The 72089-nt window shown below is 43.7% G+C and overlaps 1 protein-coding gene and 3 gene segments (V, D, J or C); all 4 read right to left on the bottom strand.

Annotated features, from left to right (window-relative positions):
- Window positions 1–7903: 7903 nt before the first annotated feature.
- Window positions 7904–13212, bottom strand: LOC122541996. The segment is given in 3 exon segments: window positions 7904–8011; window positions 12603–12964; window positions 13072–13212. Coding segments are annotated over 3 exon segments (420 nt in total).
- Window positions 13213–23263: 10051 nt separating this feature from the next.
- On the bottom strand, window positions 23264–33423 carry LOC122541995. Of its 3 annotated transcripts, none has more exons than XR_006309739.1 (8): window positions 33241–33423; window positions 32593–32925; window positions 32179–32502; window positions 29546–29653; window positions 29431–29458; window positions 28975–29027; window positions 25802–25851; window positions 23264–23547 (listed from the first exon to the last, which is right to left on the bottom strand). XR_006309739.1 is itself a non-coding variant. In XM_043679288.1 (7 exons), exons 1-6 carry the CDS (start codon window positions 33293–33295, stop codon window positions 28991–28993), a joined length of 885 nt encoding a protein of 294 aa, XP_043535223.1. In that variant the 5' UTR covers window positions 33296–33423; the 3' UTR covers window positions 23264–23547; window positions 28975–28990. The 3 variants fall into 3 exon arrangements, 1 of the variants encoding a protein (XP_043535223.1); XR_006309740.1 differs by having other exon boundaries at window positions 29546–29641; XM_043679288.1 differs by lacking the exon at window positions 25802–25851.
- A 4015-nt stretch (window positions 33424–37438) lies between these two features.
- On the bottom strand, window positions 37439–49081 carry LOC122542062. The segment is given in 4 exon segments: window positions 37439–38045; window positions 48193–48216; window positions 48607–48925; window positions 49033–49081. Coding segments are annotated over 4 exon segments (589 nt in total).
- Window positions 49082–67115: 18034 nt separating this feature from the next.
- LOC122542061 lies at window positions 67116–68036 on the bottom strand. The segment is given in 3 exon segments: window positions 67116–67162; window positions 67575–67879; window positions 67988–68036. Coding segments are annotated over 3 exon segments (401 nt in total).
- Between the last annotated feature and the right edge of the window lie 4053 nt (window positions 68037–72089).

Genomic DNA, 72089 nt, shown 5'->3' with positions numbered 1-72089 from the left:
ACCCATGCAGAAATCGAACCCAGGTCCCTGGTGCTGTGAGGCAGCAGTGCTAAGCACCGAGCCACCTTGCCTCCGTAGTGCATGGGAGCACAGAGATTTTCCACCCCACAAACCAATAATTGCTAAGTGTAGGAGAAATTGATGTCTTTATCAAAATCGTTGACATAATTGGTGCAACTACAGTTGATGATCCCTCTTTGCCTTAGAGACAAAATTCCAGATTGACTCTTTTGTCTTGTTTTTGAAATGGCTGGATGTGGAAGAAAAGTTGCAATGATTATGATTTAAGATTACACAGGCATGGAAGAGCTGACTTAGGGGAACATGAAAGGAAAGTGATGAGTGTGGGAGGAGAAATCGTCAGTCACAGCAACATGAAGCGGTTGATGTGGTGTTTATAGGTTTCAGTAAGGCGTTTGATAAGGTTCCCCACAGTAGGCTCCTGCACAAAATACGGAGGCATGGGATTGAGGGCAGTTTAACGGTTTAGATCAGAAATTGGCTACCTGAAAGAAGACAGAGCGTGGTGGTTGATGGGAAACGTTCATCCTGGAGTTTAGTTAATTGTGGTGTACTGCAAGGATCTGTTTGGGTCCACTGTTGTTTGTCAGAGTGTCAAGTTCTGAGGAGTGGTGATCACCAACAATCTGCCCTCGTCCACTCATGTTGACGTCACAGTCAAGCAAGCCCAAGAACACCTCTACTTTCTCAGGAGGCTAATAAAATTTGGCATGCCCATAATCGTTCTTCACAATTTTTGCAGAAGCACCAGGCAATGCATTCTATGCAGATGCACCAGGGCTTGGTATGGCAACTGTTCTGCTGAGGACCAGAAGTAATTACAGAAAATTTCAAACACAGCCCAGCCCATCATGCAAACCAACCTTTTATCTATCGACTCCATCCAGACTTCTCAATGCCTCGGGAAGGCAGCCAATATAATCAAAAGCTCCTCCCACCTCTGTTGTAATCTCTTCCAACCTCATCCGTCGGGCAGAAGATACGAAAGTTTAAATACACACACGAATAGTTTCAGGAAAGGTTTCTGCTCTGCTTTCATTAGGTTTCTGACTGGACCTCACAATTTGTACTTTCCATGTTGGTCTCATTTTTTTTTGTGTGCCTTCTCTGCAGCCATAACATTATATTCTTCACTCGGCTTTGTTATCACTCTGCTGCATTTTGCAACATATAATCTGCCTGTCCAGAACGTTTCACTGCACCTAGCTGCATGTAACAATAATAAATCAAATTTAAAACAAAACTGTGACAATAAATAACTCAAACAATTCATCGCCACCTAGTGGCCAGGATGAGTGTTCGGGTGTACAATAGATGTATGAACTATGACATCACTCAGCGGCAGAGATGAGAATAGATCACAGTCACAGAGCCAATTAATGGTTGTATTATGGATATACATCAGTCACCATGCCACCATGTGGCAGGGATGCTGATGCTGCTCACCTCCAGTAAATGCTGAGCCTGGACTTCAAATCCATCAAGAGCAAATAATAACACTGAGGTGATTTCTGCATGAACTCTACTTTCTTTCAAACTCGGGCCAGGTAATAGCTGGAGAACTGATTCGATCAAACATTCTGAATCGAATCTCTGTTTCTGTTCTGCTTATGGACACCCAGACTTTTCAAGGTTGCCCAGTCTCTGCAGGGAGACAGAAACGGAAGATATAGAAGAAGAGGAATTCGGCCCTTCTAGTCTGTTACACCTTACAATGCCATCATGGCTGATCTCATTTCAGCCTCAACTTCACTTTCTTGCCCAGTCCCCATCATCCCGTTAACCCATTCTTATATTAAAATCTATCTTCACCTCAAAGTTACTCAGTGACCTGGCAGCCCTCACACTCCACAGATTCACAATCCTTTGAGAGAAATCATTCCTCCCCATCTCTGTTGTACATCTACAAGCTCTTATCGTAAAATCATGACCTCTCCATCTAGATAGCCCCACATGAGTCACGTCTACTTCATCAATCTGATTCAGCACCCTATCGACCTCAATTAGCTCTCCTCTCATTCTTCTAAATACTGGTGAGTACAGGCTTTAGCTGCTCATAGAACAAGTCTCGCATCTTACCAGTGGGGTTCTCTTATTAATCATTCAGCCCCAGGATTATTATGCTCATGTAATTGTAGAATGAACAAAGAACAAAGAAAATTTACAGCCTAGGAACAGGCCTTTTGGCCCTCCAAGCCTGAACTGATCCAAATCCACTGTCTAAACCTGTCGCTCAATTCCTAAGCATCTGTATCCCTCTGCTCCCCACCTACTCATGCAATTGTCCAGACGCATCTTAAATGAATCTACCTTGCCTGCCTCTACAACCTCTGCTGCCAACGTATTCCAGGCACGTACCACCATCTGCATGTATCCGCCTTAAACTTTTTACCTCTCCACTTGAAAGTGTGACCTCTCATTATTGAATCCATCACCTTGGGAAAAAGCTTATCTCTATCTACTCTGTCTGTACCTTTCATGATTTTGTAGACTCAGTCAGGTTCCCCCACAATCTCTTTTTTTTGTAATGAAAACAATCCTAACCTACTCAACCTCTCTTCACAGCTAGCACCTTCCATACCAGGCAACATCCTCATAAACCTTCTCTGCCCCCTCTCCAAAGCGTCCACATCCTTTTGGTAATGTGGCGACTTTAACTATGTTCAAATTTGGTCTCCACCTTCGATCAGTAATGAAGGTGTGTGTGTGTGTGTGTGTGTGTGTGCGCGCGCGCACACATCTGCGTGTCTGTAGTAAGTACAAAAAAAACAATAGTATCAGACTCATTCACCCATTAAGTCTGTTCTGCCATTCAATATAATCATGTGTTCAGCTGTATCTCGATACCATTATTCAGTTCTCCTCCACACCCTTCAACAGCTGTCGTCTCCTGAAAATTACTTCTTCCTTGGATATATTCAATGGCTTTGTCACCACAGCATTCTGTGGTGGAGAATTCTATGTTTTCACCATCCCCCGAGTGAAGAAATTTCTCCTCATCTCAGTCACAAATGGTCTATGCGGTATCCCGAGAGATTTTCCCTCTTGTGCTGGACTCTAAATATGTCTGTGCGAGAGTGTGTGAAAAAGTGAAAGTCTGTGATGGAACAAGATAATTTGTATGTGACTGTACATGTGAGGGTGGCGAAGTTATTACAAGCGCGTGTGTAAAAGCGAGAAAATGTGGCTGAGTGTATGAGACAGCGAGTTAGAGAGACTGCGTGTAAGAGAGAGAAAGTATGTTCGTGCAAACACGTGAAGGAGAGGAGAATGTGAAAAAGTGTAAGTATGTGCGAGAGACAGAGGGTATGTGTGAGAGATAATTAGAGACTGTGCATGTCAGGGTGGGTTAGAGGGAGTGTGTAATATATAGAAAATGTGTGTGTATCCAAGAGTGAGAGTGTGACAAGGAGAAAGTATGAGTGTGAGAGAGTTAGTGTGTGAGAAACAGAGAGGGAGAGTTAGAGAAAGTATGCAAGAGATAAAATGTGTGACTGTGTGAGTGAGAGTGTGTGAAAAAAGTAAGTGTGAGCACGTGAGAGAGGGGAGTGCAGGTATGTGTAAGAGAGAAAGTGTGCGTATATGAGCAGGAGGGTATATGTGCATGAGAAGAAGGAACTAAAGAGATTGAATGTAAGAGAGAGAGAACATGTGAGTGTGTGTGAATCTGTGCTTGAGAGGGAAGGAGTGGATGTGTATGCAGGTGAGAAAACGTGTCGTCAGGACGCCAGGTTATATTCTAATAGATTTGTTTGGAATCACAAGCTTTTGGAGCGCCTGACGTGTAAAAGGTGTAGTGCTCTGAAAGCTTGTGATTTCAAGTAAACCTGTTGGACTATAAACTGGTGCCATGTCACTTCTGACTTAGTCCACCGCAATCCAACACCGGCTTTTCCACATCATAAGCGAGGGTGTGTGTAAAAGAGAGAAATTGTGCATGCATGAGAAAAGAATAGTTAAGTGTGTAAAAAAGGCAATGTGTTTGTGCCTACGTATGTGTGTATGTCGATGTGCAATGTGTGTATATGATTCCACGTGCTTAGAATGAAGCTTGTAGCTTTTGATTTGGAAAATCTTTTTAAATATGTCAGTAAGTTACTCTATTGCCAGCGAGGTTTTCTCAGGCCCATGTCAGCTAACAACCAGCGATTAATCCTTGACAGTTCACAGAACTTAGTGGGTGGCCTCACCTAAATGGTGCCCAGGGAAATCTGAAGTTTTGAACATGAAAACACAGAGAAGAGACATATTCTTATGCTGCTATTCTGTGAATGAAGGAGCGATTCGGTTATCCCACACTCCACACTTCCCCATTACTCATCCTCCCAAAACCGTGCCATTGTCCCTACTCACTTGTTGAAAGTTTCTTTCCAATCTGCTTCCCACTTTCCGAAGTCCTTGATCACAATGACTCGGTGGGTCAGAAAACATAACACTTACTTGCGATTTTTGAGAAGGTTTGCAGATCAAGTTGAGGTTCAGGTTGTAAGTTTGCTTGCTGAGCTGGCAGGTTAGCTTGCAGACGTTTCGTCAACATGCCTGGTAACAACATCGGTGAGCCTTTCGCGAAGTACCCGGTGTTCTGTCCCACTTTCTATTTATACGTCTTGATCTCTTCAGGGTTTTGATATGATTTCCGGCTCTTTTTCTCAGAGGTTGGTAAATGGGGTCGAAATCAATGTGTTTATGGATGAAATTGTGGTTTGAATGCCAGGTCTCTAAGAGTTCCCTTGCGTGTCTCTGTTCAGCCTGTCCAAGGATAGATGTGTTGTACCAATCGAAGTGGCGTACGTCTTCATCTGTATGTAAGGACACTAGCGATAGTGGGTCATGTCTTTTGGTGGCTAGTTGGCGTTCTTGTAACCTGGTGGCTTGTTCTCTCCCTGTCTGTTCGATATAGTGTTTGTTACAGACTTTGCATGATATTTTATATTTCAGTTTTCAGTGGAATTCCTTTGCTCATCCCTCTGTCGGTGTGTCAGGGAGTAAGAGCATGGGTCTGAGCATACAGACTAGCAAAGGAACGCCACCAGAAACTGAAATACCTAGTAGAAGACTCATGCCACTCCATCCACTTTTCCCAAGAATTCCTGAACTAATCAAAAACACAAGACAGAAGAGGACGAAATAATGCTCTCCCTTGATGCAACAGCCCTATTCATATCAATTAAAATCAGCCTGGCCAATGGAACACTGACCACGCTACTAGACGAACGAAGGACATAACCACCACCCAGCACCAACTTCATCAGCAAGAAAAACGTCATCAAGCTCGTCGAGCTGTGGCTTTCTACCCACTTCACCTTCAACGACAAGACCTACAAACAAATCAACGGAACACCCATGGGATCAGGCTTCTTCGCAGAAGCAATAATGCAGAGACTTGAACAAACGATCCACGATCCAGCCCAAACTTTGGGTCCACTACTGGGATGACACCTCTGTCATCACAAACCGGAACAAATCAGGGGAAACCCACAACATCATCAACAACATTTTTACTGGCATAAATTTCACAAAAGAGGAGGAGAGCAACAATAGACTCCCCTCCCTAGATGTCACAGTGGAACGAACAGTTACTGGAGAATTGCAGACTAGCGTCTACAGGAAACCAACATACACAGCCCAGATACTTAACTACAGATGCAATAATTGCAACACCCACAAACGAAGCTGCATCCAGATATTATTTAAACGAATCACAACACACTGCAGCACCCAGGAAATACGAGCAGCAGTAGAAAAATACCTGTACATGTATTCAAGAAGTACAAGTACCTGATAAACACAGTCCACCAACTCTTAAACAACAAGCTGAAATAAGTAGACACAACACACTCAGAAACTTGAGCCACACTACCATGCATCAAAGACATCTTGGAGATGACTACCACACGACTACGAACCCTTGGTATCATGGCAGCCCACAAACCAACCTACACACTGAAACAGCTACTGATGAACCTAAAGGACTATATACGAACAAACAGCAAAACGAATGTCATTTACAAAATACAATGCAAGGACTGTAAGAAACGCTGCATCGGACAGACAGGCAAAAATCTAGCCACTAGGATACGCGAATATCAAGTAGCCACCAAAAGGCATGACCCACTTTCCCTAGTATCCTTTCATACAGAAAGACCAAGGACACCACTCGACTGGGACAACACCCATCCTGGGACAGGCTAAACAGAGACAAGCTCGGTAATTCCTAGAGGCATGGCATTCAAACCGGAATTCCATCAATAAACACATCAATCCCATTTACCTTTGACAAAAAGAATCGGAAATAATATCACCCATCTTTAGAGACCAAGACATATAAATATAAAGCAGGACTGAACACCAGCGCTTCACCAGAGGCTCACTAATGATGTTACCTAGCAGGTAATGGAAACAAACCTGCCAGCTCAGCGAGCAAACTTACAACCTGAACAAAACAGTCATTTCTGAATTCCCTTCCTCTACCCAAACCTGTTATCGACCCTCTCTCCAATAGGAACAATATTCCCTCACTGCCTCTAGTAAAACCTGCGCGAGTTTCGCTGTTGAATTAGGGATAACTCAATTTGGATGAGATGGGAAAGAACAAATGCCCCACTTCTAGGGCGAGCTCATTATCCATCACCAAGGGCTGAGCTTAAGTTGGGCTTGTATGCTTGTATGTGTGTGTGAGTGAATAGGGCTGGTGTGGGAAACAGAAGTGAGATAGAGATCTTTCTGCGGGTTGCCGTTTATGACCCTCAGCTTGCAGCTGCTGACTCGGCGCATGTTTTATCCACAATCAACTCTTGTTAGTTAGAGTGCATGAAGATACAGAGTCCAGAGCATACCTGTCAAAATTACAGTGGCACTCTGAAAGGGGCTATCATTGACAAGATCAGTGACAGAATTGGGAGGTTAGACTAATCAGGAGAGAGTGACCTGCGTGGGACACTTTTGAAAAGAAAATAGCGAAAGTTGATCAACACCACCCGCCCCCCCCCCCACCCCACCATCCCCGATAAATTCAATCAGGGATCCAGGAGAAACTTCCTCAGGAATGGAGATTATAGGACTCACTCCATGGGGATTTGGGAGAATGGACGACTTACTGCCATGGATGGTGGAAGGGACTGGGGGACTCACACGCGGGGAGTAGGAGAGAATGGAATACTCGGTCCCGAGTGGTGTGGGGAGAATGTAGGTACTTGGTCCCACAGGGAGTGGTTGAGATGAATATTGTTGACGTACATTCCCATTCCATCATTTGATATAATTCTGTGTAATATTGTCACAGCTGTAAACTATCCACTGCCAAGATACTTCTAATGCCCTTTAAGTGTTCAATAATGACAGTCATTTATTTTCATATTTATTCAGAGCTGTGTTTACTCCAAGTTTACAAACGCAACAGGATCATTGTTTAAGTGGGGAAATTGCTCCCCATTCTATCCAGACCGAGAGTTTACACACAAAATTCTGGGGACAATTGCAGCAGGAAATGCCCACTCATCAAATCAAACAATAATTTCACCCGCTCCTGATATCCATCGATATTCAGGTTGTTCACCAAATACCGACATTGTTGCATAAATTACGTTGCAAAACACAAACAAACAACAAAACACCACTTGGCACACATTGACTGAACCGTGACAGTGTTTGCCTCAGAGCTAACAGTCGCTGGAGCTGATGGGTGTTGAGGAGTGGCGAATTCAATGAACCGTGCTTGACACTGCAAGAGTATCTGGAACCCTTCTTCCAGTCCGTAGCCGGGACTGTCAGGTAACTGCTCAGGCCGTAGCTTTGATCACTGTCCAGGGACACGGGGCTTGTGGTCACCCCGATATCTGTGCCTTTCTCATCCGCACTCCAGAGGGGCTGTGCAAAGCCCGGCTTGAAGCGACTCACCAGACAGGAAATGGTGCCTGATCCTGTGTCTGTTTGTTCTGGCGAAGGGGGGGGGGGGGAGCAGAAGGACAGATGGTTTCCGATCATCCACTACCTGATCATGGTGAAAGAGAGAATGACGATTACATGCATGAATAAAAAAAAAAACCTCTGATCTATCCAAAGGAGGTAAAATTACACATATTAGTCTCAACTGCGTGTTTGTGAAGGACGGAGACAGATAATTATTAATATTAACACTCTGACTTGGTGCATGAGTATGCGTGAGACCGTGAATTGCTCATGTCTTACACTCTGACCTGTGTGTGTGGGAGAGACACAGAGCGAGAAAGAAACTTATTCGTATGCATAACGCTGACTTGTCATGGTGTGGAGGTTCAAGTGTTTGACTGGGGTGGGCAAACTTGAAAGTCAGACAATACCAGGTGATAGTCCAACAGGTTTATTTGGAAGTGCTAGCTTTTAGAGCGCTGCTCCTTCATCAATTAACTAGTGGGGCAGAATCGTGAGACACAGAATTTATAGCAAAAGATTACAATGTCATGCAATTAAAGTGATATATTGAACAAACCGAGATTGCTGTTCAGTCTTTCATCTTTTAGGATGGGCTGCAGTTTTCGATTCGTTAATATGCAAAACCCAGAAATTATTTAAAGTCACATTGTCAAGCTAACTTAAGGTTTTTAAAATCGATATCTCATCTCAGACCATGTCTTAAAGGCGTGAGGTTAGACTCTGTATCTACCCCAATCTTGAGTCAGACTGGTTCTATTTCCAAAGTAGGAATCCGTCATACTCACTCGCACACTCTACCAAGCCACACACGCAAACACATGCTCTCTCACGCGCACTCTCTCCCTCTCTCTCTCTTATACACACACGTCTAACGGATGAACTTAAATTTCCAGAATTGTATTTCCAAATATTTTTTTTTATTTTTGCTTAAAAAAACAAACAACCTGCAGGCAGTCAATGCAGGCAGTCAGTCCATATTTTGTAAATAGAACCATTCTGTCTCAGGTTTGGGATAGAGACGGACTCCAACCACACAACTTTAATACATTGTCTGAGCTCAGATGTCATCTGGTTTTATAAAACCTTACGTTATCTCGAGAATGTGACTGAAAATGAATTCTGTGATTTACATATTAATGAACCGAAAACTATAACCCATTCAAAAAAATGAAAGACGTAACAGCAATCTATGTTTCTTCAATATATCATTTTAATTGCATATTTTTTTTGCTATAAATTCTGTGTCTTCTGATCCTACTTTCCCAGCTATCTGATACAGGAGCAGCGCTCTGAAAGCTAGTACTTCCAAATAAACCTATTGAACTATAACCTGGTGTTTTGTGATATTTTTTTTGAAACTCTGACTTGTGTGTCTGTGTGCGTGAGAGAAAGATAGAGAGAATTATTGAGATACACATAAAATATGCATGCAGACCTGTACATGTGAATATGTGTGCGTAAGAGATTTATCAGCATAACTATTTCACCCATGTTTGTGAGAATTACTGGCGCATATATAAAACACTGACCTGTGCATGTCTTTTGTATTTATTCATTATTTGTGATGAGGGGGGCGTCGTTGTCTGGCTAGCATTTATTTGCCAGTTCCTTGTTGCCCTTCAGAAGGTTGTGGTGAGCCACCTTCTTGATCTAGTGTAATCCACTGCTGCGTCTTGGCCCACAATGCCATGAGGAAGGGATTTGCAGGAGTGAGTGAAGTTGTAACATAACTATCTGATGTGTGTGCGTGTGTATGTGTGGGTGCACGCGCGCGTGTGTATGTGCGTGAGAGAGGGAGGGGGAGAGAGGGGGGAGAGAGAGAGAGAGAAGACGAGAGTAATTAATATGACACTCTGACTTGTGCGTGAGAGAATTGTTGAAATGTATTGAAGTTGGTTCTGAGGAAGGGTCACTGGATCTTAATTTCTTTCCACAGATGCTGCCAGATTTACTGAGTCTTTCTAGCAACTTCAGTTTTTGATTAGGATAAACTATTTGACTTGTATGTTTGAGAGATAATTATTGACCTAAATCAGATACAAATCTTCTCACAAATATTGATCTAAAGTCTGATCTGCATATATTTGTGTGAATATGAGACGAAAATAATTACCTGTGTACATAACAATCTGACTGGTGTATTTGCATGGGATAGAGAAACATAGAATATTTTGACCTGTAAGTGCGAGTGAATTATTGACATAATCCCTGACCTGTGCGCGTGACAGAGAATTATTGTAGCACTTTCTGTTCTGTGTGTGAATGTGTGACAGAATTATTCATAAATATATATAAGTCACTGGCGTATGTATGTGCGTTTGTGTGACAAAAGATACAGAAAATTATTAACCCGAATAATGCTCTGAGGGAGATTTATTCATTTAAACTCTCACCCGCGTGTGTCTTGGGTCTGAGCGAGAGAATTATTACTATAATTAAGATTTTAACCTGTATGTTTTTGTCAGACAATAATTAATATAAAACGCACCTGTCTCTCTCTCTCTGTATGTGTGTGTGCGTGTGTGTGAGAGAGAGAGATAGATAGAAAGACAGAGATAAAGAATTACAAACTTTTGCAACACTCTGATCGGTGTGTGAGTAGGAGGCAGCGAATTAAAAACACAATAGTGACCTATGTGTGTGGGATAAATGTTGATATAATCTATCTGACCTGTCTATTTGTGAGTCAGAGGAGTGTGACTGTAACAATACCCAGTTTTATAATCTCGGTTCTGTGCGCGAATGTGTGTGAGAGAATTATTAATAACATAACATTCTGATTTATGTGCGTGTGAAAGAGGGGGAGACATGGAGAGAGAGAAATATTAATGTAAAAACTACACTAACCTGTGTATATGAGAGTGAATTATTGTTATAATCTCTGAGCTGTGTGTGTATGTGTCTGTCGCCGTGTCTGTGTGTGTCATAGAGAGAAAATTATTAATATAAAGAGCACTCTGACTGCTATGTGTTTGTGTGTGGGAGAGAATTACTAATGTAACATTGACCTGTGTGTGAGATAGAAATATTGTTATTATCTCTGACCTGTTTGTGTTTGTAAGAGATGCAGAATTATTAACATACATAGCACGCTGACCTTTGTCTATGTGAGTGTTGGGGAGGGGTGGGGGGTGTGGGGGAGAGAGAGAGAGAAAGAGAGTGAGAGAGAGAAATATTGATATAAATAATGCTCTGGCCTGTGTTTATCGCGTGGCATAGAATTGTTAAGGTAACATTGACTGGTGTGTGTAGGAGAGAATTATTGATATTTTCTCTGATGTATGTATTTGTGTGAGAGATAATTTCTAATGTAACACTGCCTGGATGTGGGAGAGAATTATTGATAATGTCTGGTCAGTGTATATTTGTGTGAGAGGGAGAATCATTTATAAAATAATACAATGACCTGTGCGACTGTGTAAGAGAGAAGGGGACAGAACATTTATGCAAACCTGACCAATGTGTGTGTGTGAGAGAGAATTACTGATATAATCTCGTGTGTGTATTATTAATGTAAGACTAACCCGTGTGCACGAGAGAACGAGAAAAGGAGAGGGACAATTGTTAACAAAACATAACACACTGACATGTGTGTCTGTATGTGAGAGAGAATTTGTAATAGCAATAACATTAAGATAACAATAACAATTAATAATCCATATATATAACACACTGACCGCTGGGTATTTCTGCGAGACACTGACCTGTGTGAGAGAGGGAGAGGCAGAGAGAGAATGGTTGATATAAATAACATTTTGACCTGCGTGTGTCATTGAGATTTATTAAAAGAACACTGGCCTTACGTGTGAGAAAGAACTATTAATATAGTCTATCCGACCTGTGTGTAAGGGAGCGAGAGAATTATTATTACTTGTAAAATGGCCTGATCTGTGCGATTATTTGAGAGAATTCTTGATATGAAGCATACTCTAAGCTCTGTGAGTGAGTGAATGAGTGGGTGAGTGAATGAAGGAGAGAATTGTTATATAACACTGACTTGTGGGTGTGAATCAGATTTGTTGTAAAATGTGTTAAATTGTGATTGGCGCAATCTGAAGAAGAGAATCGACACTGAAGGGATAAAATTGAACTAATCTGAATAATAGAGAAGATACAAAAGAAATGGAAATGTGTTGCTGGAAAAGCGCAGCAGGTCAGGCAGCATCTAGGGAACAGGAGAATCGACGTTTCGGGCATTAGCCCTTCTTCAGGAAGAAGGGCTAATGCCCGAAACGTCGATTCTCCTGTTCCCTAGATACTGCCTGACCTGCTGCGCTTTTCCAGCAACACACTTCCATCTCTGATCTCCAGCATCTGCAGACCTCACTTTCTCCTCAAAGATACAAAAGAAAACCAAATCTACAAAATCTGGACTGTCACGGTATTTCAACCTCGAAAGATCATTCACACAGAGGCGTTACAATGGCAGGGCTCACCAAGAACCCGACCTAGTGCTTGAGTAGGGGGTAAGAGGAAAAAATATTAGTACAATGTCCTTTTCCACATTCCGCCTTTCTCGGAGGAATCCTGAAGATTCCTGAAGAAGGGCTTATGCCCGAAACGTCGATTCTCCTGTTCCCTGGATGCTCGTTACTGTGTAAGCAGTTTATTAACTCTCTAAATGAACTAATCTGAATGATGGGTGGGGGGGGGGGAGCAAAATCACTTACTTTGAACAGTCAGGGCGGTTCCACCTGCAAAGATGTAGCCAGCTGAGTCAGCCCAGACTTGACAGTAATAGACGGCTGAGTCACCGGAGACTAGGTTTCCGATGGTTAGGATGAAGCTATTATTGGAAGTGTCGCGAGAAGGTTGGAAACAGTCCGTGAAACCGGTGCGTCTGAAAATGTCATTGTCACTTTCATGCGTGATCACCCACACCGGGTCTTCTCCGGGAGTCTGACGGTGCCAACGTACAGTGTAGCTGCCCACATCACCGTTCTGTATCGCACACTTCAATTGGGCGGTCTGACCGGCGGAGAGTGGGCCGGACACCGGCCTCTGATCGAGAACAGGAACAGCCAAAGTACCAACAATTGAAGAAATACATGCGTGCGTTGAATTATTTTGCCAGCTGGTGTGAAACAAGGCCAACGAGTGTTTAACAAATATACGTTAATCCAGAGCAATTCCTGACCTGTCACACGGAGCAGCAGAGTCCACAGCAGATGCAGCGTCGGAAACATTTCCACTGGAGAGTGCACTGAAACAGTCAATTTTCCGGGTGCTGCCCTCAGTGGAACCGTTGCTGTAAACTCCTGGGAGCCCCTCCTCACCTAGTGTCGGTAAACCGGAGAGGGCTCTCCCAGCTCTATTTATTGACAGAAATGCAAATGAAGGGGCAGAAACCAGGCAAATCAACACTTTGGGCTTCCACCGATCTCTTCCCGGCTTCTTGCGTGGTTGTCCATAATCTGAACTTCCGGGTTTACAAATGTTCAATATGCGATTGGACTTTGTAATCATAAGAAGATAGCAAACAGGCGCAAATGTAAGCTTTTTGGCCATTCAACACCTGCTCTGCCATGCAATAGGATCATGGCTGATTCTCCAACTCTATCCCCAATTCTCTGTCTCCCAATGCCCTTTCAACCCTTTAGACCTAAGAACTATTTCCAACTCCTCTTGAAAACATGCATTTGAGAAAATGCACTAATCTTTTCTTTCTCTGTGCTTCCTTGGTGTCATAGAGTCAAGGAGTCATACAGGCCCATAGCGCGGCCCAATCCGTCCTTATTGACCAGAGGACATAGATTTGAGGTAAGGCGCAGGAGATTTCAAGGACATGTGAGGCCAGAGTGTGGTGGGTATCTGGAACTCACTGTTTGTAAGGATGGTAGAGACAGAAGTCTCATCACATTGAAGAAGAATTTAGTTATGCACTTGACCTGTTCTGTACCATAAAATGGAATGAGAATAGATTATTTATAGTGTGGAATCAGGCCCTTCGGCCCAACAAGTCCACACCGACCCGCCCCCATTCCACTAACACTACAGGCAATTTAGCATGGCCAATTCACCTAACCTGCACATTTTTGGACTGTGGAGGGAAACCGGAGCATCCAGAGGAAACCCACGCAAACGCGGGGGAGAATGTGCAAACTCCACACAGTCAGTCGCCTGAGGCGGGAATTGAACCCGGGTCTTTAGCACTGTAAGGCAGCAGTGCTAACCACAGACTTGCGTGGCGCTGACTTGATGGGTCAAAGGGCAAACGTCTATCTTGGAGACCTTTATGACTTTGTGGCTTCAATTTTTGATGAACTCTTAATTATTTTCAAAATATTTATCATATCTTTTTCAGAAAACAGTTCACAACTGTGTGTTGAGTCAGAACTGTTGTTGTACACAATGCACTGCTGCCCTCTGTATTACAATGATTTTAAATTGGCAATGATGCAACTATCAGTGAAGAGAACTCGACGGAAGGAGGAAATACAGATCCAAATCTCTGGTGGAGAGTAGGCTTTGAAGTGGAACAGCAAGGCTGGAAAAGGATATAGACTGCATTACTAATTGGGTAAGGCAGTCGTAGACGGACTTGGATATGGGTAAATGTGGAATTTTTCCACTTTAGTCAGAGGAATACAATAACATATTATTTCGGTAAGGGTTGGGACTTGAGGAGAAAGGGGTGTCCCAAGAGGAGAGTGGGCCTATAACTTCTCGCTATTAGAGGAAAGAGAGAACATCCCATTGAAAGACAACAAAGTTTGAGAGGTTTAACATAGTCGATGTGGACAGATTGTGCTTCCCCACCTCCCAAATTAGCAACACCCAACCACATCCCAACTACTGACTGGAAAATCGAGAAGATGCTCCAGCATAAGAGAGCAGCCAATTTGGTCTGAGATGAAAGGAAATTCTTTAGTTCAGAGCCTGGTGAACTTGTAGTATTCTCTTTGTCTATAGAAGATTCTAATGGGTAGAATTTTGCGAAGTCAGTGAGTCGAGGGATGTGGACGAGGAAGGTGGAGTTGCGATGCAATCAGTCATGATTAAACTGAATGCCAGGTTGATAGACTGCACGGCCGCCGCTTTCTTAGATGGAATCATCGGTTGCATTATAAGCTTTGTTGATTTGAAAGCAGCTGTTCCACAACATCAACCATTTAGCAGTCCGTAATGGCCACCCAATGGTGATTGACATCGTCGAAGAGCCGACCCCCAGGCTGCTTCTGAGTTTCACGCAGCGCAGACTCTCGACCTCTGGTGACTTGGGTGGCGTTTCGAGTGCTTTATTTTCGCTTCCAAGAGCCAAAGCGATGCTGTTTTTGTCCTGTTTGTGAAGGAGCTGCTGGTGGTACGTTTACTCATTCCAGATGGAGGGGAAGAAGAGGGTCATGTCGGCGGAGGAACTGAAACCTCTTGTCGCAGCAGCAGCAACAACAGCACACGGTGGCATCAGTCGTCAGGTACAAAACATCACATAGGCGGCTGTAGCTTCCCCCATGAACAAGATGGAAAGTGCAGAACCTCTTGTCAGACATGTCACACACTTACACAGACACACACGTGATAGATTGGTCACTCAAAATAATCGAAGAGGGCTCCTGATGTTTGTCCTCTGGACTCTCTCATCCTCCATTTCACTCCTGTTCCCAATCACTCAAGCCCCACATTGCATCTCACTCCAGCTTTCACTCGTTAATAACATTCCATAGATCATAAAACACGCAATATCTGTGATACACCCTCCATTCCCGAAACACCTCCCTATCTCTTGAACACGCTCTGGCTCCAACACTCCTCCCTAACTCTGTCACCTCAACAAGCCCCTACACCCGTTCGTCTTTCAGTAACCACCTCAAGCATGTACAATTCTCGCAATCTCTTCCAACCACTACATCATTCCTTATCCCAATCACCTCCTTTGCCACTCAGTACCTCTGTTACTTCTTCCAGTCCCTATCTCTGTAACCACCTCAGGTCCCAATATTGTCCCAGATATCGCCAATCACCTTTTCTCCCCTTCTTATTGCTGTAACTTCTTCCAGCCCCATCACCATTCATTATCTCTGCCAACCCCTCCAGTTCCTATACCAGTCCCTGTAACGTGTTCCATCCCCATGCCCCCTTTTATCTGGAACCATTTCCAACTGCTGAACCCCTATCCACCTCTATAGTATATCCTCAAGACACTTAACTAATCCCGATCTCTGTAATCTCCTTCATTCACTGAACCCACTATTTCACAGTGTAAATCTCCAGTCCCTGAAACTCTCCCTGTCACCTCCTCCAGCACCTAGGCCCCGTTCAATCGCTGTAAAACCTTCCAGCTCCTGATCCCCTCTATACCACGGTCACCTCATCCAGCCCCTATGTCTCATCCAATATCCGTATCCTCCTCCAGTCCCTACACCCTTCCTGAGCTCTGCTATTTCCTGCCAAACTTAGATTCTTCCCTATTTCTGTGATTGCCTCCAGTACCTATACCCTTCCATAGCTCTGTAACCACCTGAGGTCTAATACAGCTCCTTTGTGCTCTCCACGAGACCCTACATGTCTCAATATCTATCCAATCATCTCCATCCACAACAATCCGCCCTATCTCTTTAAGCAACTCCAGCCATACAACCCCTCCCAATCTCTGTCACCTCCTACAGCATCCAGAGTATTCACAGTCTTTGTAACCTCCTCCAACGCTTACACAAATCCCTATTACTTTAATCCCACCCAACCCTATATCCATCCTTATCTCTGTGACGTTCATCAGCCACTACACTTCTCACCTATCTCTGTCACCAACACCTGCCCCATACCTATCTCCATCTCTGTGAACATGTCCAGCTGCATATCACTCTCAATATCGGTGCTCCACCAGCACACACAACCCTGCTTATCTCTTAATGTAATTGAGCCCCGACAGCTTCTCCAGAACTCTGCGACTTCCTCAGGAATAGATACCCGTCACTATTTCTGTACTCCCTCCAGACCGGAATCTCTGATTTCCTCCATTTACCAAACCCCTCCCTTTCTCTGTAACTCCTCCATCTCCTAGACCCCATTTTATCTCCATAACCCCATCTACCCCTACAGCCCTCCTCATTTCTGTCACCTCCTCCAGCCCCTACATGAGTCTATATCTCTTTTACATCTTCCAGCCCCTACAGACCATTCCCATCCCTATCAAACCCTTAAGTCCCTATACCACTCCCTAGCTCTGCTAACCCCCGCAGGCCGTAGCCAACTCAATATCACTGCAAGCCTCTAGTGATCTGATGTCCATCCCCATCTCTGTAACCACCTCCAGACCTTGAACCTCTCCAAGTCTCTGTTGCCTCCTCCAATTCCTACTCTCTACCCTATCAGCAGACCCTCCTCCAGTTCCTGAACCCCTCCCTATCTCCGTGATCTTCTTTAGCCTTGGATCCCCAGCCTATCTCTGCCACCTTCTCCAACCCATTATCCCAAACAATCTCCATCCCCTAATACAATTCCCACATCCTTCTCTATCTCTTTCACTTCTGCCAGACTCTAGGTTCCTTGTAATTTCTGAAAATATCTACAGTGCCTGCGCCCTCTCCTAACCCTATAACTACCGCTAGTCACAAGACGATTCTGCAGAAATCTCCAATCGCCCTTATTCCCCTGCTTATTGCTGTAACCTGCTACAGCCCCTTCACCACTCCCTATCTCTTTCTCCTTCCCCAGTTGGTACACCCGTCTCTATCTTCAGTCACCCCTCCAATCCCTACGCCACTAAACCCCTCCGTAACTCTGTCATCTCCTCCAACCTTAAATATTCTCCATATCCTGCAATCTACTCCTAACCATGCCCTCCCATATTTGTAACCATTTTCAGCCCCTAAACCCATCTTCACCACTGTCACCTCCTCCAGTCCCGATATCCCATCCTTTCTCCAGACCCTTCTCCAGATCCTCTATACGTCCCTATCTCTGCGATTTCCTGCAGACCCCAGATTCCTCCCTATTTCTTTTAATGCCTCCAGCACCTGCAGCTCTCAATGTCTCTGTACCCACTAGAGGTCCCCATAACCTTCCCTTCTGATCTCCATCAGACCCGACACCTCTCCATATCTATGCAACCCTCTCCACATCTAACAAATTTCTCCATTCACTACAATCCTCCATATCGCTGTTACCAACTCCAGCCAGAACACCCCTCCCAATCTTTGTCATCTCTTCCAGCATCTACAACATTGGCAATATTTGCAATCTCTTCCAACATTTATATCACTCCCGATTACTGTAACCCCTTCCATCCCTACATTGAGATACTCCATGTCTCTGTGCTCTCCTCCAACCACTACACTGTGGAACTGTCTCTATCAATAACTCCAGTCCCTACATGCATCCTACCTCTTTCAGCAACTCTAGCCTACTCTGCTCCCTATACCTGTAGCCTCTGCCATCACATTGAAAAATGCCTATCACTTTAATCTACTCCAAACCCTGCAATCTCTCACTAAATCTGTGAGCTCCTCAAGAACCTATGCCCCTCCCTATATCTTTCACTCATTCCAGCCTCTAAATATCTACCTATCACTCCGACTTCCTCCAACCCATAAACCCCTCCCCGTCTCTGTAATCCCCTCCATCTCCTACATGCCTCCTTATGTCTCTAACTCCATCCATCCCTCCAGCCTCCTTATTTCTGTTACTTCCTCCAGCCCTTATATCAGTCCCTATATCTGTCAACTCCACCGGCTCCTCTATGCCCACCCATTTCTTGTTACCTCCTATAGCTCCAAAACCCCTCTCTATTTCTATCACCTCGTCTAGGCCTTATACCTTTCCCTATCTCTGTCACATCCCTTTATATAACCTCCCTTTATGTGTAAATTCGTTTAACCTCCACAAACCGCCCATCTCAATTGCTCCTCCTCCAGCACCTACAGCCTTTCATATCTCTGAAGTCGCTCTAGCTCCTATATCACTCCCTGGCTCTTAAATCTCCTCCAGATCCTACATCCTTCCCTATCTCTGAAGCCTTTTCCAAATATAAATGCCTACCTATCTCGTTTACCTTTTCTAGTGGCTACGCTACTCCCTGTACCTGCAACCTCCTCCAAACTCTCAAACCTTCCCAATCTGTTCCATCCTCTAGCCCATTCGTCCCTCACTACCTCTTTCACCTCCTCCAGCCCCTTCACCCCTCCCCATCTCTGTAACGTCCTCCAGTTTTGGAAAATTCTTTAACTGATAAAAAGTCCTTTTAAAAACCCAGGATAGGGTCTGGAGAAATCAGCTCCTGAGAAGTAATGACCTGTTGCTAAAGGACAGGGCAAACATCTGTGTCTTGAAAGAGATTGACATGTGCAAATTTACATTCATGAAGGGTTTCATGAACAAGGAGGAAGAGGGCGAAATTTAAACTGAAGACCCTCATCCCTTGTCCCTTTCTAGTAAATTCCCCGCCGTGCCCTCGCCAAGGGCTGCATTTATCAATCCTAATTGAACTTTTGTAGTATTTTTTGGCTTAGAGAAGATGATGAACTTCTAAAGTCAGTATTGGTCAGGGGCTGTCGGTAGCACTTCCTTTGTTCCCTTCGATTTTCAGTTCAACTTGCTGTCCTTCACAATGTCATGTCTGATGTATTGCTGCTCAGTTAGATCAAGGGGGAGAACTTGCATTGACATAGCACCTTTCAGAACTTCAGCATGCCCCAACGTGCTTTACAGCTAATGAATTACTTTTTAGTCGCGTTGTCATTTTAAGGTGACACAGACATGGCAACCAATCTGTGCACAGCAAGCTTCCACAAACTCCACACGTTTATTTTTACTTTGCAATTGCAGGGGAAGTGGGCGTTCCTGACTGGGCAAACTTTTATTACCTATTGCTAGCTTCCCCTTGAGCCAGAGGTGATGAGCCACCTTCTAGAACCCTCACAATACCTGTGTAGTACGGAGAGACATCCATGGTGCTTTTAGGGAGTGCTTGCCCAAATTTTAACATTGTGACATTGAAGGAGTGGTGGATATATATTGAAGTTAGAATGTGTGGCTTCGAGGGGATCTTGCAGGTGGTTGTGTTCCCATGTTTCCTCTACCTTTTGCTGTCAATATTTTTATAGAATCTCCTAGGATTTCCTTAAACTTATTTGCCAAGAAAGAATGCTTCTCTTCGCTTATACTCTTCAAGAGGTTCACAAGCCCAGTTGTCTGTACCTGATAAATGCTTCATTCTTATTCTTGACCAATATCTATTTATCTATTGTTCCCTCCTCCTACCCTCCTTATTCCTCACTCCAACAGGCCCATATTTCCTGTATATCAGTTTCAGAATCATCCAGCAGCAGGAATGTTGCCATATATCTGTCAAAGGAGCGACCCGCGGCACGGGTGAGGACATATGTCAGTCACAGAGACATCCAGCGGTGAGCATAAAGCTATATATCAGTCGCAGAGAGACCCAGCGATGTGGACCAGGATGTATGTCAGTGACTGCGCCGCCCAGCAGCAGAATAAGGATATGTATCAATCACAGCGTCACCCAGAAGCAGGATGAAGATATGTATCAGCTCCAGAGATACCCAGCTGCAGGATGAAAATATATATCAGTCACAGAGATACCCAGCAATTGTCGATTCTGACCTCTGAATCCATTAACAGGAAACTCTCTGCTTAATCTTTGCAGTGTGCTGATTTTCTCGAGAGTCTACCAGTCATGGAGCATTAATCTCGACTAAGATTAAAATGAATAAACAAATGCATTTATGGCGTGCCATGCTCGTCTGGAACTTCATCCACAATACTCTCTGCGACAATGGGGAAACCATGAAGCAAGCTGTAGGGTTTCCCAAGCAACAGGTACGGAACGTATTGAAGTTAATTTGGCAGTTATGTCATTAACGTATTGGTATAATGCATGCATAGGATGATATTACAGGACTTAGGTATGATAGGCTATTTAAATCACGTTATAGATGAACTAATGCTAAAGACGATGGTGGTGTAATGTGATAGGTTAACTGTAAGCATTAGACCAGTGTGGCCGAAGATGATTAGTTTAGAAAGACAAAACAAGCTGGTATGATTGGTTATGCTAATGCTACCAGATAAGAGCGGGAATGAGAAAAGACAGGAAAGACGTTTTCTGATTTTCTGATACAGCTTGTATTTGCAAATAAAACTTTAACTTCGTGAAGAATTTTCTCCGTGTCCTGGTCATTTTCTCAGAGTATTGGGTGATCTTTCCGCAACACAGATCAGCCCGATGATCACCCACCCTTAGCTTTTTACTGTGTTTATGTCTATCCTGTTCTATTTCCTGTTTTCAGACAAGACTGTGGCTTGTAGAACTCTTTCAGAAAGCATTGCAGAGTCAGTAGCTTTTGCAGTTGCATCAGAAATTGAGCAAACACTGTCATGGCAGGGGATTACCAATACTGAGAGAATTTTCTCTGTTTTAAAAAGGGTATGCACAATTTTATTTTATTTTTCTGACCGTTAGATGCGATTGAAGCTATCATTTTGATGCGATCGACTGGTGTGAAGATTTCCCTTCTAAATTATTCCACAAGCAAGGCACCTTGTACAATAAAATCAACTCGGCTCTCAAAATGCTGAATTTAAAAAATGCATGGAGTCAAATTATTTATATGTACCCAGGCGTGACAACAACATCTTTTTCCAAATTCACCTTAACCCAGATCTCAGATCTGAGGGACTTTTTGCAAAGTCCTCTTTTGTTTCAATCACATTCGCAAGTCATGTTTCGGAGCTTGCTTTTATGTTAATTTGTGCTCAGGTTGTTACAGATATAACTCAAAAAAACCGGTCCACTCTTACCTTAGCGTAAAAGTTTTCAGTTGTGGGGTTTGGTGTGCGTTGAGATCGGAAGTTGGGGGGGGGGGGGGGGGGGGGTGGAGATGCAAGAACTATGATGCCAATGATTCCAATGGGAAAACTGGGGAGAATTTCACCCTGACAGTTGTGTGAAGTAGGGAACTCATTCTGATGGAGAGTGGGCATGGTATGGGTCTCACTGCCACTGTGAGTGGGAGAGAATGGGGTAACTCACTCCCAAAGGGAGTGGGTGAAATGGGTGAATGGAGGATTAGCTCCGATGGGCAGTGGGCTAGAATGTGGGACTCCCCAGTGTGGAGAGAATGGGGGACTCGTTCCCACGGGGACTGGGGAGAACTGGGCACTCTTTCCCATGGGGATGGGGAGAACGGGGGACTAGTTCGCAAAGGCAGCGAGCAGGAAATGAGAATCATTCTGCAGGGGAGGCAACAAAGTGAATAGGCAAAAATAGTTTTATAGTGGACGCTGTTTAATTGCATGAGGAAGAGAGGAAGAGTAGGATATGGTCATTGACAAGGGTTTCTAAGGAGCAAAGAAACTAGACGAACCGGAGGGGCCGAATGACCTGTGTTTTATGATAATTAGCGAAGGAGAATATTTCAACCTGCTTACTCTCTCCGTTTTTCTCTAATTTCTGGTGTTGATTTTGTCAATTCTTTCATCTTTCCAGGTGCCTCAGCCACCTTCTTATAACGTTAAGCCAACGGTTGTGTCTGCTGAAGAGAGAAGAGTAGATAGCAGGTGCACTGTGCAAAGCACACGCTGAGTCAGGGGCAGCACACTGATTGTAGTAAACAGGAAACCGCAGAGAGCAGTCTCTCTGGCCCCAGTTTCACTGCTTAGACATGTATTTGCACCACATGCACACAGAGCACCATTCATTCTGCAATGTTCACAACTTCTCTCACAGCAACAGCAGGATCCCAGTGAGATTTGGAGTCCCCAGCTTTGGAGTCTGGATGAGGGACAAGAGCTTCTGAGGATGGTGGGCTGGGAGTGAGGTGGTTCTTTGTCCTGTCCCACCTCATCCAGGATAAGATATTAACCGGAAATGATGGGGTAGATAAAGATACATTATTTCCACTGGTTAGGAATTCTAGAAGTGGGGCGGGGGGCGTGTTAGCTTGGGCATTAGGGGCATGCCAGTCCGGAGAGATGTTACCAAGTACTTCAACACACAAAAGGTGTTGGAAGTTGGGAACTATCTTACATACTCGGCATTGCACGTTGGATTGGTTGCTAATTTTAAATTTGTGAGATTTCTTTGTTAAGCAACGACAATAAGAAGTAAACGACAAAAGCAGGTACTTAGAGTGATCAGATTACATGGAAAGAGCGGTGGTGAATGGAATGAAACTGCTTGTTCAGACAGTCATCACCATGTCAGAAATGGCCTCCACGTCTAAATCACGCATCTCGCGGCTATCAGTTCGGTCCTATCTCTCCCCACTCTTCAGATATGCGCCCTTGGAGTTTATATTTGCATTCTGCAGCCCTACGTATTTTAGGAGCAAGATGTCAATCCAATAAACGTCACAGTTTATTTTATCTGAATTATTTGGAAATTACAGCTTGAATTAAGTCCACAGTGGCCCAATCAGTTGCATGCAACAAAATGACTTTACAAAGTCAAAAGTGAAGTTAAAACCACAGCCTCGGCGTTTGCAAGGCTCCAACTGATTGCAACACAGCTTTGAGATCTAATGCAGATCCGGTCTCCTCCATAAATCCTCTTGGATCGAATTCCATCTGAATTTTCACGTGCGACCTGCTTTCTTTTTTTCCTCCTTTTCCCCGAGATCGCGACTCCAAGGAGACTTTTGGGGAATTGCTGCCAGTCTGGGAAAATATGTTAAAATTTATAGTGAAGTACAAGTCAAATGATTGCCTCTTATTTCCCACTCCCTCACCCTCTTTGCTAGCACGTTTCATACATTCTTAGGCCAATGCAACGTAGAAGGTACCATTTGGACTGCTTTGGCTGTGTCAGCACTTTGAATGGTCGATTCCACGAATCTGCAAGAAGCCCCTGCTCTTGTTCAAATATTTATTTAATTCGTCGATTGAAATGCCCTGTTGAATTTGCTTCTTTCACCCTCTTTTACCAACTCAATAATCTGTTGTCCTAATTCAATCCACACAACAGTGGCCAGGCCTATTGTGTCACTGTCGCGATAAGCAAAGAAAATTGTATCAAAAAGCTAGCAGTTGAAAATGTAAATGGATACATCTGGAAATCCCCCTCATAGTCGGACAGAGGTATTTTACCTGGAAACTTAACCTCTCCTTTCAATTATCAAATGGAAAAATAGCTTAACAGGTGTGTTGTGAATCCAGTCTCAGTCACCAGAGGGATTTGATACAAAATTCAGATGTCAATCGGGTGCAATTTCTGGGAAATTCCATCATTCAACGCCTGACTTCAAATTCCTAATATTCACATGAGCAACTCTATTATATTGCCAGGTAATCAAGACTGGCTACCTGACAGAAAACTGAATTAACTTAAGTTCACCCGTGTGACGTTGGTGTAACTGGGAGACCCAGAATTTATTGCACATACTCAGTGCGTTTGCAATTGTGATGTTGTGATGTCTTTTCAACCCGCTGCAGTCTCGTGTAGTGTATGGACACATGCACCATTGATAGCGAGGGAACTGCAGGATTTTTAGACAGCGAGATTTAAGGAAAGGCTGATGTATTTGCAGTCAAGATGGCAAGTAGGTTGGAAGGGCATTTTCAGGTGATAGCATTCCCATATGTCTACTGCCCTTCTCTTTCCATGTGGTTGTGGTCATATATTTGGAAAGTGCTATCTGACGATCTTAGCTTTTTTTTTTGTGGTTTGAAAGCATAACGAATAGCGTGCCACAAGGTTCGGTGCTGGAGACTCATCCGTTTACTTTTTTAAAATAATGGCTAGGCTGGAGGAACCATAGTTGCAGCGGCAAAATTAGCTCATGACATAAAGATAGATAGTTACAGAAATTGTGAAGAGTAGATAATATGGTTATTGAGGCATACAGCTAAGCTAAGTGAGCAGGCAAAAATATCTGACAAATGGAGTTCAATGTGGGAAAATGTATATATTTTGCTGGAGGAATAGACAAGAGATAATGGTCGAGATATTGCGAGATTGCAAAATTCAGTGATGCAGATGGATCTGGGCGTCCCTGTTCATGGCTTCCTGAAGGTGAGGATGCAGGTACGGCAAGCAATTAGGAAAGCTAGTGGAATATGATAGTTTATCCTGGGGAATCGAATACAAAGTGGGAAGGTTATGCTTCAATTATAAAAGGTACTGGTGAGGCCGTCTTTGGAGTACTGTGCATTGATTGACTCCATACTCAAGAAAGAATGCAAATACATTGAAGGCAGGTCAGAGGACATTCACCACAGTAATACCTGGGAAGAGTGTCTTGTCTTATGAGGAAATGTTAGCCAGTTTTGATTATATGCACTGGAGCTTAGAAGAGTAAGAATTGACATGCAACTCATTCTTGTTTTGACAGTGTAAATTAACTGTAGTGCGATTGACAGGCTGTGGACACTGTTTGGATAATGCAAACTTTCAACTGAACAGATATAGCGATTTTCCAAAGCAATCTTCTACACCACGATTTTCCATAAGCACAATTTTCTATTGCACGAGACTGCAGAGGAAAGCAACTGCCACATTTTAGCAGAACAATTTTTCCTTAAAAGATATGAGATACAGAGGGGTTTTGACTGGGTGAATGAGAAAAGAGTGATTTCTTACATGAAAAATTGTAAAACTATGTGACACAGTTTAAAAATGAAGGGTCACTAATTTTACACAGAACTGGTGTGAGTTTTCTATTTCCCACAGACATTGCTGATTGTTTGGAACTGGCCTCCACGAAAAATAGTGCAAGCAGGTTCTCAGAATATCTTAAAGGCTAATGTGGACAGATTCTTGATATTCGAGGGATTGAAAAGAATATAATGTAATCTAAGCAGCCCTGGTTTTATCGAATGGAGTAGCAGACCCGAGGGACAGAGTGGCCCACTCCTGTTTCTTCATTTGCATGTTGATTTGTTCATGTGGCGATTATTTTTTCAGCGAGCTCACCTGCAATGCATCCATAGGAGTCCAGTTTATGTCTGTTTGATGGTTCTTTCCTGTGTATGAATGTTTAAATTGTTAATGAAACATTTATCTTCGTCTGACTAAACCAGATTTACTTACGGAGACCCAGTAAGTCAATACTCCTTCAGTGTGACGATGTTCATCAGAATGCATCATTCTCCATTCAGGACATCACTGTTCTCTCAAAATTCAGTTACTTCCCCAAATCACCTCAGTTTCTAAGTACACTTTAAAAAAAAACACAACTGCTCTATTGTTCTTGGAATACGTCATTGGCATATCATTATGCCATTGTCTTATCAATTTTCCATTGTTTTATCAATACACTATTGTCTTTCAAATACACAATCGTTATCCCAACATTCCATTTTCCTACAAACGTGCCTTTGCTTTGCAATGCACCATTGGCTTTCCAGTAAACTGTTGTCTACCATTACACCATTTTCCTATCAATTTGCCATCTGCTACCAATATAGTATGCCCTACCGATATTTCGTTGGTCTTCCAATACACCATGGTCCTCCCAATACACCATTGTCCTCTGAAGATAACATCATCCTCCGAAGACAACATTGTCCTCCCAATACAGCATCGTCTGCCTATATACTATTGTCCTCCCAATAGACCATTTCATAACAATATTACATTGTCCAACCAATACACTACTATCCTGTCGACGCACCATTGTCCAAACAATAAACCATTATGCTACCAATATGCAATTCGCCTTCTAATACATCATTGATCTCCTGATACAACACCGTGTTTCTCATACTCCTTTGACCTACTAATACTCTATTATGCTGTCAATAAACAATCGCCCTCTCAGTCCATCATTGTCCTACCAATACACAAATGCCCTACCAATATGTCATTGTTCTGCCAATAGGATATTGTAATATCAAAACGGTATTGTCCTACCAGTACACCAAAAGAAAAAAATGCTGGAAAATCTCAGCAGGTCTGGCAGCATCTGTAAGGAGAGAAAAAAGCTGACGTTTCGAGTCTAACTGCATTTTTTGTTTTGGTTTCAGATTCCAGTATCCGCAGTAATTTGCTTTTATCCAGTGTTTAACCCACTGCCACCTCTCTTCCAAGAATGCCTACTCTGAAGAAGTACTGCTCTTCTCTCCGACTGGATTTTCGTTTGTCTCTTCTCTCAGCCTAGTATAAATACCTCCCTATTTCTCCCTTTTTTTAAGCTTTGATAAAGGGTCAGTTAGCCTCGAAACGTCAGCTCTTTTCTCTCCTTAGAGATGCTGCCAGACCTGCTGAGATTTTCCAGCATTTTCTATTTTGGTTTCAGATTCCAGCATGCGCAGTAATTTGCTTTTATGCTACCGGAACACCATTGTTTTACTCATGCACCACTGACGAACCAACGCATTATTATCTTAACAGTTCTCCATTGTCCTACCAATGCACCAAAATCTTCTGAATGCATCTTTGTTCCTACCAATGCATCACTATTCTCCACTGAGTTGAAAATGTGTTGCTGGAAAAGCGCAGCAGGTCAGGCAGCATCCAAGGAGCAGGAGAATCGACGTTTCGGGCATGAGCCCTTCTTCAGGAATCAGGGCTGAAGAAGGGCTCATGCCCGAAACGTCGATTCTCCTGCTCCTTGGATGTTGCCTGACCTGCTGCGCTTTTCCAGCAACACATTTTCAGCTCTGATCTCCAGCATCTGCAGTCCTCACTTTCTCCATCACTATTCTCCAATTTGGCAACATCACCTAATTCACTATTGCCCCCCTGCCTTACAAGAAAATATTATGTCCATGGAACTGTTTTTCACTCTCCACTCTATTCATTTCCCACATGATTTTAAAGAATTCGATGGACTCTCCTGTCACCATTCTCTTCACCAAGGAGAACCGTGCACTTCCTTTGATCTATCCCGATCAATGAACTCCCTCTTCCTTGGAAAAGGTATCGTGAATCACTTGAAGACTCCCTCTTTCTCTTTAACTCAAGATTTCATGACCTTTCTATGGTTTGTGGCAGAGGACGGTGTTTAACTGATATACAATATGGGGCAAACACAATGTTTTAAGCAGGGTAAGATGCATTTCTCGCTATTGTAATCCATTCCCCTGATTTGTTGAGTCCACGACACTGTGAGTATTAAATGTTCTTGTCACGGCACTTACCACCTTCCATGATACAAATAAATCTACACCTAGATCACTCTTTTTCAGCATCCAGTTGTTGTTCCACTCTTTATTTTGTCTGAACCCCTGCTTTTTGAGCCGACCAAAATAGATCATATCGCAACTCCTTTGCATCAAATGTATCTGCTCATTCAATCGAACTGTCGGCATTCTTCTGAAATCTGTAGATTCCCTCACAGACCGTATGTCTTCCAAGTTTCATGTCCACCATACCTATTGAAATAGTGTCCCCAATATGCTGAAGTTTAAAGCATTAATTTATATTAGGGCCATCAGAGATCTTAACACCTGAACTCTGCACAATCCAGTTGCGAAAGATGCCCACAGCCCAAATTTGTAAACCATAATGAGTCAATAGGAGTCAACAGACAGGAACATAATATTTCTGCTGGAATTCATGAATAAATAAAAGGTTCCTGCTGATATTTATAAATAAATACGATATTATCAGTAAACATAATATTACTGCTGGCATTTATAAATAGATGATATGTTACTGCTGGTATTTACAAACAAATACAATGTTACTGCTGGCATTTATAAAAAAAATACAATGCTATTGCTGGCATTTAAAATGAGTATAATGTAACTGCAGACATTTATAAATTAACGCAATGTTACTGCTGATATTTGTAAATAAATGTAATATTACTCTCGGTATTTAGAATTGTAAATAATATAACTGCTGGCATTTATAAGTAAATGCAATATTGCTACTGATATTTATAAACAGTTACATTTAGTATTTGAAAATGAGTCTAATGTTATTTGCTGGTATTTATAAATAACCGCAACCTTTTTATTTACAATTATTTCGGAGGATAACTAATACACAAACAGACCTAATATTATGCTAAAATGAAGGGCTAATGAGTTCTCAGGGAACAACAGGTGTCAGAGTGGAGAACACATTCACAGGGAGGAATGCACTCATGAATCTCGTGAATTTCCCCATTGGATTTTTAATCTGTCAATCCCACTTACCCAATTGCAACTGGTCTCATTCGCCTCTTTGTGTTCTCTCTCTCAATCGAAAGCTGGGTGCAGACAAAACCAAAAAGTTGCATGTTACATTTCGCTCTTGTACATCCGCACCTGGTTGCCAGAAATAGTTGAACAAGGAGTTGTTGAGCGGCCTCACAATCAATCTGGAAAGGTGGTGCAAGATATAAACGGGCAGGAATCAATGCCCGGATTCAAAAATGTAGAGCATGCTGGAAATAGAGTGTCCAGAAAACAGTCATACTGTACTCGAGATTCTCTTATGTTCTCTACATTTGTCTGAAATTTCCCTCAACCATAGCATTTTGTTTTTTCCCCCTGATATTTGAATAACAGGAGAGTTTTTTTAAAAAAAATATTTATGGGATGCCACCATCGTTGGCTAAGCGAGCATTTGGAGTCCCAGTGATGCACTTCGCAAATGGTTTAGATACTTACTTTTCATTGTGGGGTCTCCTGCCTGGCGCTGTTGGAGAAAGAAACTGCAATTATCAACTGGGAATCGGAAAAAGAATTATTGCCAATGGATCACTGGTAAATGGTAATTCCTTACCTGATCGACTGTCTTTGTAGACCATAATTAGAATCAAGCTTAGGAGGAGGATTGCCGAGATGATTCTCAAAACGTTACTGACTGTATTGCACCATTCTGGAGAGAGGACTCGGGAGAGAAAAAAAAAACATCACTACTCAGTCAAATCATTCTTATTGTCTGGGATCGTCGAATGGGAATCTTGACTCTATCTGAGCATCAAACTCCGAAGTGAAATGAGAACAAAATAGGATTTGAAGTGGACGCAAGATTCAGGAAGTAACACAATTTTTGTCAGTTCAGATAAACGGACTGACGGTACAGGTATTGCAACTCAACAATTACAAAAAAGGAAAAGAAAATATACAGAATCCCAGACTGATGATGCATAGAATGAGGCGATTCCTCCCATTCTATCCTTGCCAGCTCCTTAGCAGGTGTATCTCATGTGTTGCATTTACGACAGCCGTGTGATTGTGATTTTATCAAATATTTCCTCCAAAATGTTTTGTGTTGAATTTGCTTCCATCCTCATTTCAGGCAGCACATCCCAGACCACAACAACTGGATTGACGAAAGAATCAAATTCTTCTCATTTTGCCCCACACAGTTCTTTTTCTCATTCTTTTCAATTCGTGTCTCCCTTTGTTACCTGACCCTCTGCTGGTGGGAACGGTTTGGCCCTCATGGACTCGATGGAATCTAGCACCCACCGCCCTTGCTTTCCCACTCTCATAATTTTGATCAACTTGATTCACTCTACCCTTAGCCTTTCGTGATCTGAGGAGAATGGTCCCCTCTTCTCCCTATCTCTCTGCAGAAACTAAATTCACTTGTTGCCGAGTCCCACCCTGGGAAATCAGCCTCTGCACTCTCTCCAATGATCTTGACATCCTTTCTCAAGATCTGTGTTGCAGAGTTGGGCACGCCATTGCGGTTCTGACCAGGGAATTATGAAGAGTAAGATAACATTTTGTTGCAGCTGAGTTCTGCGTTCATGAAGGGGAAGTTTCCACATGTTCATCAGTCCCACTACCTTCACATATTAATGCATGGTCGCCAGTCTGCTTCAACAGGGTTAAGCCGGAACTGCTCTCAACGAATTAACTGCAACAAACGTTCATAAATTAACGCTAGCCTGAGATTCAATTGCTGATATCTGAAGTGAACTTAATATTGAGCTTGAGTTTGACTGTCAGCCAGGGACTGAAAGTGAAGATCCCAGTAAATTATAAAGGGAGTCAAGCTGAAGCTGACTGGCAGGAAAGTCTTTTCCTCATTCCTGAAGAAGGGCTCATGCCCGAAACGTCGATTCTCCTGCTTCTTGGATGCTGCCTGACCTGCTGCGCTTTTCCAGCAACACATTTTCAGCTCTGATCTCCAGCATCTGCAGTCCTCACTTTCTCCTGGCAGGGAAGTAATACAGTATTCTGAATGCAACCCCCACCCTTTTAATGGACGGCAAAACAGGCATAACAGGCTGAATGGCCTAGTCCTTTCCCTACACCTCATTGTCCGATGTTCCTATAAGTTGAATAGAAGTGAGCGAGTGTGAAACCCCTGCAGGAGCATCCCCCAGTTCAATAGCCAATCTCATGCCTCGAAATTCATTACCTCATTGTGTACTTGGATTTATTACAAGCCATTTTCCAAGATCTGCCGCCTGAGAATACAACCCTAAAAAGCGAATTGTTATGCTGCACGCACATAGGTACACCCACAGGCACAAATGCACACACTCACTCAAATGTATACAAGCACACACAGACACTTACACGCTCACACACACACACGTATGTACATATGCGGGCTCAAATTCACAACCTGCACATGCATATAGCACAAACACACACTAAGGCATAAATACACACAGAGACACACGTGCACCCATATAACAAAGTCAAATAATCCCCCCACACACATACACATACATAATTATGTGTGTACACACACAACGACATATTGATACTCGGACTGAAACATGCACACACTCTCACACAGGTGAATGCACACTCAGCCTCATACAGACATTCAGAAACTCATACGCACACACATATGCAGACACAGAGACACACATTAGTACACACACGGAGACACACATTCATACACGTAGAAAAGCAAAAAGACACAATTTTATACAGACGGACACAAGCTCAGATACACACATATATAACAGAGATGCACATTCAGATAGACACAGTGACGCAGTCATACATGCTAACATAGGTGCAAGTGCATTCACATATACAGACACACAAATATATATGCATAGAAACACACGCATGCACACTAACGCAGGCACACACAAGTTAAATAAACACTCACACATATGTATGCCTTCACACATGTATGCAACCCTAGTTTTCACAGTTTTTCATACATAGACACGTAAACGTACATAATCACATCCGAAAACGCACGTATGTATGTGTGCACTCATGCAGCCATGCATTGCAAAATGCAAATATACACACACCCACATAAAACACACACACACACACACACGTGCACAGTCATACACACTTTAAAACTATACCCATATGGTTATTCCTTTATTTGATGGAGGAACTTAAATGATGGACTGAGGTTTGTTTTAGAAAATGGGCGACTATAAAGTTGAATCTCCACCCTCACTGGGCATCTCAATAACTCACCTGCCTTTGCTGCCGCCGGTTCAGTGAAAGACACACTCTTTGTCAGGACTTTCTCTCCCAGTTGAACAACACAGGAACACAGAGCGCCGCTGGTCCACTGTTCCCTCATCACCGTGACCTGACTCGTGATGTTCCAGGTGCCGTCCCGCTCCCTCTTCCCGACATCGCTCGCCCCCTGGGTCACCTCGCCGGAAATATTCCAGAAAATGACAATCTCGTTGGAAGAGACCCCGCTGACTAGACACACCAAGGGGACGGGGTCCATCTGGGCAGACACAGACGGCGGGAGGAAGACGAGGACGGACGTCTTGTCAGTGGAACTGTCTGGACAGAGATTGGGACAGGGTTAACGAAAAATGAACGGAATATCAAAATGGGGTGGACGGTTAGGATTGGTTTTGGTGTGTCTCTTACCTCCAACAAGCAGTTTGGGTCCCGGCTGGAGAGGAGCATAGCCATCCCTATCAGCACAGTAGTAGGTCCCAGAGTCATTGACCTGGACATCACGGATTTCCAATTGCAGCACACGCTCGCTGTCACCTTTTTTTGAAATAAATTTACAATCGGACTCCTTGCAGTTGGTGGTGTCTATTGCTACCGGGGCTTCACCCACAGTCTGTTTGTACCAGAAATAGCTAGTAACCAGCACCACAGGAAAGCTGAGCTGGCACTCCAATTTGACCGTCTCTCCCACTTTTGCCGTCTTGGCGAAGGGCCCCTGAGGCCCGGCGAGCTGGGAATCTGCAACTGAAGAGATAAAAGTGACATTAAAAGTGATTATTGAGAGATGAGAGTGGAGCCCATTTATCCCCTCCATTTGAGAGTCGCTCCATTATCCTATACAATCGTTCCGGGTATCCTTTTCCATACTATTGTCTACGTCAATCCTGCAATTTGGCCATTTTTCCAATTAAACATGACCACAGATGAATATATTCACTGGATGAGGCCAGGTCCTTGTTCCTTGGGCGTAGGGAGGGCAGGCTTCCACTTTCTGTCCGACTTTGCGGGTGGGAGGGCAGTACTGTTGTTGTTTGAGAATCCCATCCGCCTCTCACTCACCATAAACAGCCAACAATTGCCCGAGAAGCATCAGGAAATGGGTGTTCTTGGTCATTTTTGGGATGTGAGGAATTTGCCTTCTGCTCCCTCCGCTGGCTCTGGGATGGATTGCGGGGGAATGGGTTGTGGTGTTGCATGCGCGTCTAGAGTGCGGGGTGGAGGGATGGGTGGGAGGGCATCTGAGCTGAGCTCAGGCCCAGAAAGATTCGCTCCTTTCAGATTGCACTGGTTAATACTATGCGCCTGCACTTGGGGCTGCATTTTGTCATTGGTTCTCACCTTCCGCTGCTCCCACCCCTCACCCCCAATACCTTCCATTCTACACACTTGTGGTCACAACATGTGACATAATGCATGCCAAATAAAAATGTCAAGGAGTAAAGCACTGCGCAGAAGGCGGCCATTGTGCCCATTTCTGAAGACCTTATTATTTGGATGACGTCCAGAGAGGGCGAGACAAGTTAGGATCTGCCCTGGTCGCTGTGTTGAATATAAGAGAGATATCTTAAAATGGACCAGTTTTTATTTTCAATTAAGTCATGAGCTGTGAGTGTCTATGGCTGGGACAGCATTTATTGCCTGTCCCAAAGGTGTCCCTTGAGAAGGTGGCGGTGAGCTGCCGTCTTGAAGTGCTGCAGTGGTCGATGTGAGCATTTATTTGCTGCCCTTGTCCTTCTAGGTAGTGGGCTGGATGGAGTAGTGTAGCATGGTGCAATAATATGGGCGGCACGGTGGCACAGTGGTGAGCACTGCTGCCTCACAGCGCCAGAGACCCGGGTTCAATTCCCGCCTGAGGCAACTGACTGTGTGGAGTTTGCACGTTCTCCCCGTGTCTGCGTGGGTTTCCTCCCACAGTCCAAAGAGGTGCAGGTCAGGTGAATTGGCCGTGCTAAAATGCCCATAGTGTTAGGTAAGGGGTAAATGTAAGGGTATGGGTGGGTGGTGGGTCGGTGTGGACTTGTTGGGCCGAAGGGCCTGTTTCCACACAGTAATGTAATCTAATCTAATATAGAGTACAATTTGTTCTGAGTAAAGAATTTGCACATTATTCATTGTGTAACGTACTAAACACACACTGGAAGATGATGAACTGTGTGTGTGGAGGGATGTGAGTTTTACTGAGTAATTTGTGAATCCCTGCAACATCAGAGACAAAGATAATTTCAACGTTCGTCCCCGGTGCTTCAGCAGACTTTTAGGTTGCAATTCCTTCAGAAATCAAATGAAAACAAAAAGTTTAGGATGCTGGAAATCTGAAAGAAAGACAGAAAGAGCTGGAGACACTCACCAGATCTGGCGGCATCTGGGAGAGACGATGAGCGAGAGAGAGAGAGAGAAAGATTTAATGCTTGAAGTCCAACGCAATTTTAATTCATTGTTTGACCAGCACTTCACTTTGCGATTTTTATTACTGTTTGAACGGTCTCCTGTCTCTGCCTTCCGCTCCAGGCTTATTCCCTCGGATACTCTTTGACTGACTGACTAATGAGGACTGCTGATGACTTTACGTTTAGTGAACAGCTCTCACTGTATCAGTCTAGAGATGCAGGATTGACTTGGGACAGGAAGGGCAGTTCCACTCAATGGCTCATGTTTCTCTTTGTATTTTAATAGAGGGCTGTTACCTGCAGCCCTCTGGAAAATTCACTACACACTTATGTCTCTTTGTAATAGACGCACAGCCTCCTCATCAGACAGTTTATTGAATTTGCAGCAGAGGTATACAGCCATTCGGCCCTTCTCCTCCATACGGTGTCTTCCTGCTTCATCTCTGTCTCCTTATCTTTCTATCCCTTTCTCTGTAGAGTGAAACCGTGCACAACAGAGAACAGCCAAGACCTGTGGCCTCTCTGCACACGGAATTATACTCTGGCCCTGAACAGAGATCAAAACGAGAAAGAAGTCAGCTCAAAGTGCCTAGTAACAGAACCAGGCCATTCAGTCCACCGACACTGTGGCACCAGTCAATGAGGTCGTGGCTGATTAAATCATGCTCTACTTAACTTGCCTGCCTTTTCCTCATAAAACCTTGATTCCGTTGCTGATTAAACATATTTCATCTCAGGCTTGAATATACTGAATGACCCAACCTCCATAGCCCTCTGTGGTGAAGAAATCCACAGATTCATTCCCTGATGAGAGAAGAAAGTCCTTCCCATCGCTGTTTTGAATTGGCGACCCCTCATTCTGACATTACATCTTCCAGTCCCATACCCTCCCTGACTAACTGAGGCGCAGTCTTCTCTATGTCAGTGTGACTGTGGGAAGTGGCGGTCGACTTAGTGTAATTCCCCTGAAATTCTGTTTTCTCTCCGCTTTCGATACCGTGCTTCCTACATATTTCACTCAGGAGTGTCGCTCTGCTACAACAACAACAATGGTGTGACTTCATAGAGCACCACAATAAGGGAGTGTCTTGGAACAGAGGTTCGTGAGAGGAATTTCAACCAACCCTTCGAATCCTAGGAGATGGGAGCATGGGGTGAGAATGGGAGGGGAGAGAGTGAGGTGTTTCCTTTGTGGTTGTTGGTATTGTCGGTGGGGAATACAGATTCCTTCAGAGCAGTGGGAGAGATTTTTGCTTTGATTCTGAAAGAGGTGCGTTCTAAAATTAATTCTAAAATATAAATTTTCAGTGGCACGCACCACTGAAATGTAAAGATTGGGGCAGGAGGGAGCCGATTCAGCCATTGAGCGTCTCCTGCCCGTCAATTAGATCATGATGGGCTGGTAGTGGTGACCAATATACTAGCCAATCTCTCCTTCATAAGTCCCAAACCGCTGGGACTTGATTGGGATTTCGTTTTCACGCAAAATCCCCTCTTCTAAGCCCTTCAATGATTTAGTGGCTCAGTCTCATTGCTCTGAGGAGATAGAATGGCGACCTCTCACAGAAGAAATTCTTCCCCATCTCAGTTTTAAATGGAACCGACAATTCTGAAACCCTGCCTCCAACTCGAGGTATCCGAATCGGGCAAATAACCTTGCAACAACACGCCATCCCTGAATCTTGCCTGTTTCAAAAACTCCATCTTTCTAGCCATCTGTTCTACTGCCCGTTTGAGGGGCTCTTGCATACAAGCCAGCAGCTTAACAACGGGCCAAAGTCCGGCACTTGTGCTCTGAGCGTTCTGAATTGACTCCCCCAACCCCACCCCTCCCCCATTACCACAACTCTGTCAAACAGACTTTAGCGTGTGGTTTCAGCGTTGGGCAGAAATTGATAGGCGTGTCGGTGAGAGCAGGGAGTTATGAAAGTACACAGACGCTGTGACCTCCCACCCAATAGCCCCAGCCTCAGCTCGAGTTGGTCAGAATCTCGGCCAGCGAGTTCCACTGCTTCACAGTCCACCAGCTGAGTGTATACAGTCACAGTCGCAGTTAGTGTGCTGCTTTGATGTCTAGATATCGCCTCCGATATTCTCTGCAGTTTCCTGATACAGAATGAAACCTGGTCCACCTCCAACACCGACTCCAAAAATTCAGTTCATTCTTTCTTAATCGTGTGTGTGTGTGTGTGTGTGTGTGTGTGTGATCCAATGTTGTTAAAACGTTCCTTTTAAGTAGGAGCACATTTTAAAAATATATTAAATCATTAGATTCATAAATATATTGAATTTAAGCTTTCCACCCATTGACTCCGTTTATAGTTTCTCCTGTTCCCTGATTCAGCATATGTTTACACAGTGAACTCTTGTTAGTTTTACTGCAAAAAGGTACAGAATCCAGGGCATACAATTCCATCAAAAGTATAGAGACATTTGGAAAGGGGCTATCATTGACAAGATCAGCGACTCAACTGGGATGATGTACTCGCCCAGAGACAGCAAGCAGCCTCGGACACTTCTTTCAAGAAAACAGAGAGCTGAGGGACATTGCTTTATTATGGCTCTTAAAATTCCGAGTGTTCAATAATTGGAGTCTTTTGCTTCTGCAACAAACAATGCAAAAAGTTGGTCAACATCTCCCAGTCCCTATAACTTTAGTCGAGCCTGCAGGAGGAACTTGCTTTGCAGGGAGATAAATTGATTCCTCCCAAGGAGAGGAAGGTGAGGTGAATAATATTGATGTATGTTCCCATGCCATCATTTGACATAATTCCGTGTGATTATGTCGCAGGGGCAAACTGTTCTCTGCCAAGTAACTGAGTGTCCCTTTTCAATGTTCAGCAATGATAGACATTCATTTCGTGGTACCTTGTTATCTTTATTCAGAACTGGGTTTATAAAGTTGACAAATGCAGCATGGCCGTTGTTGAAAAAGCTGTGATTGCTCCCCATTGTACCCAGAATGACAGTTTGCTCGCAAAATGCTGGAGGCAATTGCAGCGGGAAATCCCCACTCATTGATAGGAGCAATCATTTCACCATCTTTCAATATTCACCCAATATTGTTCACCAAATACTGACATTGCTGAAGAAATTGCAATGCAAAACACAAACAAAGAACAAACCACCGCATGACACACAGTGACTGACCCGTGACATTGTTTGTCTCAGAGCTAACAGTCGCTGGAGCTGATGGCGTTGAAGAGAGTGAAGTCCAGTGAACCGTGTCTCACACTGCAGGACTATGAGAAGTCTTTCTTCCAGTCAGTGGCTGGGATTGTCAGGTATGATCACTATCCGGCGATTCCGCACTTGAGGTCACCTCGTTGTCTGTCTCTTTCTCATCCACGCTCCAGAGCACCTGCAGATAGCCCGGCTTAAAACGACTCACCAGACTGGACAGAGTGGCTGATCCCATGTCTACTAGTGCCGACGAAGGAGGGAACAGAAGTACAGAAGATTTCCAATCATCACTACCTGTGTGTGGGCAAAGAGAGAGTGAAAGAGAGGATGATAACATGGCATAAAAACAATTCTCTGACTTACGCATGTGAGGGAGAAGTTCTCATATATATGATTCTGAACTGTTTGTGTGTTTGAGGGATAGAGACAGAAAATTATTAATCTATGAAATATAAGTGTGTGAGAATTATTGATATATCTAAAAGTCTGATCTATGCGCGTCTGAGAGTCAGTTAGTGAATGAAGTATTAATATAACTATCTAACTTGTGTGTGTGTGTGAGACAGACAGAGATGGGACTTATTGATATAACTTTCTGAACCTGCGTGTTTGAGATAAATATTTATATATATTTATACATAGCAGTTTGAGCTGTGTAAGAAAAGAATTAAAATGAACTAACCGACTTGCGTGCATGAGAAAAATGTTGCTATGAACTCTGATCTGTGTGTATGTGTGTGAATATGACAGAGAGACAGAATTACACATATCACGTTGGCTGTTGTCTTTGAACGAGATAGAGAAGTTTTAATATAACAATGTTTTATGTGTGAGAGAGACTATTACTGTTAACTTTAGCTCTGCATGTGAATGTGCGAAAGAAAATTATCCGTGTTGGTGAGAGAGAATTATTGATGTATAACACAGTGACCTGTGTGTGAGGGAGACTTATCGACTTATTCTCTGACCTGGGTATGTTTGTGTGTCAGAGAGGCAGAGGGACAGAATTATGACTTTAATCAATACACTGACCTGTGTGTTTTAGTGAGAGAGAGATTATTGGCATTTTGCTATGGATTGTATGTTTCCGTGTGTTTGTGTGTGAGAGAGAGAAGAGGAGAGAGAGAATTATTGCTATAAATTCTGACATGTGGGTGATTATGTGTGAGCAAAATAGCAATGTAACACGTACCTGAATGTTTGAAGGGAATTATTGATATAATTTTTTAAAATCTATGTATGGTTGTATGTGAAAGAGAATTGTTAATATAAATAATTGACCGACATGTGTGTTTGAGAAGAGGGAGAGAGAGGGGATAGGGGTTAGAGAAGTATTAATATAAGCAGCACTCTGATCCTGACTATGTATGTTTGAGAGAGAATTATTCATGTAATTCTGACCTGTGTGTGTGAGGGAGAATTATTGATGTAATCTCTGACTTGTGTGTGTTTTGCGCGTGATCTAGAGAGAGGGAGAGAGAATTAATATAATTAACACCATAACTCGTTTGATATTAAAGAGAGAATTATTAATATCCCACGGGATTGTGAGTGCGTGTGAGGAAATTGTTCTTACAATCACTGTCCTATGAATCTTTGCGAGTAAGACAAATATGGATGTAATACTGACCAGTTTATTAATATAACCACTGACTTGTGTGTATGTGAGTGTGCGTGTGTGTATAAATGCGTGTGGAAGAGACAGAGAGAGATAGAGAGATGGTGATTGGGTGAGGGTGTTATTAATGTTGTTACAATCGCTGATCAGTGTTGTTTGTAAGAGAGAAAATTATCAATATCAAACTACACTAATGTGTGTGTGTGAGAGAGAGAGAGAGAGAGAGAGAGAGACTATTAATAGAAATAATGCTCTGACCACTCTCTGTGTGAGACAGAATTGTCCCTGTAACTCTGAACTATGTATGAGAGAGAATAATCGATTTCATCTCTGAATGGACTTTCTGCGGTGGGGTGGAGGGGGGAGCGTAGAAAGTAGCGTAGAATATCACACTACTAATTGTGTGAGAGATTGTTACTGATGTAAAGTCTGATCAGTATACTTTTGTGATGGAGACTTATCAATATAAAAAAAGGAGAATTATTAATATAACACTGATCTGTATATGTGAGAGCGAATTAGTGACATAATCTCTGAACTGTTTGTGTGATAGAGACTGTGTGAGAGACATAGCTGTGTGTGTCTGTGTGAGAGAGAATCGTTGAAGTGTACCTGAGAGTGAATTATTGATATAACCTCTGACGTGTGTGCAGTTGTGTGTGATTGTGTGTGTGAGAGAGTGAGAATTATTAATATAAGTAACAAACTGATCTCTGTCTACAAAAGAGAGAATCGTTGATATAATCTCTGACCTGTGCGCGTTTGGTATGTGAGCGTCAGAGAGGGAGAATAATTAATCTAATTAACATTCGGATCTGTGTGTTTTTTGTGGGACAGAGAATTATTCATGTAATTAACATTCAGTGCGTGCGTGAGAGAATTATTTATATATCACAGGCCTGTGTGTTTGTGAGAGGGGCAGAGTGAAGAGAGAGAATTGTCAATATTACTAAGCCTCTGACCTATGTGTGTCTGTGTCAGAGAACAGCAATATAACACTAACCTGTGAACGTCTGTCAGAGAATTATTGATGCAGTCTCTGATCTGGGTGCTTGCGTAAGAGTCAATATTATTAATGCAAGAACGAGCTGCGTGTGTGAGAGAGAACTGCTGTTAGAATCTCTGAACTGCGTGTGTTTGTGAGGGAGAATTATCAATGTAACACAGACCGATTATTGTGAGAGAGAATTATTGATGCAATGGCTGTCCTGTGTGTTTCTGCGCCTATGTATTTGTGTGTGAGAGAGAGAGGGAGTGAGGGAGACAGAATGACAAAGGATTATTAATATAACTAACACCCTGAACAGCGTGTGTGACAGAGAATTATTGATGTAAGTCTGGCCTCTGTTTTTTGCGCGAGGGAGAGAGAGCGAATTATGAATACAATTAACATCATAACTTGTTTCTTTGTGTGGGAGAGAATCATTAATTTGCCATTGACCTGTGAGTGCGCGAGAAACAAATATTGATGTAATCTCGGACGGGTGCTCGTTTTTGAGAAAGGGAAAGGAAGACAGAGATTTCATAACGTATATAACATGCTGATCTGTGCATGTCTGAGAGAGAGAAGTAATAATATAACACTCACCATTGTGTGTGACAGAGAATTATTTATATAATCTCCGAACTGTTTGTGTTTGAACGATGTGTGTGTTGTGTCTGCATGTATGTATCTGTGTAGGAGAAAGAGAGCGTGATTAGTAACATAAATACGATTCCGACTGCAAGGTGTTTGTGTGCGAGAAAGAACTACGAATGTAACACTGATCTGCGTGTTTGAAATGGAATTATTGGTATAATCTCTGATCTCTGTGTGCTTATGAGAGAGGGAGAGTGAGAGTGAAAAGAGCGAATTATAAATACAAGTAACGACTCATATGTGTCTGTGTCAGAGAATATTAGGAATGTAACACTGATCAGTGAGAGTCTGAAAGAGAGGGAGAGAGAAGGAATCGTTAATACAAATAAAGCTCTGACCTGCATGTGAGAGAGGATTATTGATTCAATGCCTGTGTGTGTTTTTTAAATAGTCGAGAAAGAGGGAGAGAGAGAATGATTAATATAATGAACACTGACGTGTGTTTTTGTGAGAGGTAGAATTATTAATGTGTTACTGACATGTTACTGTGTATGAGAGAGAATAATTGGTATAATGTCCGACCTGTGACAATTTGTGTGAGGGAGGGAATTGGTAATGTAAAAAACACAATGACCTGTGTGTGTGCGGGGAGGGAGAGGGAGAGGGAGAGGATGAAGGGAAATTATTAATACAAATAAAACTCTGCCCTGTGTATGTCTGCGTGAGCAAAAAAAAAATCATTAATGTAATACTTACGTGGATGTGTGAGTGAAGTATTCATATGAGCTCAAATCTGTCTATGTTTGTGTGTGAGCGAAAATTATTAATGGAAAAAACACATTGAGCTATGTTTTGTGAGAGAGTGGGTGGGAGAGAACTATCAAAATAAATAACCGCCTGACATGTGTGTCTGAGAGGGAGAGAATCATTAATATGTCACGACCTGGTCTGTGAGAGAGAGGGAGAGGAAGAGGCAGAATGGTTGATATAAGTAACCCTCTGACCTTTGTGTGTCAGTAAGAGAAACAGAATTATTACTTGTGAGAGGGAAATATTTATATAATCTATCTGACGTGTGTGTGTGTGCGTGTGTGTGTGCATGTATTTGTGTGTGCGTGTGTGTGTGACAGACAGCGAGAGAATAATTAATTCATGAAGCACACTGACCTGTCCGAGTATGTGAATTATGAATATAAATCATAACCTGACTTGTATGAGAGAGAGTGAGTGTTGATTGCGTGAGTGATGAACTAATTATTAATGTAAAACTTGTGGCTTGAGTACGTGAGTTAGATTTGTTGAGAAATGTGTTAAATCTTTATTTGGTGAAGTCCAGAGAACAGAACCGACCGTGAATGGGTAAAAAAAAATGAACGAATCTGAATGATACAAGAGAGAGACAGAGAAAGAGAAACAAAATCACTTACCCCAAATGTTCAGGGTGGTCCCACTTCTGTAGATAATTCTCAGAGAAATCTTACAATGGTACAGCTCATCAAAAACCAGTCATACGGCTGGAGGGAGGGGAGGAGGAAAGAATTTTTAAATCTGACTTTTTCACATTCTGCCTTTCTCGGATGGAGAAGGGTGTGGGGTCAGACTGATACACAATCGAGAGAGAGATTTCCAAATCCCTCTAATCTCTGAGAGCGCTGACAGTGCAGGGTTAAATCCAGAGTGGAACATCTGTGGAGATCTGACAGAACCACCTCAAATTTCAGTTGGCCTCTGTTGGAAATTGCGCTGAAGGATATTGCTGGAGGTAATGACATGTCCTCAGCCAGTGATGTTTCAGAAGCTGTTGTAAGCTTGAGCACACTGAGTTATTGTATTGCCCTATCTCACTGTGATAATCAGCTGAGGTAGCCAACATAGCACGGTAATAGACGACAGAGGACTGGAGACCACACTTCTGATGGCGAGGATATGACAATTACTGGCGGAGTTTCGAGCATATTGGAAGCGATAAGTGATGTTGCTGCCCCTGTATATTTTATCATCGGTAGTATGCGTGATCACTGACATTGAGGCTTCTCGAAACTTTGTCAATGCAATAATACATGGTAGCTCACACTATCATTCTGCATCCTACACTTCAACTGGGCTCTCTGACTGGCGGAGACTGGGTCAGCTATTGATCTCTGATTGAGGACACGAACAGGCATGGTACCGAAAATAAAAGAAACACACAGACACGTTGAGTATCTTTGGGATCAGTTGTGAAAGAAAAGCAAGTCTTGTTTCACTGACAAACGTAAATCCAGAGTGGAAACGTATGGTGCTGAAAAAGCAGAGTTCGTTAGGCAGCATCTGAGCAGCAGGAGAATCGATGTCTCAGGCATAAGCCCTTCGTGAGGAATGTCATTTCTGATATAGAACTTATGCTCGAAACATTGACACTCCTGTTCCTTGGATGCTGCCTGATCTGCTGTGCTTTTCCAGCGCTATACTTTTCAACTTTGACTATACAGCATCAGAAATCCTCACTTTCTTCTAGATTATAATCCAGAGCAAGTTCTGACCTTTTACACGGAGCAGCAGAGCCCATAGAAGACACAGTGTCGGAAACATTTCCACTGGGGAATGTACAGAAACAGCCAATTGTCCAGGTGCTGCCCACAATCAAAAGTACTGGAAAAAGGGATTAGAACGGTTACAGGATCGCCTTTGACCCGGTCTGACATGATGGGCAGTAGGGTAGTTTTCTGTGATGGAGATCTTTATAACTCGATGGCTTCAAATTTTGATTGATTTCTTCAAGCATTTTCAAAATATTAATCAGATGCCTTTCTGAAAACATTTGAGTTTTGAATCAGAAATGGTGGCACGGGAGATGCACTGCTGGCCACTGTCTGGAAATGATTTTAAATCAGTAATCGTACAACCATGAGCGAAGAGAACACGGCAGAAGAAGGAGATAAAGATCCAAATCTTTGTGTGACAGAAGACTTTGGTGTGGAATATTACGGCTGGAAAAGGATAGAGACTGAATTAGTAGGTAGGTAAGGAAGTGGTAGACGGCCATCAATATCGGTAAATGCGGTATAATTTAGTTAGAGAAATAGATATAAAAAAAATTTCAGCCAGGATTGGGACTTAAATCGAAGGGGCTATCTTGTGAGGAGAGTGAGCGTAAAACCACTCATAACTAGAAAAATGAGAGGGCTCCTATTGAAAGGTAGCAACATTTGAGAGGGATTTGCAGGGTTTATATGGAGAGACAATGCTTCCCCCCCATCCCAATACTGCAACGTACAACACCCGTGTCCCAACAACACCAGTTGGGGAAGCCGGTGCACGTTCCATTCTTCGGGAACAGCCAATTGAGACTGAGATGAAGAGGAATTCTTCAGCTCAGAGCCTCGTGACTCTATGACATTCTCTATGCCCATGGAAGCCTGTAATGGGTAGAACGTTGTGCACTAAGTGAGTCGAGGGATCTGCGAGAGGAAAATTGAGTTGTGAAACAATGAGCTCTGATTATACTGAATGGTGTATCAAGATTGAGGGTCTGCATGACCTCCTTTATCTGAGATGGAATCTTCGGTTGCATTATAGGTTTGTTGGTTTGGAGGTAACTGTACAACAACAACTCTTTAGCAGTCCATTAAAACACACCCCAATGATGATTCACTTGGTCGAAAGTCGGCTTCAAGGCTGCCTCTGTGTATGAGCTGAATGCAACGCAGTCCCTCGACCTTGAGGGACCTAGGTGGCGTTTCGAGTGACTCATTCAGCTCTCAAGAGCCGAAGTGTTATTGTGTTTGGCGTGTTTGTGAAGGGGCTGAAGTTAGTGTTATGGCTCACTCTGGATGGAGGGGAATGGCAGGGACACGTCAGTAGAGGAACTGAAATCTCTCTGATCACTGAGCAATTAGCAGCAGCAGCAGCAGCAGCGCCACCCCGTGGCAACATCAGTCGTCAGCTCCAAAACATCACACAGGCGGCTGTGGCTTCACCCACGAGCTGGAGGGAAAATGCAGAGTTTCCATCAAACCCTCACCTTCTCAGAAACGTCACACATTTACACAAACAGACCTTGATAGACTGGGTCACTCGAAACAACCAAATTGGATTATTGCTATTTGACCTCTGGACTCTCTCATTTCCCCATTTTACTCATGTTCCCAAGCATTCAAGGCCCACACCAAATCTCACACCAGCTTTCATCATCCAGCTCATATTGCCCTGCCAATCTGTAACATTCTCCAGCTCCTACACCACTCCAACACTGTAAAATAGTTACCATCCCTATACCCCTCCTTATTTCTTTAACTCTATCTCTTGCATATGTCTCTAGCCCCTACAGGACTCCATGTGTAAGTTAAATCCTCCATTATGCATGCCTCTCCCTATTGTTAATGCTGTCCAGCTCCTATACACCTCCCTAAATCTGTAACGTTATCACTTACTCCACGCCTGCCTGTCTCTCTCACAGCAACAATCCCCTACACCTGTTCATCTTTCTGTAACCTCCTAAAGCCCTTACATTCCGCACTATCTGTATAACCTCCTCCACCCTCCTTATCCCATAGAACTCTTATCTCTGTTACCTATTCCAGGGTCCTCAATATCTCAACGGTCCCCTTTCAGACCCTATGCCTGACCCTACTTTTGTAGCTAGTTTCAGCCTCAGAACCCCTCTCAATCTCTGTAACTCCTCCAGACAAGTCACCACTTCCCAACTTTGTAACCTCTTTAATTCCCTGTAGTTAACCTATTTATCATTTATTCCTCCAGCTCCTGAACACCTCCCTATCTCTGCAATCTTCTTCAGACCCTGGAAACCTCCCTATCTCCGTCACCTTCTTCAGCCATACATCCTAATTTATCGTCATACCTTCCTCCAGTTCCAACACCCTTCTCTATCTCTGCCACTTCATCCAGACCCTAGGTACCTCGCGACTTCTGACAATGTCTCCAATACCCCAATCTCTGTAAAACTACCTGACCAGCGTGTCAGAGACAATTATTTATATTTCTCTGTGCTGACCTCTCTGTGACAGAAATATTAAGATCAGCTACCATACCTGTGTGTGTGAGAGATAGAACTATGTTGTAAACTCTGACCTGTGTGTATGTGTGTGCGCATGAGAGAAAGAGAGAGAGAGATAATCACTAATACACATCAAACACTCTGACAGGTCTGTTTGGGTGAGACAGAGAATTAATAATATAACTCTGACCCGTGAGTTGATAGCCAAGAATTGTTATAGCCTTTGTTCTGTATCTGAATCTATGAGAGAGAATTATTATTACAAATAGCAGAATGACCTGTGTGCGTGTGTTTGTGAGAGAGAGAGAGAGAGAGAGGAGAGAGAGAGAGGAGACAATGTGGGGGAGAATTATTAATCTAAACTACAGACTGATCTGAGTGTGTGAGTTATCAATTTTAAATCTGACCTATGTGTGCTTTGTGTGTGAGAGAGAGAAAGAGAGAAAATAAACAATACTTTGACCTGTGCGTTATTCTGAGAATAATTCTGAAGGAATTATTAATATAACACTGCCGTGTGTGTGTGTGAATGTGTGGGTGTCTGTGCATGTGTGTGAGTAGGCAAAAGAGATAAAATTATTAATATACATAACCATCTGACCTCTGTGTATCTGTAGTGGAGAGAATTCTTAATGTAGCAGTGACCAGTGTGTGTGAGTATTATTGATGTAATCTCGGACCTGTGTGTGTTTTGTGTGTGTGTATGTGCATTTGGGAGGGGTAGGTGGGGGTGGTAGTGGCGGATGCAAGCCAGAATTATTGATATAAGTAACATTCTGACTGCTATGTGTTTGTGTGAGATAGAATGATTAATGTAACACTGACCTGCGTGCGTGAGAGACAGGGCAAATTTCTTAATATAACTATCTCACCTTTGTGTGAGAGATCATTATTAATAAATATAAAACTCTGACCTGTATGAGAGACAATTATTAGCATATATAACACACTGACCTGTATGTATAAGAAATAGCAAGATGAACTATCTGACTGTGCATGTGAGAGAGAATTATTGATGTAAACTCTCACCTCTGTGTATATGTCTGAGGACGAGAGAGAAATAAAGGCAGAAAGAATTGCGAACATATATTACATTCAATGTGTGCATGAGACAGAAAATTATAATTACAACATTGACATGTGTGTTTAAGAGAATTATTGATGTAACGTACCTCACTTGCGTGTGTTTGTGAGTGAGAGAATTATTAGCATGACACCAACCCAGTGTGTGTGTGTGTGACTGAACTAATGTCATAAATTCAGTTGCGTTTGTGATAATGTGAGAGACAATTGTTGACAAATAATACTCTGACTGTTAAGTGTTTGCGTGTGTGTTATGAATGCAACACTCTTACTTGAGTGTGTCTGTGAGATAGAGGATTATTAATAACGACAATAACATACTAATAATAAAAATAATAACAGATAACATATATATATATATAAACACTCAGACCGCTGGATATTGGAATCAGAAAATTAATTATCATTGTTACACTACCTTGTGTGCATGAGGGTGAATTTGATACAATCTCTGACCTGATTGTATTTGTGAGAGAGACAGAATTATTAATGTAAGATGGACCAGAATATGTGAAAGTATCATTGATGTACGCTTGTGTGTGAGAAGAAATCATTAATACATATAACAAACTGAGTTGCGTGCGGCTGTGAGAGAGCGAGAGAATAATTAATACATATGACACACACTGAGTTTAGATTAGATTAGATTAGATTACTTACAGTGTGGAAACAGGCCTTTCGGCCCAACAAGTCCACACCGACCCTCCAAAGAGGAGCAACCCACCCAGACCCATTCCCCTACATTTACCCCTTCACCTAACACTACGGGCAATTTAGCATGGCCAATTCACCTAACCTGGATTGTGGGAGGAAGCTGGAGCACCCGGAGGAAACCCACGCAGACACGGGGAGAATGTGCAAACTCCACACAGTCAGTTGTACGAGTGTGTGACAGAATTGTTAATATAAATAATACGTTGATCCGGTGTGCGTGTGAGTCAGTGTGTGAGCGAATCAGTGAGTGAGTGTGTGAGTGCATGTGAGTAAGTGAGTGAACGAGTGAGTGAGTGAGTTGAGTGAAGTATTAATGTAACACTTTGACTTCTATGTATGAGATAGATTTGTTGAAAATGCATTTCGGCAAAATCTAAAGAACGCTGTAGGAAGAAAAAGTCAACTAATCTGAATAATAATACGGAGACAGACATAAAACAAAATGACTTACTCCGAACAGCTAGGGCAGTCCCACCTCCGAAGATCCATCACAGAGAGACATTGCAATGGCGTGGCTCAACAACAACCCAACCTCGTGCTTCAGGGGAGCAAAGAAGGAAAAAATATTAGTAATCTGCCCTTTTCCACATTCTGTATTTCTCAGGAGGATAATCGGGCTCATCAGACGAGAGAGAGATTCCAAAATCCCTCAGTCCCTCAGAACACTGACAGCGCAGGGTTTGATCCAGAGTCCAACATCTCTGCAAATCTAATAGAAAAACCTCAAATTTTATCTGGGCTGCGAAAGAAATGGTACAGAAAGATACTGCTGGAAGATCTGACATGCCCTTAGCAAATGATGGTTCGATGCTCTTGTAAGTTTGAGCGGTTTTGCACTGTGAGTTATTGTATTGGCCAACCTCACTGTGATAACCAGCTGAGCTATCCCACACAGCACAATAATAGATGGCAGAGTCACTGGAGACCAGATTTTCAATGGTTAGGATGAAATTGTTACTGGAGGTGTCTCGAGAAGGTTGTGAAGCCAGTGCCCCTGTATATATCATCATCCGTTTCATGTCTGATCACCCACACTGGCGCTTCTCCGGGACTCTGTCGGTACCAGTCCACATCGTAGCTGTCCACATCATCATTCTGCATTGCACACTTCAACTGGACAGTCTGACCGGCAGAGACTGGGTCGGACACTGGACTCTGATTGAGGACAGGATCAGCCAAGGTACCTACAATTAACGAAATACAGAGAGACATGGAATGACTTTGCCAGTGGGTTTGAAACAAACCCGAATGATACTTAACTGACAGACGTTCATCTAGAACAATTCCTGACCTGTTACATGGATCAGTAGGGCCCACAGCAGATGCTGCGTCATAAACATTTTCACTAGAGAATGCACTAGAACAACCAACTGTCAGGGTGTTATCCTCAGTCGAACAGTTTGTTGTAAAATCCTGGAAGCTGGTCCGCACCCAGTGATGGTAAGCTGGAGAGTGAGTCCCCGGTTCTATTTATTTACCGGAATGCAAATAATGGGGTAGAGACCAAGCAAATTGACACTCCGGGTTTTCACCGATCTATTTCTGGCTTGTCCAAAATCTGAACTTTCAGGGCTTATGATACTTGAACACGTGATTGGACTTTGTGCTCATGAGGCACAGCAGATAAGGGTGTATGGAGGCTATTCGGCCCTTCGAGTCTGCTCTTCCATTAAATAGGATCATGATCGATAATCTAACACAATCCCTTGTTCGCACTATCTCTCTCAATACCCTTTGTTCTCTTCATGCTGAACACCAATAACCAAGTCGTCTTGAAAACATGGATTTTCAACAAAAAAAACACTCCTATTTTCTCTCTTTGTGCTTCCTTGGTGGCATAGACTCACGGGTCATAAAGACATTTACCATATAAGCAGGCCCTTTGACTCAAATCATCAATGCTGATCTGGGGGCATAAATTTAAGGATAAGGGACAGGAGTTTTCAAGGACAGTATGAGAAAAATTGCTTTCACGCAGGGGTTGGTGGTTATCTGGAAAACACTGCCGTAAGGTTGGTAGAGGTAGAAAGCCCGTCAGATTGACGATATATTTAATTGTACAGTTGCGTAGGCAGGTACTGGAAAACGGGATTAGAATAGCTGGGGGATGATTTTTGATCACTTCCGACTTGATAGGCTGAAAGACGTTTTTCTGTGCTGGGGACAGTTATGGTTCTGTGACTTTAAGTTTTTGCTTGTCCCCGTCCAATTATTTTTGAATTATTAATCACATTCCTTTCAATAACCTAATCAGAGCTCTGCATTGAGTCAGAATCATTAGTTTAGGAGATGCACTGCAGGCCTATGTCGTATAATGGTTTTAAAGTGGTAATGTGCGGCCACGATTTTGGTTGGCAGAACAGAGAAACAGCGTATTTCTGAAAGGGCTGGGATAGTGGAGCAGCTAATTTGGACTGAGGTGAAGAGAAGTTCTTTTCACCCAGTGCCTGGTGAAGCTGTGCCATTCTCGATGCGTATGGAAGATTCTAATAGGTAGAAATTTGTAGAGTAAGTGAATCAAGGGGTGTGGGTTAGGAAAGTGGAGTTATGAAATAATCATTCTTCATTAATGAACAGCAGAGAAGCGTGGAATGGCTGAACGGCCTCCTCTATATTAGATGGAGTCTTCGGTTTGATTTTAAGGTTTGTTGCTTTGAAAGCTTCTTTAGACCAACGACACTTTAGCAGTCTAATTCAAACCACCCCGATGACGATTCACAGAGTTGAAGAGCTGGCTTCAAGTCTGCCGCTGCATCTGAGTTGAAAACAACGCAGTCTCTCCACCTCGGGGACCTGGGTGGTGTTTCAGATGCCTCATTTTACCCCCCCCCGAGAGACGCAGCAGTGCTGTTTTTAGCGTGTCTGTGAAGGGGATGCAGGTGGTGTGGTCATTCCCTACAGATGGAGAGGAAGGGGAAGGTCCTGTCGGCGGAGGAACTGAAACCTCTCTGATCGCTGAGCAATTTGCAGCAGCAGGAGCAGCAGCAGCAGCACCACCCCGTGGCAGAATCAGTCGTCAGCCCCAAAACATCACACAGACAGCTATGGCTTCACCCATGTGCAGGAGGAAAAATGCAGAGACTCCATTAAACTCTCACCTTCTCAGGCATATCACACATTTACACATACAGAGCCGTGATAGACTGGGTCACTCCAAATAGTGGCCATCTGCTGTTCATTCTCTGAAGTGTCTCATTCTCCAGTTCACTCCTGTTCCCAGTCACTCAAGCCCCACACCGGAACTCACACGATCTTTCATTCATGCAGCACGTATAACCCTCCCTATTTCTTTTACATATTCCATCTCCTTCACACCTCCCTATCTCTTTAACTCCCTCCATCTCCTCCACACATCCCTGTCTCTGTAACTTTCTTGAGCTCCTACAAACCTCCCCATCTGTGTCACCTTATCAGCCAATATACATTTCCCTAGCTCTGACATCTCAACAAGCCCCAATACCCATTTTGGTAACCACCTCAAGCTCTTAAACTCCTCGCCACCTTTATAATCTCCTCCAGCCACTAAATCCTTCTTATCCCTATCACCTTCTCAGGGTCCAGCCTTCTCCAGGCCCTACATACCTCAATATCTCTGCAAACTTCTTCAGGCCCTTTACCTCTTCCTAAATCTGGAGCTACCGCCAGACCCTGAACCCCAACCCTCTGTAAATTCCTCCAGATCCCACACCATTCTTTATCTAGGTAACGTGTTCCACTACATAAATCCAATCCTATCACCATATTATATTTCAGCCCGTGCTTATCTCTTCTACCTCCTCCAGCCCCTGTATCCTGCCTTACCTCTATATTCTCCTCCAGTTTCTCCACCCTTCCTTATCTCTGCCACTTTCTCCAGAGACTAGATTTCTCACAATTTCTGTTAATGCATACACCCTTCCCTTTTGCCGTAACCAAATCAGATCCCCATACATCTCTCTTATTATCTTCACCTGGCCCTAAAACACTCCATACCTCTGCCATCCCCTTCAATCACCACAATCCTTCCTATTGCTCTGACGTCCTCTGGACACTACACCACTCGCTTCCTCTGTTATCTTTGACAGACTCGACACCTGATCCTATTTGTGTAATTGTCTCCAGTCGCTACATTCCTTATGTCTCACCTCCTCCAGCCCCTGATACTCTCCCTATCTCTGCAGACCCCTCCAATCCTACAGCGCTCCCCGTCTCTGTGAACTCCATCACCCCCAATCCTGTCAGTATCACTGTAATCTTCTCCATGGCCTATAACCATTCTTCTCCCTGTCACCTTCTCGAGTGGCTACATCCCTCCCTATCAATATCACCTCCTCAAGTCTCTACACCAATCTCGAGATATGTTACTTCCTGCAGGACCTGCTCACCTCAATATTTCTGCAATGCGCTTCAAACTCTATGCCACTCTATTTCCAGCCACAGAACCTCTAATTTCTGCAACCTTCTCTACACCATATATCCTACCCTGTCACCGCACCCTCCACAGCCCATGAACCCCTCCATATCTCTATAATCTTATTCAGCCCGTGATCCCCTGCCTACTTCTCACCCCCTCCAACCCAGAAATCCCAATCACCATTCCCTCCTCCAGTTCTAACATTCTGCTCTATCTCTGTCACTTAGAGTCATAGACCATGGAAACAGACCCTTCAGTCCTATCCTTCAATACCGACCTTATATGCTAAATTATCTAGTACCATTTGCAAACACTTGCCCCATACCCCGTACACCCTTCCTATTCATGTACCCATCCAAATGCCTTTTTAAATGTTGCAACTGTACCTTCCTCCACTACCTCCTCTGGCAGCTCATTCCTTACACTCGCTACCCACTTGCATGAAAACGTTGCTCCTTAGGTCCCTTTTGAAATATTCCCTTATCACTCTAAACCTATTCCCTCTACTTCTGGACAACCACCACTAACCTCCACCTGGAGAAAAGACCATTCTATTTACCCTGTTCATGCCTATTATGATTATATACAACTGTATCAGGTCATCCTTCAGCCTTTGACGCTCCCGGGAAAACAACTCCTATCACTTCAGCCTCTCCCCATTGCTCCAACTCTCTAACCCTGATAGCATCCTCCAGTCCTTAGGTTCCCTGTTTTTTTTTCTAACATTGTCACCAGCGCTAACAGGCATCCCTATCTCTGTAACCACCATAGGTTCCAATACCATTCTCCAGATATCTCCAATCTCTCTGACTCTCCTCCCAGCTCTGTAAGCTCCTCGAGACACTAAAACGCTCCCTATCTCTGTCAATTCCTTCAGCCCCTAAAACTCTACCTATCTCTCTAAACTCAGTTCCTGTATCCCGGCCTTCCACCACATAATCCTCCAGTCCCGTGAACCTCCATATCCCAAGAACCTTTCCCCCAGCCTGTAACCTTCTCTCGAAGCTTCATCACTCCGTATCTAAATAACACTCATTAGTCTCTGTAACAAACTATTTCACCACGTAATTCTGCAGCAACTGAAACAATCCCTGTCCACTTTAAACTCCTCAAACCTCTTTAAACCCTATTTCTGTAAACAATTCCAATCCCTGAACCCCATCACATCTCTGTCACCTCCTCCAGCCATTGTATCCCGCCCTATCTCCATACTCTCAAACAGTTCCTACACACGTCCTTATCTCTGCCATTTCCTGCAGACCACAAGGTTCCTCCCTGTTTCTGTCAATGCCTCCAGCGCTGACACCCCTATCTCTCTCTGTACCCATCTGAGGTCTTTATATCGCTCCATTGTTATCTAAACCATGCCCTGCATCTCTACAAATACATCCAATCCTCAACATCCATGACATGACTCCCTATCTCTGTAACCAACTCCAGCTGGAAAACTCGTCCCAATCGCTATAACTGCCTCCAGCATCTACAACACTCACAAACTTTGTAGACTCATCCAACGTTTACACACCTCCCTATTACTTATCTCTGATATCCTCCAGTCGCTACACCACTTAGCTATCTCTGTCACACAATCCAGTCTTTACACCTCTTCCTGTCTCTGCCAGCAACTCCAGCTCTACACCGATTACTGTACCTGCATCTTCTTCCAGTACAAACAAATCTACCTATCTTTTTCACCGACTCCAGTCCCTCACTATCTCTGAGACCCTCCGTATTTTTGTGACCGCCTACAGTCCCCACATCATTCTCAATTCCTCCAGCTCCTACTCTCCCTTCCTATCTCTGTAACCACCTCCAGCCTGTAAATCCCTCGCAATCTCTATCAAATCCATATCTTGGTAACCGCCTCCACCCCTCTGTAACCTCTGACAGAAAGGACAACACTCTCTATCTCTATCAGATCTCCTGCCCTGATATCCAATGCTATCTCCACACATTCCTCCAGTTCCTACAGCCTTCTCTATCTCTTCCACTTCCTCCAGGCCCTATATTCCTCCCAATTTCTGTCAACTATTCCAGCTCCAAAACTCCCTCCCTATTTCCGTAACCTCCTCCAGCACGTACAATCCACTTATCTGTGCAAATACCTCCAACCCCTTCACGTCAACTTACCTGTATCAATCCACCAATCCCTACACCTACCATACCTCTGGAAGTAAAAACGTCAGTACACCATACCCACCTCTGCAACCTCTACACAACCTCGCCCAATCCCTATCTCTGTCACCTCCTTCAGCCCCTCTATCCGACCGTATCACTATGCCCTTCCAACCCATCCTTTCCTAAATCATCCTTTTGAGCCCCTGCACTATCTATATGTTGGTCACCTCCTCTCGCCACAACTTTTTCCATTTCTTTATAATCTCCTTCAACCCCTACAGCACAATAAAGTGTTGCACCTTGTAAGTAAAATCAGGACAGGCCTTGGACATTTAATAGGATACCGTGGTGAGTGCTGCAAAACCAACAGATATAAGGGTGCATAGTTCATTGAAAATGGAATAACAGTTAGATGGCTGGGGAAGAAGGCCTTTGGCATCTTTGCCTTAAACTATCAGTGCTATGAGTATAAGAGTTGGGGCTGTACAGACTTTGATTGGGCCACTTTTAGAATATGTTCAGTTCTGGTCTCTCTGTTATAGGAAAGATGTTCTTTAACTTCAAGGAGTTCATAAAAGACTGAAAAGGGTGTTGCCAGGGTTGGAGGTTTTGAGATACAGGTAAAGGCTGAAAGATCTGGGGTTATTTTCCCTGGACCGTTGGAGGCTGACAGTTTTATAAATCTTATAGAGACTTATAAAATTATAAGGTGAATGATAGGATGAATAGCTAAGGTATTATCCCAGAGGAGAGGAGTCCAAAATTGGAGGGCACCGTTGCAAGGTGAAAGGAAAGACTTCAAAGGGACCTGAGAGGCAATCTTTTCACACAGAGGGCAGTGTTTGCGTGGAATAATCTGTCACAGGAAGTGAGTCACAATTAGATACTTCTCAGGCATTTTGATGGGGACATGAATTGGTAGATTTTGGAAAGTTATGGGGCAAATGCTGGTAAATAGGACTGGACTAGTTTAGCATAACTAGACGAGATGAACCAAAGAGTCTGTGTTCATGCTGCATAACTCTATGAATCTATCTCTGTATCCATCTCCAGCCGCGAACTCCTCCCTATCTGCATAACCTCTTCCAGCACTGTCGCTCTCCCTCTTTTTGTAAACTCCTCGAGCCCCGCAAACCACCCATTCTCGGTTACCTACTCAAGCACCCAGAGCCCTCCCTATCTCTGAAACCTCGTCCAGCTCCTATAACCCACTGTATTGCCGAAACCTCTTCCAGCTAATTCCTTTTCTAGCTGCTACAGTGCTCCTTATGTCTGCAAACTACTCCAGCCTCTCCAACATTCCCAATGTGTTACCTCCTCTAGCCCCTTCACCTCTAACTACCTCTTTCAACTCCTCCAGACCATTCACCCCTCCCCGTTTCTCTATGCCCTGACAGTCTTGAAGAAGTTTTTAATGGTTGCAAAGAGCTTTTAAAAAACTGTGGAAAGGGTCCGCAGAAATCATGTGGGATTTCTCTTCTGAGAACTAATGGCCAGTTGCTAAAGGACACTCAAACATGTGTGTCGGTTGAAGAATATTGAAATATGCAAAGTTACATCCGTGAGCGGTGTCCAGAACGAGGAGGGGGTGGACGAAATTTAAACTGAAGACCCTCATCCCTGCTCCCATTCTAGCAAATCTCCCTCTATGCTCTCGCCAACGGCTGCATTTATCAGATCCCAATTAATTCTTTACACTAATTTGTGGCTTAAAGGATATGATCCGTGTTGATCAGAAGCTGTCAGTAGCACTTCCTTATTGTACCCTCATTGGCTTTCAGTTCTACTCGCAGCCTTTAACCCTTCATGCTTGATAAGGTTCAGGCTGCGCTGTCAGAACAAGTTTGAGAGCTTGCATTAAACATAGCGCCGGTCAAAACATCAGCATGTCCTAAAGTGCTTCATAGCCAATTCATTACTTGCAGTAATGCGGTCACTTCGGTTTCTCACGGCCAGACTGTGCAATAGTTTCTTCCCCCAAGTCATCAGACGCCTTAACATTGCATGATCACACTCGGTTCCATTTGCAATTTTCGGACGACCTTTTGAATTGATGCTAAAACAGCGTTTTATTAACGATCATTCATTGTTACAATGTAATTCGTCTACCACTGTGCCTATTGTCTTGTCTTATCAGGAATTACTCGCTGTCTTGGATGTTTTGTATTTTTCTTTGCACTTTATGCTGCCCTGTGTATGACTGTATTCTCGAGTATAGTACCTTGGTCCTGGAGGAACGTTGGCTCTTTTTTTTAATTGTACCAGTTATATATGGTAGAAACGACAAATCAAGCTACTCTAATCCACTCTACTGCTGCGAAGGTGGTAAGATGGCAGCCATTTGTACACAGCAAGCTTTATTTTGCATTTTCCCGTCAGGGGAGATGGGCACTGCTAGCTAGGCAACCGTTTATTGTAGAATGCCAGTTCCCTCTTGAGACAGTGTGGCGACCCACTTTCTTGAATTGCTACAGTCCTCGTGTGGCATCGGGACACTCACAAAGCTGTCAGGGAGGGAATGCCAGAATTTAGATACAACCACTCTGAAGGAATGGCGGATGTATTTCTCGGTTAAAATGTGTAGCTTGGACGAGATCATGCAGGTGGTGGCGCTCACATGTATCAGCTGCCCTTGTCCTTTTCGAGGCTAGACCTGTAGGTTTAGAAGGTTCTGTCTCAAGAACCTTTGTGAATTGCTGCAGTCTGGCTTGGAGACGACACTTACTGTTGCTACTAAGCGTCGGTGGCGGAGGGAAGGTACATTTGTGGATGCAGTGCCAATTAAAGAGGCTGCTTTATCCTGAACGATGCCATGTTTAATTCCCAGCGAAGCAAGTGGGAAAATTCCATTACATTCCTGACTTGTGCCATGTGGACATTGGAAAGGTTTTGGAGAGCGAAGAGGTGAGTCTCTGCCCTTCTTCCCTTCTCTTGGTATTTACGTGGCTACATTATTTATGCGGCCGATCCTGTTTAGTTTCTGAGCAACGCCATTTCCCCACACCCCAGCCCAAACCAACTCCCAGCAATTATTGTGTAGGTATGGGCATTAAATGCTTTAGAAAATATACATGTGGTTTGAAGGAGTTGAGAGGCAACTCAGTCTCACTCTTTGATTGAAGGGCCAAAGAGGATTGAGGGGTTGAGCGGTCTCGTGCTATCTCTGTGGAATCGATGCTGGTGAACGGTAGGGCCTTCATAGTAAATAGTCTGGCCTTAAGGAGTCTAGTGGAACAGCGGAAATTTGGAGTTCAGTTGCACTGTTCTCTGAAGGACAAGTCACGGTTAGACAGGGCAGTGAAGAATTTTGGCACACTGGGCTTTCTATGTCAGGGCTTTGAGCGGATAAGTTGATCAGTTGGACAGAACCTTTATGAGGCAGCACTTGAGGACAGTGTGCAGTGTTGGTAACCTTGCTATAGGAAAGATGTTACTATACTGGAAAGAGTGCAGAAGAATTTTACAAAAATATTGCCAGGAGTCAACAGTCTCAATTAAAGGGCGAAGTTGGACAAGATAGGAATTATTTTCTTCAGATCATAGGAGACTGAGAGAAGACCTTATGGAAGTTAATAGGATCATGAGAGGCATGGATAGAGTGAATGTACTCAGTATTTTTCCCAGGTTTGGGACATTTCAGTTAGAGGGGAAAGAATAAAGGGGAAGCCGAAGGGTAACGCTTTCACACAGAGAATGGGACACGTATGGAATGAGCTGCCATAGGAAGTGGTTGAGGCGGGTACCTTCACAAAATTTAAAGCTTTAAAGAATATGTGCCAAATGCAGGGCAATGGGGTTAGCATGGATGAATATTTTGTTGGCTTGAATCAATTTGATCCAAATGGCCTATCTCCGTTCTGTTGGATCCTATGAGTCTTTAGAATGCCCTAAAAAATTCTTTAAAGGGAAGGAGCATTGAGAAAGTGGAACGTGCTCCCAGAGGGAGTGAACGGTTGTGAAGTGCATTAATTCGATGCACTTGTGGGAGCCTGCCACTTGTTGGGCAGTGGTTAGCACTGTTGCCTCGCAGAAGCAAGTGTCCCAGGTTCGATTCCAGGCTCAGGCAACTGTCTGTGTGGAGTTTTCACATTCTCCCCGTATCTGTGTGGGTTTCCTCCCACAATCCAAAAATGTGCGGGTCAGGTGAATTGGCCATACTAAATTGCCCATGGTGCTAGGTGCATTAGTCAGAGGGAAATGGGTCTGGTTGGGTTACTCTTCGGAGGGTCGATGTGGAAGGCGGGGGGAAGAGGTTATGGAGGGTCACATCGAAAAATTTGGATGAGCAAAGATGCAAGTAGGCTCGATTGGAGCATCAGCACGGCTATAATCTGGCATTGGTTGATTGGCAACATTCTGTGACTTGCAGCCAACATCATATCGTATCATATATTTTTGCTTTTTGAATTCATCAGAACACGACACAAGAATACAAAATTTCAAAGGGAGCCATAACTTATATCACAAGAGGAAAGGGGAATGTTTGGATTGCAACAAGGGCCAATGCCTCAACGTTGATACATTCGTCTCTAAATGCCTTTCTATGGGGAGTGAATAAGAGGAAGTGGATGCTGGTCCAAGAGTAATCAAAGATATTAATTTTGGCTGGAGAGGACTGTTCCCTTCCTATCCACATGTGTAGAGTTAGCATGCATAATTGAATCACTTTCCAAGCTACATTGATGACCCTAAATAGGCTGCTAGTGCAATTCATAGATCACTTGCGATTAATGAGTCAGTTCTGTGGAACTGACATATGACGTTAGATATTCCGTTCTGTGTTTTGCATATATTTATTGCGTTGGCTCATTATCCTGCGTATACATCAGCAACTATCTCTTATTGCCCATCTCTCACATGTAACAGCCCCCAGATCGACCTGCCCTCACACTTACTTCAGCCATCCAATCCCCAGCACTGTTGAGCACCACCTCACCCGTGCAAACTGAGTCGGTCAGCTCCACCTGTTAGAAATCCCAATGATTTTTCATCGTTTGTATTTGAAAACTTTTATCAATGTTGTTCTGGAGCTGTGAATTGTGAGCTAAAGATGACTTTTCGACTCTGGGTAACAGTTTGTGTCGAAAGGCCTGGAAGTTATTTGCAGTTTGGTTCCTGATCAAAACTGCAGTTGCTAAGATTCGTATCGAAAAACACCTGGGTAGGATTCAATGGAATCAATTTTGAGGATCTTTCTTGATTTTAATTTGATTGCATGTTAAATCCGCAGATACGAAGACTGTTTGGTTCTGTGCCCATGCTGTAATGCGTCATGGCACCAAGCTACATCTTTCAGAGAGAGTGCCACTTCAGGTTGTGTTGTGACGTTGCCCACGTTTGAATAGCTTTTCTGTCCAGTGTGTGATGATAGGTGTGAGGAAAAGAGAGAGCATGTGTGTGTCTGTGTGTGTGTTTGGAAAGAAAAGAAATGCCAATGGGAGGCATACGTGCACATTTGAGTCAAAAGGATTGCAATGAGGGAGGGGGAGGAGGAGTAGGTGTTAATAGAGCTATCACGGTAATGGTAATTTACAGTTCCCACCAGGTGAAATCACTCTTTGGACTTATTTACATAGTTGCTCCACAGATAGTTGGCGTAGCACACTGTGTACTTGCCAACCCAGTACATGTTCTTGCCAGGTGGTGAACACCAGCCAACAGCACATTTTTAATTCTCATTTGTCAGGCCCCTTCGACATGCCTGAGGCAGAAGAACAGGCAAAGAACTACGGTTTGGGCCACACAGGAGCTAGGAGCAAGAGGAGGCCCTTCGAGCCTGCTCCGTCATTCAATTTGGCCATGACCTCAATGTCACATCCCCCCTTTCTCCCTTGATGCCTTAACTATTTTTTGACAAATCCATCTTTTCACTGGCCGAAGGAGAATAAGAGTGTGAGGGAGGGCGTGTAGCATGGCCAACCAAAACTGAAGGATCTCATGGAATGCAGAAAAGCACAGAAAGATTGCACTGACAGAATATATTCCCGCCTCAACTTCATTCTTTCACAGGACCTTTGGCAGCTGAGCCCAGCACCCACCATTAATTCCTAATTACCAGGCAACATTCTCATAAACCTTCTCTGCACCCTCTCCAAAGTGTCCACATCCTTTTGGTAATGTGACGACCAGATCTGTACACAGTATTCTAAATGCAGCAGAACCAATGTCTTGTACAATTTTAAAATGACTTGCCAGCTCTTATACTCAATACCCCGTCCAACGAAGGCAAGCATACCATATGCCTTCTTGACCACTGTACCCACCTGTGCAGCAACCTTCAGGGTACAATGGACCTGCACTCCCAGATCTCTCTGCACATCAACCTTTCCCAACGCTCTTCCGTTCAATGTATAATTCGCTGTAGAATTAGACTTGACTGAATACATCACGTCACATTTGTCTGGATGACACCAAAATTGGAAGTGTAGTAGACAGCGAATAAGGTTACCTCAGATTATAACGGGACTTTGATCAGACATGGGCTGAGAACTGGCAGGTGGAGTTTAATTTAGATAAATGCGACGTGCTGCATTTTGGGAAAGCAAATCTTAGTAGGACTCATGCACTTAATGGTACTGTTCTCGGGAGTGTTGCTGAACAAAGAGACCGTGAAGTGCAGGTTCATAGCTCCTTGAAATCTTGAGGGGCATGGATAGGATAAATAGGTAAAGTCTTTTCCCTGGGGTAGGGGAATCCAGAACTAGAGGGCATAGGTTTAGGATGAGAGGGGAAAGGGGCAAACCTTTCTTGCAGAGGGTGGTACGTGTATGGAATGAGCTGCCAGAGGACGTGGTGGAGGCTGGTACAAATGCAACATTTAAAAGGTATTTGGATGGGTATATGAATAGGAAAGGTTTGCAGGGATATGAGCCGGCTGTTGGCAGGTGGGACGAGATTGGATTGGGACATCCGGTCGACATGGGAAGGTTGGACCGAAGGGTCTGTTTCCATGCTGTTCATGTCTATGACTGTAAGACTCAATGACTTCTGAATGGATCTCTCAAATTGTAAATCTAATGACGATCTTGCTCATTGTGCACCCCTGTGGGCGGCACGGTGGCACAGTGGTTAGCACTGCTGCCTCACAGCGCCAGAGACCCGGGTTCAATTCCCGCCTCAGGCGACTGACTGTGTGGAGTTTGCACATTCTCCCTGTGTCTGCGTGTGTTTCCTCCGGGTGCTCCGGTTTCCTCCCACAGTCCAAAGATGTGCAGGGCCAGGTGAATTGGCCATACTAAATTGCCCGTAGTGTTAGGTAAGGGGTAAATGTAGGGGTATGGGTGGGTTTCGCTTCGGCGGGTCGGTGTGGACTTGTTGGGCCGAAGGGCCTGTTTCCACACTGTAATGTAATCTAAAATCTAATCTCTTTTCAGCCTTAGCATTATGTTCCACGCCCTGTTCTATTATCTAGCACACTTTGCATAATATGATCTATCTGTACTACATGGACCAACGTTTTAAGTGTACCTCAGTACATGTACCAATCATAAATCAAATTTTAAAAAAGTGAGCATAAATAAGTAACTCCAATACCCCAAATAACTAATTAAAACTGAAATAACTGTGAATACTGTAAAGGTGAAGCAAAAACAAATCTTGCTGGAAAATCTCAGCAGGTCTGGCATCTAAGTTAACATTTCATGTCCAGTGATTCTTCCTTAGAACACGCATTTTGGCTCAAGCAACACATCACATACGAGTGCTGCATGATCAACTGCTTTGATCACTGAAAGTATACAGAAGTGTTGATAAATCTCAGGGAGTAATGTGTTCAGGGGGAAAAATAACTCACCACTCTCCCCAGGAGCAGGGATATCTGAGTGTGTGTGTGTTTGCGCGTGTGTGTGTGTGTCTGTGTGTGTATATCATATATGCATTTCAGTTACAGCAGCACCAGTGGCAGCATGAGTGCGCGTGTATGTGTGGGCATGATCCATGTATATTTTTCAGTTAGAGAACCACAGAGAGGCAGGAATAAGAGAATGTGTGTGTGTCCATGCACCACACACACACATACATGCATTTATGTATATATATCTGTGTGTATGTTAATATATATATACACACACACGTTATATACTGTGTGTGTATATATATGTATATAATATATATATCAGTGACTGCATTACCCAGCTGCAAGGATGTTAGAGAGTGAGAGAGAGCGAGCGAGAGAGAGAGAGAAATGTAGTTCAGTTACTGCACCACCTAGTGGTGGGATGAGCGCGTGTATAAAAGCAAATTACTGCGGATGCTGAAATCTGAAACGAGCGAGAGAGAGAGAGAAATGTAGTTCAGTTACTGCACCACCTAGTGGTGGGATGAGTGCGTGTATAAAAGCAAATTACTGCGGATGCTGAAATCTGAAACCAAAAGAGAAAATGCTGGAAAATCTCAGCAGGTCTGGCAGCATCTGTAACGAGAGAAAAGAGCTGACGTTTCGAGTCTAACTGATCCTTGACAAAGGGTCAGTTAGACTCGAAACGTCAGCTCTTTTCTGTCCTTACAGATCCTGCCAGACTTGCTGAGATTTTCCAGCATTTTCTCCGTGAGTGTGTGTGTATGTCTGCGTGTGTGCATGGCACAGACATGTTTCAGTTACAGCACCACCCAGCGGCAGGAAAGAGTAGCATGTCAGTCACAGCACCACACAGCTATTTTGTTGAGGACATACATGAGTCACAGTGCCAACCAGCGTCAGGGATGAGGATGGTGTGCACTTTCAGAAAATGTATCTGAGAAAATGTCGAGCCTGTGGTCCGAACCCATCAACTAGAAGCACACCTCGAAATGTTTGCACTGCTCTGACTTTTCCAGAGAGTCTACTGTCTTTCAAACTCGAGCTCGGTAATATCCACAAAAATGAATTGAATAAGCATTTGGACCAGACTCCCCCACCCATCTGCCGACCAATGCAGCCAATCCCGATGGGCCAATCATCTTATGTGAACATCTTCAGTGTGAGCTGGGAGATGTGAAACTGCTCAGACATTCTGTGCACCGTTACCAGATCCTTACTCATACTGTTCAGAATGTATGCCAGCGGGTTCCCCCATTTCCCAGACCTCAAGGAGAAATTAGACAGTTATGGTCACAGTCAGTGTGTTGCTTTACTGTGTAGGTATCACTTCCTTTTTTTCTGCATGGAGTGAAATACAGTTCACTACCAACACTGATTCCAACACTTTTTTTCTGCAATCTATTTTTCATGGTATGCGTGAAAGGTCTCAGGACCGACTCAGAGTCAACTGAAGAATTTTTATATCCAATCACAGTTGAACAAAACTTTATAGCGTTAGACTGATACAGTTTGCCTTGGAAGGATTTTCAAACGGAGGAAGAGAAGTAGGCTGTTCAGCCCATAGAGTCTGTTCTGCAATTTGAATGGAATTGAATTTATTGTCACGTGTACAGAGGCACAATGAAAAACTTTGTCTTATGAGCAATACAGGCTGAACACAGAGTTAAGTAGCATAGAGAAGTAAATAAGTAAACCAGCAAAAAAAAATAAAGGTACAGATGATTGTTAAAATTTTGTGAGTTCATTCAGAATTCTAACAACAGCAGTGTAGAAACTATGGCAAAACTGGCTGGTGCGTGTGTTCAGGCTTCTTAAACTTCTCCCCGATGGTAGAGGTTGTAGAAAAACATTGCCAGGGTGGGATGGATCTTTGAGAATGCTGGCAGCCTTTCGTTGACAGCTGTGGTGGCAGATGGATTCCACAGATGGGAGGTTGGCCTTTGTGATTGTCTGGGCCGAGTTCACCAAACTCTGTAACCGTCTCCGATCGTGAATCGAACAGTTGCCATACCAGGTAGTGATAAATCCAGACACAATGCTCTCGATGGCCGTCATGCCAAATTTTGTCAGCTGCCTGAGGAAGAAGAGAAGTCATTGGGCCTTTGTAACTAGTGCGGCTACATGAAGAGTCCATGAAAGCTTGTTGTGGATGACCACTCCCAGGAGCTTGACACTCTCCATTCGTTCCACCTCTGTGCTGTTAATGTGTGTGTGTGTGTGTGGGGTGGGGGGCAAGAGTTCTATCCCGCTGAAACTCAATAATGAGTTCTTTGGGTTTGCCAGCATTTGAGCGCTAGATTGTTCTCAGTGCATCATTTTTCCAAGTCTTCCATCTCCCGTCTGTAATCTGTTTCGCCGCCATCTAAGATTGGACTGACTATGGTGGTGTCATCAGCGAACTTGTAAATGGCATGAGTCTGGTATTTTGCGACACAGCCATGGGTATACAGTGAGTACAGTAGGGAGCTGAGTACACACCCCTGGGGACTCCAGTGTGGCGTGTTAGTGAGGATAAACTATTTACCCCAGCCTTCACTGATTGTGGCCTGATGGTCCGGAAACTGAGCGTCGAGTTGCAGAGAGTGGGGCTTAGTCCGAGATCAATAAAAATATTAACCAGACTTGTGGGGATAATAGTGTTGAAGGCTGAACTGTAATCAATGAGTTGGATTTTTATGTAACTGTTCTTGGTGTCAAGATGTTCTAGGGAGGAGTGAAAGACTAGTAATATGGCTTCTGACGTGGACAGTTAGGTAAATTGGAGTGGGTGAAGAGCAGGAGGGAGGCTGGAGTTGATTAATGCCATGATCAACCTTTCAAAGCACTTCATGACAACCGAAGTTAGGGCCACGAGGTGGTATATATTGAGACATGCTGCATGAGCCTTCTTAGGCACAGGGATGATGTTGGCCCTTTTTTTTTGAAACAGGCAGAGACAGTAGCCTGCTCCAGTGACAGTTTGAAGATGCCCGAGAAGACCTCTACTAGTTGACCTGCGCATGGCTTGCACGGCCTGGTACTCCACCCCATTGCTTTCCTTGGATTCACATGAAGGAAACTGATCTGACCTCTGATGCAGTGACTGTTGTGATAGGTTCGACAGGACTTGTCAGAATAGGTGTTACCTCTCCGCCAAAATTCTGTTCAAAGCGAGGATATAAGGTGTTGAAATGGGAGGAATGTGTCATCGTTCTGCTATTTTGCATTGTCTCTTTTTAGAACGTGTGATGTCATTAAGTCCTTGCCATACTTGCTGGGTGTTTGTCTGGGTCTCTAGTTTGGATTGGAATTGGTATTTGGCTGTTATATTTCATAAGATCCCGATAGTTTTATCATCCTCACCTGTATCTTCCTTGCCATGTTATGCAGGACAGTTGTAGTTTGTAATCATCATTCTTCATCTCCCCAAAGGATGCAGACACTGTATATCATCCGCATTCAGAGAGGTCTATTTAGATTATCGTTGGTCATGCTTTGATGACAGATGGTTGTCTACAATGTTATCTCAGCTGTTTCTCTTGTGGTAACAGACACTCAACCTTTATAAGGTGGTCTAGTCACTACAGAGTGTCTCATGAGAACACAAGATCGAACACAAGGGCAGAAGGAGGTCATTCAGCTTATTCGACCATACACTGCTACAATGGACTACTTCATTTTCCTTCCCTCTCCCCATCAGCCCCTCAATCCATTCTTAATTAAAACTCTGTCTCTTCCTCAAAGTTACTCAGTGATCCAGCGTCCATGGAGCTCCGTAAATTCACAACCTTTTGAAAGAAATCGCTCCCCCTCATCTCTGTTTTAAATCTACTACCACTTATCCAAAAACCATGACCCCTCGGACTAGATTACATCTCGTGAAGAATCATCCCCCCATCTTTTCTTTGTCATTCCCCTTTAGCGTGTTATCCACCTAAATTGGTTGTCCTGTCAATTTTCTGAACAATAGTGACTACAGGCCAAAACTACTTAATCTCTCCTCAAAAGACACATGTCAGCTCTCACAAGTTTGTGCCCTTTGCTAATCACTTAGTTTCAGGATTTGTATAAGTGCGACAAATGCTGGCATAATTGTGGAGTGAACTCTAACCATGTTGAAATTTGGTTGTCACTCTGGATTGACAGAGAAGATATTAATTTCTGTGTGTCTCTCTCTACATGTCCATTGTTTGTGTAAGAAATCGAGAGCTTCAGAACAGTGTGAAACCAACTGGCCCATCAAGTCTGATGTGAATAGCATTCTGATCTGTGTCTGAGTGAAAGGGAATTATCAGTGCAACAATGACCTGAATGTTGGGATGATTATTGATAATACCTCTGATTTATCTACGTTTATGTGTAAGAGAGAATTATTACTGCAAATAATGGTGTGACAAGTGTGTGTGGAAGAGACGAATTATTAATATACAGATAACATGCTGACCTGCTCGCATGAGAGGTAATTATTGAGATAATCTTTGACCTGGTTGTGCTTTGTATTTGAACACGAGAGAGGGAGAGAGAGAATTATAAATGTAATTAAGAATCTGGCCTGTCTATGTCAGCATATGAGAGACAATTATGAAAGGAACCATGACCTGCATATGTTGTGAAAAAGAATTGTTCGAATTTCTGACCTGTGCATTTGAGACAGATCGGGAACTTTTAATGTTCCACGCACTTGTGTAAGTGACAGAGAATTATTCTGATAACCTCTGACCTGTATGTATTTGTGAGAGATAGAATTATTAATATATCTCGGACCTGTGAGTTTGTGTGAGACCGAATTACTGACATAATCTCTAACCTGTGTGTTTTCGTGAGAAAGAGAATGATCATTATAAATAACACACTAACTTGTGTGTGTGTGTGCGCGTATATGTGTGTATGTCAGAGAGAGAGTGACTGAGTGAGTGAGTGAGACAGTGAGTGAGTGAAATGTGATAGAACAACGACTTGTGCTAGGTTAGATTCATTGCAAAATGCATAAATTGTAAATTGGTAAAATCCGGAGGACGAAATCCACACCGAAGGGATAAAAATTGTATTAAACTGAATGATTGCGATGAGAGATATCAAAACAAATTCACTTATTCCGAATTGTCAGGGCCGTCCCACCTCCAAAGTTGAATCACAGAGAGGCGTTACAATGGCACGGCTCACCAAAAAACCCATCTTGGACTGGAGAGAGATAAAGAGGGAAAACTATTAGTAATCAATCCTTTTCCACATTCTGCCTTTCTCGGGGAAATGAGGGATATGTGGTTCGGACCAATTCACAGACGAAAGGCTGATCCCCAAACCCCTCTCATCTCTGAGGACTTTGACAGAACAGGGTCGATACAGAAACTAACAACTCTAGAGATCTGACAGAAACTTTTGAAATTTCAGTTGGGCTGCGAAAGAAACTGCTCAGAAAGATATTTCGAGAAGAGCTGACATGCCTTTAGTCTGTGATGTTTCAGACACTTGTTTTCAATTGGAGCGGTTCTGCACATTGAGTTATTCTATTAGCCTGTCTCACTCTGATAGCCAGCTGACCTATCCAACACAGCAGAGTGATAGACGGCAGAGTCACTGGAAACCAGGTTTCCAATGGTTAGGATGTAACTGTCACTGGAGGAGTTTCGAGAAGGTTGGAAACGATCAGTGAAATCGATGCCCCTGTTTATGTCACCGCCAGTAGTGTACCTCATCACCCACACCGGGGCTTCTCCAGGACTCTGTCGGTACCAGTGCACAGCGTAGCTGCTCACATTACCATTCTGCATCGCACACTCGAATCGGGCAGTCTGACCAGTGGAGACTGGGTCGGACACTGGACTCTGAGGATGGGAACAGCTAAAGTGCCTACAATGAAAGAAACAAAATGTGCACATTAAGAGAGTTTGCCGGCGTGTGTGAAACAAAATCAAGTGGTATTTCATGGTCAGAGATTAATCCAGAGCAGTTTCAGACCAGTTACATGGAGTAGCAGAGCCCACAGCAGATGCATCATTGGAGACATTTCCGCTGGAGAATGCGTGGAAACAGTCAGCTGTGAGTGTGTTGCCTTCAGTTGAACTATTTGTTGTGAACAGCCGAGAACACCTCCACCAAGTGCTGGTAAACCGGAGAGGGATTTCATGTCTCTATTTATTCACTGGAATGCAAATGAAGGGACAGTGACGAGGCAAATCGACACATCGGGTTTTCACCGATTTATTCCTGGCTTCTCACATCGTTTTCCATTACCTGAAATTTCGGGGTTACCAACAGTGAACGTGTGACTTTGTGTTAATCGTAACTGAACAAATAGGGGCAGATGCCGACTATTCAGCCCATCGAGCCTGCTTTGCCATTGAATATCATTATGGTTGATCATCCAAATCAGTCTCCTGTTCCCACTTTGTCCCCCAATACCCTTTGATCCCTTTAGCCCAAAGAACTGTAACCAAATCCTCTTGAAAACATACAGTTTTTAAAAAAAAATTGCACTTCTCTTTTCTTTGAGCTTCATTAGTGTCATCGGGTCACAGAGTGTTGGGTATGTGGAACACACCGCCTGTAAGGATGGTAGAGGCAGAACCTCTCATAACATTGAAGAAATATTTAGTTCTGCACGTGATGGAAAATGGGATTAGGATAGTTTGGGGATCATTTTTGATCAATTCAGCCTTGATGGTCTGAAAGACCTTTTACTGTGTTGGATACCTTTATGACTTTAGGTTTTGATTGACCTCTCCAAATCTTTTCAAAATGTTAAACATTTGCCTTTCAAAAACGTATTCACAGATCAGCTTCAAGTCTGCACCCTTGGCAGAGGAGATGCACTGCTGGCCTCTGTATTGCAATGATTTTAAATCTGTAACGGTACAATGGTCAGTGAAGACAACTCGGCAGATGGAGGAAATGAAGATATAAAACTCATTGGGAGAGTAGGCTTTGACGTGGAATAGGAAGGCTGAAACGGGATACAGACTGCGTAAGTAACTGGACTGGAAGTAGTAAATGGACTTTGATGTGGGAAAGTGTGGAATCATCTGCTTTGATTGGCAAAATAGATAAACAGGACATTTCTGAAAGGGCTGGGATGGAGAGCAGCTAATTTGGGCTGAGATGAAGAGAAATTCTTTCGCTCAGAGTCGGATGAAGGTACGTTAGTCTCTGTACGTATGGAAGACTCAAATGAACTTATCGAGAGATAAGGGATAGGAAATTGGAGTTGTGAAAAGAATCACACTTCATTGTAATGAATGGCAGAGAAACGTGGAAGGGCCGAATGGTCTTCTCTTTCTCTTTCTTTGATGAAGTCTTCCAAGTTATTTTAAAATTTGTTGCTTTGAAAGCTGCTGTACAACAACAACAATCCTTTAGCAGTTTCATTAAAGCCACTTCAATGATGCATCACAGAGTCAAAGAGCCAGTCTCAAAGTTGCCTCTGCATCTGAGTTCAATGCAATGCAGTCCCTTGACCCCGGGTGGCCTGAGATGTGGGGTTGGGGGGAGGGAGCATTTCGAGTTCCTCATTTTAGTTCCCGAGAGCTGAAGCGATGCTGTTATTGGCCTGTTTGTGAAGGGGCAGCAGATGGTGTGGCCTGTCGTCCAGATGGAGTGGAAGGGAAAGTGCATGTCAGCGGAGGAGTTGAAACCTCTCTGATCACTGAGCGAATAGAAGCAGCAGCAGCAGCAGCGCCACCCCGTGGCACCGTCAGTCGTCAGCTCCAAAACATCACACAGGCAGCTGTAGTTTCACCCACGAGCAGGAGGGAAAATGCAGAGGATCCATCAAACACTCACCTTCTCAGACATCTCGTACATTTACACAAACAGACCCATGAAAGACAGAGGCAACCGAAATACCCAAAGTGGACATCTTCTCTTTATCCTCTGGAATCTCTCATTCAGCAGTTCACTCCTGTTTCCAATCACTCTAGCATCACACGAGATCGCACAACAGCGTTCACTTATCTAGCACCTATACCTCTCCCTCCTTCTTTAACACCTTCCATCTCCTGTGCACTTACCTTTCTCTGTAACATTCTCCAGCACTTACACGACTCTCAATCGCTGTCACCTTATAAACCACTATGCATTTTCCTATCGCTGTCACCATAAGAAGTCCCTATAGCCATTCGTCTTTCTGCCACCACCTCAAGCTCGCACACTTCTCACTATTTCTATAATCACCTCCAGCATTAAATCATTCCTTAAGCCTATCACCTCCTCAATTTCCTATATCACTCCCTAACTCTGTTACCTCCTTCAGGCCCTACATGCCTCAACATCTCTAAAACCATATTCAGGCCCTTTGCCTCTCCCTAACCCTGAAACCACCTCCAGCCCCAGAACCCTCCTCCTTTTCTATAAATTACTTTAGAACATACACCACTCCATATCTGTGAAACATTCTCCAATCCATGCATCTCACTTTATCACCATATGGTCCTCAATGCCTCCTACCTCAGTTACCTTCTTCAGCACCTGAACCGCTGCCAAAACCTGTTTTACCTCCTCCAGCCCCAAATATCCCGCCCTATCGCCAAATTCTTCTTCAGTTTTCCCTTCCTTTCCCTGCCTCTGACACTTCCTCCAGATGCGATATTCCTTACTATTTCTAGCACTGCCTACACCTTTTCCTTTCGCAGTCATCACTCAGGTCCCGATAACCCTCCTCAGATATCTCCACCAGTCCCTACACCACTCCATATCTGTGCCATTCTCTCCACGCACAAGACTCCTCCCTATCTTTACAACATCCTCTGGACATTACATCACTCCCTACCTGTTTTATCTGATAGAGTCAACACTCGTCCCTACTTATTTAACCATCTCCTGTTACTACACATTTCCTTACCTCTGCCAACACCTCCAGCCCCTACTCCCCTCTGTATTTCTGTAAAACCTCCAGTCCCTACATCCCTCCCTATGACTGTCACCTCCTGCAGCACATATTCCCTTTCTTCTCCCTGCAAACTTCTCAAGCTCATACATCTCTCCTTATTTCTGTAACCTATGGCAGCCCCTACATCCCTCCCTATCCTATCACCTTTCCAGGTCCATATACCACTCCTTCGCTCTGTTATCTGCTCCAGACCCTACATGCCTTAATATCTCTGACTTTCCCTCCAGACCCGAAGGTTCCTCATTATTTCAGAAAAAACTCTCCATTGCCTGCACCAATCCCAATCTCTGTAGCCACCTCAGATCCGAATACTGCTCCACAGATATATCCAATCGCACCTACATCGCTCTGTAACTGTCTCTAGCATCAACACTATTCCCAATCTCTGTCACCTCCTCCAATGGCTACCCGTGTCTCTACCTTCTGGCTGCCCCCCAGTTCCTACACCGCTCATGATCTTTGTCTCACCCTCCAATCCCTATACCTCTCCCTAACTTTGGACATAACTCCAGCCCTACATCCCTCCTCACCTCTGCAACTTCCTGCAGCACATATACCACTGCCTAAACCTTCCATGTTCTGCAGCGTCACTCTTCACTTTGGCCTCATAATCTCTTACCTCCTCGTCTCTGTAACCTCCTCGAGCCCTTGCGCCTTCCCCCTATATCTCTAATCTCGTTCAACCCCGACAAACCCCTCCAGCACCGAAACATCTACTTATCACTTCAATCTCCTCCAGGACCTTACTATCACTTTATCTCTAAGCCCTCCTACAGCTGAGACATTCTGTCCCAAATAGTGAAGCTTTTTTGAAGCCCTACACGCCTCCCTATCACTGCAATCTCCTCAAGCTCCGACAGCTTACTCCTCTCTCTCACCTCTTCCAGTCGCAAACTGTCCCTAAGTCTATAAACTCCTCCAGCCCTTACATCCCAAAATGGTATTCATTTTGGCCAGGCAATTCAGGACAGGACTGAAAGTCAATGGGAAAACCTGGGGACTCTTGCCAAACAAAGGGTCCTAGGGCTACAGGTATAGAGATCCTGGAACGTGGAGACGTAGTTTGACAGGGTGGTGAAGAAGGCCACTGGCATGTCTGCCTTCATTAATTAGTGCATTGAGCGTAGGAGTTTGGATATAATGTTGCAGCTGAACACTGCACGCTCAACGTGGTAG

This window comes from Chiloscyllium plagiosum, chromosome 39, assembly GCF_004010195.1.
Source record: "Chiloscyllium plagiosum isolate BGI_BamShark_2017 chromosome 39, ASM401019v2, whole genome shotgun sequence".
NCBI lineage: Eukaryota > Metazoa > Chordata > Chondrichthyes > Orectolobiformes > Hemiscylliidae > Chiloscyllium > Chiloscyllium plagiosum.
This window is presented reverse-complemented; position numbering and strand designations above follow the sequence as displayed.

Bases quoted from the DNA above. Each gene is read 5' to 3' on its own strand.
- LOC122541995 (XM_043679288.1), bottom strand. From the start codon at position 33,295: ATGACCAAGAACACCCATTTCCTGATGCTTCTCGGGCAATTGTTGGCT. The intron at 32,503-32,592 runs GTAAGAGACACA...ATCTCTGTCCAG, and splicing joins ACCCAAACTGCTTGTTGGAG to ACAGTTCCACTGACAAGACG. The intron at 29,459-29,545 runs GTAAGGAATTAC...TTTCTCCAACAG, and splicing joins CTACAAAGACAGTCGATCAG to CGCCAGGCAGGAGACCCCAC.